The sequence below is a fragment of the Triticum urartu genome, chromosome 2 (assembly GCF_003073215.2).
Source record: "Triticum urartu cultivar G1812 chromosome 2, Tu2.1, whole genome shotgun sequence".
Taxonomy (NCBI): Eukaryota; Viridiplantae; Streptophyta; class Magnoliopsida; order Poales; family Poaceae; genus Triticum; species Triticum urartu.
In genome coordinates this window covers 60821577-60893665 of record NC_053023.1, presented here as the reverse complement: position 1 = coordinate 60893665, position 72089 = coordinate 60821577, and the positions used below count along the sequence as shown (strand labels likewise).

Sequence of the window (72089 nt, the reverse complement as noted above, 5' to 3'; positions counted from 1 at the left end):
CAATGTATCAATCTTCATGTCTTGACCATTTTGAGACTCCTCGTCATGTCCGTGATCACATCCGGGACTCCAAACTACCTTTGGTACATCAAAACACATAAACTCATAATACTGATCGTCATCGAACGTTAAGCGTGCAAACCCTACGGGTTCGAGAACTATGTAGACATGACCGAGACTCATCTCCGGCCAATAAGCAATAGTGGAACCTGGATGCTCATATTGGTTCCTACATATTCTACGAACATCTTTATCGGTCAAACCGCATAACAACATACGTTGTTCCCTTTGTCATCGGTATGTTACTTGCCCGAGATTCGATCGTCGGTATCTCAATACCTAGTTCAATCTCGTTATCGGCAAGTCTTTTTACTCGTTCCATAATACAACATCCCGTAACTAACTCATTAGTCACATTGCTTGCAAGGCTTATAGTGATGTGCATTACCGAGAGGGCCCAGAGATACCTCTCCGATACACGGAGTGACAAATACTAATCTCGATCTATGCCAACTCAAAAAACACCATCGGAGACACCTGTAGAGCATCTATATAGTCACCCAGTTACGTTGTGACGTTTGATAGCACACTAAGTGTTCCTCCAGTATTCGGGAGTTGCATAATCTCATACTCATAGGAACATGTATAAGTTATGGAGAAAGCAATAGCAGTAAACTAAACGATCAAAAGTGCTAAGCTAACGGATGGGTCAAGTCAATCACATCATTCTCTAATGATGTGATCCCGTTCATCAAATGACAACTCTTGTCCATGGCTAGGAAACTTAACCATCTTTGATTAACGAGCTAGTCAAGTAGAGGCATACTAGTGACACTCATTTTGTCTATGTATTCACACACGTACTAAGTTTCCGGTTAATACAATTCTAGCATGAATAATAAACATTTATCATGATATAAGGAAATATAAATAACAACTTTATTATTGCCTCTATGGCATATTTCCTTCAGTCTCCCACTTGCACTAGAGTCAATAATCTAGATTACATAGTAATGATTCTAACACCTATGGAGTGCTGGTGCTGATCATGTTTTGCTCGTGAGAGAGGCTTAGTCAACGGGTCTGCAACATTCAGATCCGTATGTATCTTGCAAATATCTATATCAACCTCCTTGACTTGATCGCGGATGGAATTGAAGCGTCTTTTGATGTGCTTGGTTCTCTTGTGAAATCTGGATTCCTTTGCCAAGGCAATTGCACCAGTGTTGTCACAAAAGATTTTCATTGGACCCGATGCCCTAGAGGCAATAATAAAAGCATTATTATTATATTTCCTTGTTCATGATAATTGTCTTTATTCATGCTATAATTGTATTATCCGGAAATCGTAATACATGTGTGAATAATAGACACCAACATGTCCCTAGTAAGCCTCTAGTTGACTAGCTCGTTGATCAACAGATAGTCATGGTTTCCTGACTATGGACATTAGATGTCATTGATAACGAGATCACATCATTAGGAGAATGATGTGATGGACAAGACCCAATCCTAAACATAGCATAAGATCGTATAGTTCGTTTGCTAGAGTTTTTCCAATGTCAAGTATCTTTTCCTTAGACCATGAGATCGTGTAACTCCCGGATACCGTAGGAGTGCTTTGGGTATACCAAACGTCACAACGTAACTGGATGACTATAAAGGTATACTACGGGTATCTCCAAAAGTGTCTGTTGGGTTGACATGGATCAAGACTGGGATTTGTCACTCCGTATGACGGAGAGGTATCACTGGGCCCACTCGGTAATGCATCATCATAATGAGCTCAAAGTGACCAAGTGTATGGTCACGGGATCATGCATTACGTTATGAGTAAAGTGACTTGCCAGTAACGAGATTGAACGAGGTATTGGGATACCGACGATCGAATCTCGGGCAAGTAGCATACCGATTGACAAAGGGAATTGTATATGGGGTTACGTGAATCCTCGACATCGTGGTTCATCCGATGAGATCATCGAGGAGCATGTGGGAGCCAACATGGGTATCCAGATCCCGCTGTTGGTTATTGACCGGAGAGCGATCTCGGTCATGTCTACATGTCTCCCGAACCCGTAGGGTCTACACACTTAAGGTTCGGTGACGCTAGGGTTGTAGGGATATGTATATGCAGTAACCCGAATATTGTTCGGAGTCCCGGATGAGATCCCGGACGTCATGAGGAGTTTCGGAATGGTCCGGAGGTAAAGAATTATATATAGGAAGTGCTATTTCGGCCATTGGGACAAGTTTTGGGGTCACCGGTATTGTACCGGGACCACCGGAAGGGTCCCGGGGGTCCACCGGGTGGGGCCACCTGACCCGGGGGGGCACATGGGCTGTAGGGGATGCGCCTTGGCCTATATGGGCCAAGGGCACCAGCCCCAAGAGGCCCATGCGCCTAGGGTTCAAGAAGGGAAGAGTCCCAAAGGGGGAAGGCACCTCCTAGGTGCCTTGGGGAGGAGGGATTCCTCCCTTGGCCCCCCCCCCCCCCCCCCTAGGAGATTGGATCTCCTAGGGCCGGAGCCCCCCCTAGGGCCCCCTATATATAGTGGGGAGATGGAGGACTTCTCACCCCACGCCTTTGGTGCCTCCCTCTCCCTCTCCAACACATCCTCCTCCTCCATAGTGCTTGGCGAAGCCCTGCCGGAGTACTGCAGCTCCATCACCACCACGCCGTCGTGCTGCTGCTGGAGCCATCTTCCTCAACCTCTCCTTCCCCTTGCTGGATCAAGAAGTAGGAGACATCACGCTGACCGTACGTGTGTTGAACGCGGAGGTGCCGTCCGTTCGGCGCTAGGATCTCCGGTGATTTGGATCACGTCGAGTACGACTTCCTCATCCCCGTTCTTTGAACGCTTCCACGCGTGATCTACAAAGGTATGTAGATGCAATCCAATCACTCGTTGCTAGATGAACTCCTAGATGGATCTTGGTGAAACCGTAGGAAATTTTTTGTTTTCTGCAACGTTCCCCAACAGTGGCATCATGAGCTAGGTCTATGCGTAGTTCTCTTGCACGAGTAGAACACAATTTGTTGTGGGCGTGGATGTTGTCAACTTTCTTGCCGCTACTAGTCTTATCTTGCTTCAACGGTATTGTGGGATGAAGCGGCCCGGACCAACCTTACACGTACGCTTACGTGAGACCGGTTCCACCAACTAACATGCACAAGTTGCATAAGGTGGCTGGCGGGTGTCTGTCTCTCCCACTTTAGTTGGAGCGGATTCGATGAAAAGGGTCCTTATGAAGGGTAAATAGAAGTTGACAAATCACGTTGTGGCTTTCACGTAGGTAATAAAACGTTCTTGCTAGAACCCTATTTAAGCCACGTAAAACTTGCAACAACAATTAGAGGACGTCTAACTTGTTTTTGCAGCAAGTGCTTTGTGATATGATATGGCCAAAGTTGTGATGAATGATGAATGATATATATGTGATGTATGAGATGTTCATGCTATTGTAATAGGAATCACGACTTGCATGTCGATGAGTATGACAACCGGCAGGAGCCATAGGAGTTGTCTTTATTTTTTGTATGACCTGCGTGTCATTGAGAAACGCCATGTAAATTACTTTACTTTATTGCTAAACGCGTTAGCCATAGTAGTAGAAGTAATAGTTGGCGAGCAACTTCATGGAGACACGATGATGGAGATCATGATGATGGGGATCATGGTGTCATGCCGGTGACAAGATGATCATGGAGCCCCAAGATGGAGATCAAAGGAGCTATGTGATATTGGCCATATCATGTCACTATTATTATTTGATTGCATGTGATGTTTATCATGTTGTTGCATCTTGTTTGCTTAGAACGACGGTAGTAAATAAGATGATCCCTCATAATAATTTCAAGAAAGTGTTCCCCCTAACTGTGCACCATCGCGACAGTTCGTTGTTTCGAAGCACCACGTGATGATCGGGTGTTAGATTCCAACGTTCACATACAACGGGTGTAAGACAGATTTACACATGCAAACACTTAGGTTGACTTGATGAGCCTAGCATGTACAGACATGGCCTCAGAACACAGAAGACCGAAAGGTCGAGCATGAGTCGTATAGAAGATACGATCAACATGAAGATGTTCACCGATGTTGACTAGTCCGTCTCACGTGATGATCAGACACGGCCTAGTTAACTCGGATCATGTTATACTTAGATTACAGGAGGGATGTTTATCTAAGTGGGAGTTCAATGAATAATTTGATTAGATGAACTTAATTATCATGAACTTAGTCTAAAAATTTTACAATATGTCTTGTAGATCAAATGCCCAACGTAGTCCTCAACTTCAATGCGTTCCTAGAGAAAACCAAGCTGAAAGACGATGGCAGCAACTACACGGACTGGGTCCGGAACCTGAGGATCATCCTCATAGCTGCCAAGAAATATTATGTCCTACAAGCATCGCTGGGTGACGCACCTGTTCTCCCTGCAGAACAAGACGTTATGAACGCTTGGCAGGCACGTACCGATGACTACTCCCTCGTTCAGTGCGGCATGCTTTACAACTTAGAGCCGGGGCTCCAAAAGCGTTTTGAGAGACACGGAGCATATGAGATGTTCGAAGAGCTGAAAATGGTTTTCCAAGCTCATGCCCGGGTCGAGAGATATCAAGTCTCCGACAAGTTCTTCAGCTGTAAGATGGAGGAAAACAGTTCTGCCAATGAGCACATACTCACTATGTCTGGGTTGCATAACCGCTTGACTCAGCTGGGAGTTAATCTCCCGGATGACGCGGTCATTGACAGAATCCTTCAGTCGCTTCCACCGAGCTACAAGAGCTTTGTGATGAACTTCAATATGCAGGGGATGGAAAAGACCATTCCTGAAGTATTTGCAATGCTGAAATCAGCAGAGGTAGAAGTCAAAAAGGAACATCAAGTGTTGATGGTGAATAAAACCACTAAGTTCAAGAAAGGCAAGGGTAAGAAAACCTTCAAGAAGGACGGCAAGGGAGTTGCCGCGCCCGGCAAGCAAGCTGCCGGGAAGAAACCAAAGAATGGACCCAAGCCCGAAACTGAGTGCTTTCATTGCAAGGAAAGTGGTCACTGGAAGCGGAACTGCCCCAAGTACTTAGCGGACAAGAAGGCCGGCAAAACGAAAGGTATATGTGATATACATGTAATTGATGTGTACCTTACCAGTACTCGTAGTAGCTCCTGGGTATTTGATACCGGTGCAGTTGCTCACATTTGTAACTCAAAGCAGGAGCTGCGGAATAAGCGGAGACTGGCGAAGGACGAGGTGACGATGCGCGTCGGGAATGGTTCCAAGGTCAATGTGATCGCCGTCGGCACGCTACCTCTACATTTACCTTCGGGATTAGTTTTAAACCTTAATAATTGTTATTTAGTGCCAGCTTTGAGCATGAACATTGTATCAAGATCTCGTTTAATTCGAGATGGCTACTCATTTAAATCCAAGAATAATGGTTGTTCTATTTATATGAGAGATGTGTTTTATGGTCATGCTCCGATGGTGAATGGTTTATTCTTAATGAATCTCGAGCGTAATGCTACACATATTCATAGTGTGAATACCAAAAGATGTAAGATTGATAATGATAGTCCCACATACTTGTGGCACTGCCGCCTTGGTCACATAGGTGTCAAACGCATGAAGAAGCTCCATGCTGATGGACTTTTAGAGTCTCTTGATTACGAATCATTTGACACGTGGGAACCATGCCTCATGGGTAAAATGACCAAGACTCCGTTCTCAGGAACAATGGAGCGAGCAACCAACTTATTGGAAATCATACATACTGATGTGTGCGGTCCAATGAGTGTTGAGGCTCGCGGTGGCTATCGTTATGTTCTCACCCTCACTGATGACTTGAGTAGATATGGGTATGTCTACTTAATGAAACACAAGTCTGAGACCTTTGAAAAGTTCAAGGAATTTCAGAGTGAGGTTGAGAATCAACGTGACAGGAAAATCAAGTTCCTGCGTTCAGATCGTGGAGGAGAATACTTGAGTCATGAGTTTGGCACACACTTAAGAAAATGTGGAATAGTTTCATAGCTCACGCCGCCTGGAACACCTCAGCGTAATGGTGTGTCCGAACGTCGTAATCGCACTCTATTGGATATGGTGCGATCTATGATGTCTCTTGCCGATTTACCGCTATCTTTTTGGGGGTATGCTTTAGAGACTGTCGCATTCACTTTAAATAGGGCTCCGTCAAAATCCGTTGAGACGACACCGTATGAATTATGGTTTGGGAAGAAACCTAAGATGTCGTTTCTAAAAGTTTGGGGATGCGATGCTTATGTCAAGAAACTTCAACCTGAAAAGCTCGAACCCAAGCCGGAGAAATGCGTCTTCATAGGATACCCTAAAGAAACTATTGGGTATACCTTCTACCTCAGATCCGAAGGCAAGATCTTTGTTGCCAAGAATGGATCCTTTCTAGAGAAGGAGTTTCTCTCGAAAGAAGTAAGTGGGAGGAAAGTAGAACTTGATGAAGTATTACCTCTTGAACCGGAAAATGGCGCAACTCAAGAAAATGTTCCTGAGGTGCCTGCACCGACTAGAGAGGAAGTTAATGATGATGATCAAGATACTTCTGATCAAGCTCCTACTGAAATTCGTAGGTCCACAAGGACACGTTCCGCACCAGAGTGGTAGGGCGACCCTGTCTTGGAAATCATGTTGTTAGACAACGGTGAACCTTCGAACTATGAAGAAGCGATGGCGGGCCCGGATTCCGATAAATGGCTGGAAGCCATGAAATCCAAGATAGGATCCATGTATGAAAATGAAGTATGGACTTTGACTGACTTTCCCGTAGAGCGGAGATCCATAGAAAATAAATGGATCTTTAAGAAAAAGACAGACGCGGATGGTAATGTGACCATCTATAAAGCTCGGCTTGTCGCTAAGGGTTATCGACAAGTTCAAGGGGTTGACTACGATGAGACTTTCTCACCGGTAGCGAAGCTGAAGTCCGTCCGAATCATGTTAGCAATTGCTGCATTCTATGATTATGAAATATGGCAAATGGACGTCAAAACGGCATTCCTTAATGGTTTCCTTAAGGAAGAATTGTATATGATGCAGCCGGAAGGTTTTGTCGATCCTAAGTATGCTGACAAGGTGTGCAAGCTCCAACGCTTGATTTATGGGCTGGTGCAAGCATCTCAGAGTTGGAACATTCGCTTTGATGAGATGATCAAAGCGTTTGGGTTTACGCAGACTTATGGAGAAGCCTGTGTTTACAAGAAAGTGAGTGGGAGCTCTGTAGCATTTCTCATATTATATGTAGATGACATACTTTTGATGGGAAATGATATAGAACTCTTGGACATCATTAAGGCCTACTTGAATAAGAGTTTTTCAATGAAGGACCTTGGAGAAGCTGCATATATATTAGGCATCAAGATCTATAGAGATAGATCAAGACGCCTCATAGGTCTTTCACAAAGCACATACCTTGATAAGATATTGAAGAAGTTCAATATGGATCAGTCTAAGAAGGGGTTCTTGCCTGTGTTGCAAGGTGTGAAATTGAGCTCAGCTCAATGTCCGACCACGGTAGAAGATATAGAAGAGATGAGTGTCATCCCCTATGCCTCAGCCATAGGTTCTATTATGTATGCCATGATGTGTACCAGACCTGATGTAAACCTAGCCGTGAGTTTGGTAGGAAGGTACCAAAGTAATCCCGGCAAGGAACACTGGACAGCGGTCAAGAATATCCTGAAGTACCTGAAAAGGACTAAGGAAATGTTTCTCGTCTATGGAGGTGACGAAGAGCTCGTCGTAAAGGGTTACGTCGACGCCAGCTTCAACACAGATCTGGATGACTCTAAGTCACAAACCGGATACGTGTATATTTTGAATGGTGGGGCAGTAAGCTGGTGCAGTTGCAAGCAGAGCGTCGTGGCGGGATCTACATGTGAAGCGGAGTACATGGCAGCCTCGGAGGCAGCGCATGAAGCAATTTGGGTGAAGGAGTTCATCACCGACCTAGGAGTCATACCCAATGCGTCGGGGCCAATCAAACTCTTCTGTGACAACACTGGAGCTATTGCACTTGCCAAGGAGCCCAGGTTTCACAAGAAGACAAGGCACATCAAGCATCGCTTCAACTCCATTCGTGAAAATGTTCAAGATGGAGACATAGATATTTGTAAAGTACATACGGACCTGAATATAGAAGATCCGTTGACTAAACCTCTCCCTAGAGCAAAACATGATCAACACCAGAATTCCATGGGTGTTCGATTCATCACAATGTAACTAGATTATTGACACTAGTGCAAGTGGGAGACTGTTGGAAATATGCCCTAGAGGCAATAATAAAAGCATTATTATTATATTTCCTTGTTCATGATAATTGTCTTTATTCATGCTATAATTGTGTTATCCGGAAATCGTAATACATGTGTGAATAATAGACACCAACATGTCCCTAGTAAGCCTCTAGTTGACTAGCTCGTTGATCAACAGATAGTCATGGTTTCCTGACTATGGACATTAGATGTCATTGATAACGGGATCACATCATTAGGAGAATGATGTGATGGACAAGACCCAATCCTAAACATAGCATAAGATCGTATAGTTCGTTTGCTAGAGTTTTTCCAATGTCAAGTATCCTTTCCTTAGACCATGAGATCGTGTAACTCCCGGATACCGTAGGAGTGCTTTGGGTATACCAAACGTCACAACGTAACTGGGTGACTATAAAGGTATACTACGGGTATCTCCGAAAGTGTCTATTGGGTTGACATGGATCAAGACTGGGATTTGTCACTCCGTATGACAGAGAGGTATCACTGGGCCCACTCGGTAATGCATCATCATAATGAGCTCAAAGTGACCAAGTGTCTGGTCACGGGATCATGCATTACGTTACGAGTAAAGTTACTTGCCAGTAACGAGATTGAACGAGGTATTGGGATACCGACGATCAAATCTCGGGCAAGTAGCATACCGATTGACAAAGGGAATTGTATATGGGGTTACGTGAATCCTCGACATCGTGGTTCATCCGATGAGATCATCGAGGAGCATGTGGGAGCCAACATGGGTATCCAGATCCCGCTGTTGGTTATTGACCGGAGAGCGATCTCGGTCATGTCTACATGTCTCCCGAACCCGTAGGGTCTACACACTTAAGGTTCGGTGACGCTAGGGTTGTAGGGATATGTATATGCAGTAACCCGAATGTTGTTCGGAGTCCCGGATGAGATCCCGGACGTCACGAGGAGTTCCGGAATGGTCCGAAGGTAAAGAATTATATATAGGAAGTGCTATTTCGGCCATCGGGACAAGTTTTGGGGTCACCGGTATTGTACCGGGACCACCGGAAGGGTCCCGGGGGTCCACCAGGTGGGGCCACCTGACCCGGGGGGGCACATGGGCTGTAGGGGGTGCGCCTTGGCCTATATGGGCCAAGGGCACCAGCCCCAAGAGGCCCATGCGCCTAGGGTTCAAGAAGGGAAGAGTCCCAAAGGGGGAAGGCACCTCCTAGGTGCCTTGGGGAGGAGGGATTCCTCCCTTGGCCGCCCCCTCCCCCTAGGAGATTGGATCTCCTAGGGCCAGCGCCCCCCCTATCCCCCCCTATATATAGTGGGGAGATGGAGTATTTCTCACCCCACGCCTTTGGTGCCTCCCTCTCCCTCTCCAACACATCCTCCTCCTCCATAGTGCTTGGCGAAGCCCTGCCGGAGTACTGCAGCTCCATCACCACCACGCCGTCGTGCTGCTGCTGGAGCCATCTTCCTCAACCTCTCCTTCCCCTTGCTGGATCAAGAAGGAGGAGACGTCACGCTGACCGTACGTGTGTTGAACGCGGAGGTGCCGTCCGTTTGGCGCTAGGATCTCCGGTGATTTGGATCACGTCGAGTACGACTTCCTCATCCCCGTTCTTTGAACGCTTCCGCGCGTGATCTACAAAGGTATGTAGATGCAATCCAATCACTCGTTGCTAGATGAACTCCTAGATGGATCTTGGTGAAACCGTAGGAAATTTTTTGTTTTCTGCAACGTTCCCCAACAAGGTACACATCAATAACATGTATATCAAATATACCTTTCACTTTGCCATCCTTCTTATACGCCAAATACTTGTGGCAGTTCCGCTTCCAGTGACCAGTCCCTTTGTAGTAGAAGCACTCAGTCTTAGTCTTAGGTCAACACTCGGGCTTCTTCACTTGAGCAGCAACTTGCTTGCTGTTCTTTTTGAAGTTCCCCTTCTCCCCTTTTCCCTTCTTCTTGAAACTGGTGGTCTTGTTGACCATCAACACTTGATGCTCCTTCTTGATTTCTACCTCCGCAGCCTTTAGCATTGTGAAGAGTTCAGGAATTGTCTTATCCATCCCTTGCATATTATAGTTCATCACGAAGCTCTTGTAGCTTGGTGGCAGTGATTGAAGAACTCTGTCAATGACACTATCATCAGGAAGATTAACTCCCAGCTGAGTCAAGTAGTTGTGGTACCCAGACATTCTGAGTATATGTTCACTGACAAAACTATTCTCATCCATTTTGCAGCTGTAGAACTTATTGGATACTTCATATCTCTCAACCAGGCATTTGCTTGAAATATTAACTTCAACTCCTGGAACGTCGTTGAAGTCCCGGTTCTAAGCCGTAAAGCATGGCACACTGAACTATCGAGTAGTCATCAACACATGTCTGCCAGGCATTCACAATGTCTGTAGTTGCTGGTGCAGGTGGTACACCTAGCGGTGCTTCCAGGACGTAATTCTTCTAAGCAGCAATGAGGATAATCCTCAAGTTACGGACCCAGTCCATGTAATTGCTACCATCATCTTTCAACTTTGCTTTCTCAAGGAACACATTAAAATTCAACGGAACAACAGTACGGGCCATCTATCTACAATCAACATAGACAAGCAAGATACTATCAGGTACTAAGTTCATGATAAATTTAAGTTCAAATAATCATATTATTTAAGAACTCCCACTTAGATAGACATCCCTCTAATCCTCTAAGTGATCACGTGATCCATATCAACTAAACCATGTCCGATCATCACGTGAGATGGAGTAGTATCAACGGTGAACATCACTATGTTGATCATATCTACTATATGATTCACGCTCGACCTTTCGGTCTCCGTGTTCCGAGGCCATATCTGTTATATGCTAGGCTCGTCAAGTTTAAACTGAGTATTCCGCATGTGCAACTGTTTTGCACCCGTTGTATTTGAACGTAGAGCCTATCACACCCGATCATCACATGGTGTCTCAGCACGAAGAACTTTCACAACGGTGCATACTTAGGGAGAACACTTATACTTTGATAATTTAGTGAGGGATCATCTTATAATGCCACCGTCAATCAAAGCAAGATAAGATGCATAAAAGATAAACATCACATGCAATCAATATAAGTGATATGATATGGCCATCATCATCTTGTGCTTGTGATCTCCATCTCCGAAGCACCGTCATGATCACCATCGTCACCGGCACGACACCTTGATCTCCATCATAGCATCATTGTCGTCTCGCCAATCTTATGCTTCCACGACTATCGCTATCGCTTAGTGATAAAGTAAAGCATTACATTGCATACAATAAAGTGACAACCATATGGCTCCTGCCAGTTGCCGATAACTCGGTTACAAAACATGATCATCTCATACAATAAAATTTAGCATCATGTCTTGACCATATCACATCACAACATGCCCTGCAAAAACAAGTTAGACGTCATCTACTTTGTTGTTGCAAATTTTACGTGGCTGCTATGGGCTTAGCAAGAACCGTTCTTACCTACGCATCAAAACCACAACGATAGTTTGTCAAGTTGGTGCTGTTTTAACCTTCGCAAGGACCGGGCGTAGCCACAGTCGGTTCAAATAAGTTGGAGAAACTGACACCCGCCAGCCACCTGTGTGCAAAGCACGTCGGTAGAACCATAGACAGTCGGTTCAAAGATAGTTATGTTTCCTAGCCATAGACATGAGTTGTCATTTGATTAACGGGATCACACCATTAGGAGAATGATGTGATTGACTTGACCCATTCCGTTAGCTTAGCACCCGATCTATGGTTCTACCGACGTGCTTTGCACACAGGTGGCTGGTGGGTGTCAGTTTCTCCAACTTATTTGAACCGACTGTGGCTACGCCCGGTCCTTGCGAAGGTTAAAACAGCACCAACTTGACAAACTATCGTTGTGGTTTTGATGCGTAGGTAAGAACGGTTCTTGCTAAGCCCATAGCAGCCACGTAAAATTTGCAACAACAAAGTAGATGACGTCTAACTTTTTTTTGCAGGGCATATTGTGATGTGATATGGTCAAGACATGATGCTAAATTTTATTGTATGAGATGATCATGTTTTGTAACCGAGTTATCAGCAACTGGCAGGAGCCATATGGTTGTCACTTTATTGTATGCAATGTAATGCTTTACTTTATCACTAAGCGATAGCGATAGTCGTGGAAGCATAAGATTGGCGAGACGACAACGATGCTACGATGGAGATCAAGGTGTCGCGCCGGTGACGATGGTGATCATGATGGTGCTTCGGAGATGGAGATCACAAGCACAAGATGATGATGGCCATATCATATCACTTATATTGATTGCATGTGATGTTTATCTTTTATGCATCTTATCTTGCTTTGATTGACGGTAGCATTATAAGATGATCCCTCACTAAATTATCAAAGTATAAGTGTTCTCCCTAAGTATGCACCGTTGCGAAAGTTCTTCGTGCTGAGACACCACGTGATGATCGAGTGTGATAGGCTCTACGTTCAAATACAACGGGTGCAAAACAGTTGCACACGCGGAATACTCAGGTTAAACTTGACGAGCCTAGCATATAACAGATATGGCCTCCGAACACGGAGACCGAAAGGTCGAGCGTGAATCATATAGTAGATATGATCAACATAGTGATGTTCACCGTTGATACTACTCCATCTCACGTGATGATCGGACATGGTTTAGTTGATATGGATCACGTGATCACTTAGAGGATTAGAGGGATGTCTATCTAAGTGGGAGTTCTTAAATAATATGATTATTTGAACTTAAATTTATCATGAACTTAGTACCTGATAGTATCTTGCTTGTCTATGTTGATTGTAGATAGATGGCCCGTGTTGTTGTTCCGTTGAATTTTAATGCGTTCCTTGAGAAAGCAAAGTTGAAAGATGATGGTAGCAATTACATGGACTGGGTCCATAACTTGAGGATTATCCTCATTGCTGCTCAGAAGAATTACGTCCTGGAAGCACCGCTAGGTGTACCACCTGCACCAGCAACTACAAACATTGTGAATGCCTGGCAGACACGTGTTGATGACTACTCGATAGTTCAGTGTGCCATGCTTTACGACTTAGAACCGGGACTTCAACGACGTTTTGAACGTCATGGAGCATATGAGATGTTCCAGGAGTTGAAGTTAATATTTCAAAAGAATGCCCGGATTGAGACATATGAAGTCTCCAATAAGTTCTACAGCTACAAGATGGAGGAGAATAATTCTGTCAGTGAGCATATACTCAAGATGTCTGGGTACTGCAATCACTTGATTCAACTGGGAGTTAATCTTCTGGATGATAGCGTCATTGACAGAATTCTTCAATCACTGCCACCAAGCTACAAGAGCATCGTGATGAACTATAATATGCAAGGGATGGATAAGACAATTCCCGAGCTCTTCGCAATGCTAAAGGCAGTGGAGGTAGAAATCAAGAAGGAGCATCAAGTGTTGATGGTCAATAAGACCACCAGTTTCAAGAAAAAGGGCAAAGGGAAGAAGAAGGGGAACTTCAAGAAGAACAGCAAGCAAGTTGCTGCTCAGGAGAAGAAACCCAAGTCTGGACATAAGCCTAAGACTGAGTGCTTCTACTGCAAGCAGACTGGTCACTGGAAGCGGAACTGCCCCAAGTATTTGGCGGATAAGAAGAATGGTAAGGTGAATAAAGGTATATGTGATATACATGTTATTGATGTGTACCTTACTAATGCTCGCAGTAGCACCTGGGTATTTGATACTGGTTCTGTTGCTAATATTTGCAACTCGAAACAGGGGCTACGGATTAAGCGAAGATTGGCTAAGGACGAGGTGACGATGCGCGTGGGAAATGGTTCCAAAGTCGATGTGATCGCGGTCGGCACGCTACCTCTACATCTACCTTCGGGATTAGTATTAGACCTAAATAATTGTTATTTGGTGCCAGCGTTGAGCATGAACATTATATCTGGATCTTGTTTGATGCGAGACGGTTATTCATTTAAATCAAAGAATAATGGTTGTTATATTTATATGAGTAATATCTCTTATGGTCATGCACCCTTGAAGAGTGGTCTATTTTTGCTAAATCTCGATAGTGGTGATACACATATTCATAATATTGAAACCAAAAGATGCAGAGTTGATAATGATAGTGCAACTTATTTGTAGCACTGCCGTTTAGGTCATATCGGAGTAAAGCGCATGAAGAAACTCCATACTGATGGACTTTTGGAACCACTTGATTATGAATCACTTGGTACTTGTGAACCGTGCCTCATGGGCAAGATGACTAAAATGCCGTTCTCCGAAACTATGGAGAGAGCAACAGATTTGTTGGAGATCATACATACAAATGTATGTGGTCCGATGAATGTTGAGGCTCGTGGCGGATATCGTTATTTTCTCACCTTCACAGATGATTTAAGCAGATATGGGTATATCTACTTAATGAAACATAATTCTGAAAACATTTGAAAAGTTCAAAGAATTTCAGAGTGAAGTTGAAAATCATCGTAACAAGAAAATAAAGTTTCTACGATCTGATCGTGGAGGAGAATATTTGAGTTATGAGTTTGGTCTTCATTTGAAACAATGCGGAATAGTTTCGCAACTCACGCCACCCGGAACACCACAGTGTAATGGTGTATCCGAACGTCGTAATCGTACTTTACTAGATATGGTGCGATCTATGATGTCTCTTACTGATTTACCGCTATCGTTTTGGGGTTATGCTTTAGAGACGGCCGCATTCACCTTAAATAGGGCACCATCGAAATCCATTGAGACGACGCCTTATGAACTGTGGTTTGGTAAGAAACCAAAGTTGTCGTTTCTGAAAGTTTGGGGCTGTGATGCTTATGTGAAAAAGCTTCAACCTGATAAGCTCGAACCCAAATCAGAGAAATGTGTCTTCATAGGATACCCAAAGGAGACTGTTGGGTACACCTTCTATCACAGATTCGAAGGCAAGACTTTTTTTTTGCTAAATTCGGAGTTTTTCTAGAGAAGGAGTTTCTCTCGAAAGAAGTGAGTGAGAGGAAAGTAGAACTTGATGAGGTAACTGTACCTGCTCCCTTATTGGAAAGTAGTTCATCACAGAAACCGGTTTCTACGACACCTACACCAATTGGTGAGGAAGTTAATGATGATGATCATGAAACTTTAGATCAAGTTGTTACTGAACCTCGAAGGTCAACCAGAGTAAGATCCGCACCAGAGTGGTACGGTAATCCTATTCTGGAAGTTATGTTACTAAACCATGACGAACCTAAGAACTATGAAGAAGCGATGGTGAGCCCAGATTCCACAAAATGGCTTGAATCCATGAAATCTGAGATGGGATCCATGTATGAGAACAAAGTGTGGACTTTGGTTGACTTGCCCGTTGATCGGCAAGCGATTGAGAATAAATGGATCTTCAAGAAGAAGACTGACGCTGACGGAAATGTTACTGTCTATAAAGCTCGACTTGTTGCAAAAGGTTTTCGACAAGTTCAAGGGATTGACTACGATGAGACCTTCTCACCCGTAGCGATGCTTAAGTCTGTCCGAATCATGTTAGCAATTGCCGCATTTTATGATTATGAAATTTGGCAAATGGATGTCAAAACTGCATTCCTGAATGCATTTCTGGAAGAAGAGTTGTATATGATGCAACCAGAAGGTTTTGTCGATCCAAAAGGGAGCTAACAAAGTGTGCAAGCTCCAGCGATCCATTTATGGACTGGTGCAAGCCTCTCGGAGTTGGAATAAACGCTTTGATAGTATGATCAACGCATTTGGTTTTATACAGACTTTTGGAGAAGGCTGTATTTACAAGAAAGTGAGTGGGAGCTCTGTAGCATTTCTAATATTATATGTCGATGACATATTGTTGATTGGAAATGATATAGAATTTCTGGATAGCATAAAGGGATACTTGAATAAGAGTTTTTCAATGAAAGACCTCGGTGAAGCTGCTTACATATTGGGCATCAAGATCATAGAGATAGATCAAGACGCTTAATTGGACTTTCACAAAGCACATACCTTGACAAAGTTTTGAAGAAGTTCAAAATGGATCAAGCAAAGAAAGGGTTCTTGCCTGTGTTACAAGGTGTGAAATTGAGTAAGACTCAATGCCCGACCACTGCAGAAGATAGAGAGAAAATGAAAGACGTTCCCTATGCTTCACCATAGGCTCTATCATGTATGCAATGATGTGTACCAGACCTGATGTGTGCCTTGCTATAAGTCTAGCAGGGAGGTACCAAAGTAATCCAGGAGTGGATCACTGGACAGCGGTCAAGAACATCCTGAAATACCTCAAAAGGACTAAGGATATGTTTCTCGTTTATGGAGGTGACAAAGAGCTCATCGTAAACGGTTACGTTGATGCAAGCTTTGACACTGATCCGGACGATTCTAAATCGCAAGCCGGATACGTGTTTATATTGAACGGTGGAGCTGTCAGTTGGTGCAGTTCTAAACAAAGCGTTGTGGCAGGATCTACGTGTAAAGCAGAGTACATAGCTTCTTAGGAAGCAGCAAATGAAGGAGTCTGGATGAAGGAGTTCATATCCGATCTAGGTGTAATACCTAGTGCATCAGGTCCAATGAAAATCTTTTGTGACAATACTGGTGCAATTGCCTTGGCGAAGGAATCCAGATTTCACAAGAGAACCAAGCACATCAAGAGACGCTTCAATTCCATCTGGGATTTAGTCCAGGTGGGAGACACGGAAATTTGCAAGATACATATGGATCTGTATGTTGCATACCCGTTGACTAAGCCTCTTCCACGAGCAAAACATGATCAACACCAAGACTCCATGGGTGTTAGAATCATTACTATCTAATCTAGATTATTGACTCTAGTGCAAGTGGGAGACTGAAGGAAATATGCCCTAGAGGCAATAATAAAGTTATTATTTATTTGCTTATATCATGATAAATGTTTATTATTCATGCTATAATTGTATTAACCGGAAACATAATACATGTGTGAATACATAGACAAACAGAGTGTCACTAGTATGCCTCTACTTGGCTAGCTCGTTGATCAAATATGGTTAAGTTTCCTAACCATTGACATGGGTTGTCATTTGATTAACGGGATCACACCATTAGGAGAATGATGTGATTGACTTGACCCATTCCGTTAGCTTAGCACTCGATCGTTTAGTATGTTGCTATTGCTTTCTTCATGACTTATACATGTTCCTATGACTATGAGATTATGCAACTCCCGTTTACCAAAGGAACACCTTGTGTGCTACCAAACGTCACAACGTAACTGGGTCATTATAAAGGTGCTCTACAGGTGTCTCCGAAGGTACTTGTTGGGTTGACGTATTTCGAGATTAGGATTTGTCACTCCGATTGTCGAAGAGGTATCTCTGGGCCCTCTCGGTAATGCACATCACTTAAGCCTTGCAAGCATTGCAACTAATGAGTTAGTTGCGGGATGCTGTATTACGGAACGAGTAAAGAGACTTGCCGGTAACGAGATTGAACTAGGTATTGAGATACCGACGATCGAATCTCGGGCAAGTAACATACCAATGACAAAGGGAACAATGTATGTTGTTATGCGGTATGACCGATAAAGATCTTCGTAGAATATGTGGGAGCCAATATGAACATCCAGGTTCCGCTATTGGTTATTGAGCGGAGACGTGTCTCGGTCATGTCTACATAGTTCTCGAACCCATAGGGTCCGCACGCTTAACGTTTCGATTACAGTTATATTATGAGTTTATATGTTTTGATGTACCGAAGGTTGTTCGGAGTCCCGGATGTGATCACGGACATGACGAGGAGTCTCGAAATGGTCGAGACATGAAGATTGATATATTGGAAGCCTATGTTTGGATATCGGAAGTGCTCCGGGTGAAATCGGGATTTTACCGGAGTACCGGAAGGTTACCGGAACCCCCCGGGGACTTAATAGGCCTTTTAGCCGTGTGCGGTGCCCCCCTCCACCATAGTCCACCTCGATAATACTGTAGCGGTGCTTAGGCGAAGCCCTGCGTCGGTAGAACATCATCATCGTCACCACGCCGTCGTGCTGACGAAACTCTCCCTCAACACTCGGCTGGATCGGAGTTTGAGGGACGTCATCGGGCTGAACGTGTGCTGAACTCGGAGGTGCCGTGCGTTCGGTACTTGATCGGTCGGATCGTGAAGACGTACGACTACATCAACCGCGTTGTGCTAACGCTTCCGCTTTTGGTCTACGAGGGTACGTGGACAACACTCCCCCCTCTCGTTGCTATGCAACCATGATCTTGCGTGTGCGTAGGATTTTTTTTTTGAAATTACTACGTTCCCCAACAAAACAGGCACCCACTAGCCACCTGTGTGCGAAGCACGTCGGTAGAACTAGTCTTGCGTAAGTGTACGCGTAATGTCGGTCTGAGCCGCTTCATCCAACAATGCCGCTGAATCAACTAGTGACGGCAAGCAATATGTATATACGCACGCCACAACTCCTTTGTGTTCTACTCGTGCATATAACATCTACGCATAGACCTGGCTCGGATGCCACTGTTGGGGAACACAGTAATTTCAAAAAAAATCATACACACATGCAAGATCCATCTAGGTGATGCATAGCAACGAGAGGGAAGAGAGTTGTCCATGTACCCTCGTAGACCGTAAGCGGAAGTGTTATGACAACGCGGTTGCTGTAGTCGTACGTCTTCACGATCCGACCGATCCTAGCACCGAAGGTACATCACCTCCGCGATCTGCATACGTTCAACTCGGTGACGTCCCATGAACTCTAGATCCAGCTGAGGTCGAGGGAGAGTTTCGTCAGCACGACGGCATGATGATGATGATGATGAAGTTACCGACACAGGGCTTCGCCTAAGTTCTACAACGATATGACCGAGGTGGAAATCTGTGGAGGGGGACACCGCACACGGCTAAACAATCAACTTGGGTGTCTATGGGGTGCCCCCCTCCCCCGTATATAAAGGAGTGGAGGAGGGGGAGGGCCGGCCTCTATGGCGTGCCCCAAGGAGGGATTCCTACTCCTACTAGGAGTAGGTTTCCCCCCTTTTCCTAGTCCAACTAGGAGGGAGAAGGAAGGGAAGAGGGGGCCGCCCCCCTCCCCAATTCGGATTGGGCCTGGGGGGGGGGGGGCACCACTTGGCCGCCTCCTCCTCTCTTCCTCATGGCCTATCAAGGCCCATTAACTCTACCAGAGATAAGGACCTCATTTTCATCTTCATTTTTTTTTTGTTTTCATTTGAAAAGATATTAACTTTTTTTTGAATCCATGAACTTTTTTTTCAAATGCGTGAATTCTTTCAAATACGCGAACATATTTTGAATACATGAAAAATTTCGAATTTTATTAATATATTTTTCAAATTCATACACTTTTTGAGACCATGAAATGTTCAAAAATTGTGATCCTTTTTTGAATTCATGAGCTTTTAAAATTTGTTGTTTTTTGAATTTGTGTACCTTTTCAAATTCACGAAGTTTTTTTAATTAATGAACTTTTTGAATTCATGTTTTTTTTCAAACTTGCAAACAGTTCTTAAAATTTGTGACCATTTTTTCATTTCACCAATTCATCAACTGTTGATAAAAACACTAGCCGATTTTATTTTCTGAACTAGCAAAGTAGCAGCGCAGAAAACGATTGAAAAAAAATTGTGCATAATCGACGGATCGAGTGGAGGCAGATGGTGAAACAAGTGTTGGACCGTGGCCCAAGATGTAGCACACGGGCGCTACACCGTTTGTTGGCGGCAAATGGGAGGAGCTCTCGAGTGACAACTCGTTGCAAAAAAATGGAGACTGTCTAACGACCCAAAATCGTATATTTTCATCGGGCTAAGGACTTGGCACTATGTTCATGAATTATGTGTGTGTATTTTCGGGCATGAGACAAACCATGCACGTTGCCAAAAGACCCCCCCCCCCCCCCCCCCCCCCGCCCCCGCCTATGAAGTACGCAGATACGGCCAACCACGAATCACACAACAACTCATCCTCGTTCACCGAGTACCCCGGCATCTCTCTTACTCTAAAAAACTACATGAAATTTGGAAATAAGCTTAATGGCATTTGACCGAACACCTGCCTGGCATGGTATCCGCTATGAACAGCGTCGACTGGGGGGGGGGGGGGGGGGGGGTTGTTCTTTCTTGCAGTGCACCCCCCACTCTATGGCCATATATGATGATATAATCTTGACGATTTTTTGTTTCATATTCTCCTTTTTACATTTTGTTGTTAACAATATCACTATGTCCTTTCTTTTCTATGTTGCACTGCCAATTAAATTAGAAATAAACATCATCGTGGAGAATGAACGCACGGGCTGTGCGTAGACTACTCCTATAAGCACCTTCGAGAGAGTGGTCTGGTAAATCTTGAGATTGACGAAGTCATTACAAGCACCTCTTTGTCGATTTTTTTTATAAAAGGAGGAAGACCCCCGGCCTCTGCATCTGGGCGATGCATGTAGCCACTTTATTAATTATTCTCAAAAGACCTTACAAAGAAATACAACTGTAAGTCTGAAGCTACCGTCGAGGCAACATCTGTCGCTACTCCTATCCATTTGATGAAGGGATGTTGATGGTCCGAGCCTAATACCAAACAGACCTCGCAGCCCAGCCTAACATCTAAGACCTGAGACCCTAACCAAGCCACTTGTCGGGTATGGGGAACACACCGGTCCGGCGCTTTCTCAGAGGCCGCCGCCGCCAACTGCCACCACTCCATCTTCAGAGCTGTACTGATGCATCAACCTTGCCCAGTCTATCTGCCGTAGACGTCACCACGACGCCAGACAACGCCACCATCTTGCGCTCGTCCATCAACACACGCCCAGCAGCGAGACCCCGCTACTCCATGCCGCTGAGACCCGCTGTTGTCGACATGTCAGATGCAACGCCGCTCCTCCTTCGCGAACACCACCTGCTACCACTGGTCCCATCCCCTCCACCTGTAGATCGTCTGCACTACCAACCGAGCTCCAGTGGCCCTAACACACCTCCAGGAAGGTCACGACACGAAAAGCGCCGCTGCCGCCAGATCCGAATAGGATTGAAGGTTTTCACCCGGCCGGGGATCAGGGTGGATAGATTGGGCCCTCAGCTGCGCCTTCATGAATGAAAGCGGCGCCCATGGGCATCGCCGCCGCCGGGCCGGCCAGACTGGCCAGGGTTCCCCCCAGACCCAAAGTACACCACCATGGCTCACCACCACCGGAGCCTGCAGCCGCAAACCACCGGAACGACGACAGAGGCAACAGGAGAAAGGGGAACCCCCCATATCTGACGCAACGGAGAACCAACGCACCTCTCTGTCGATGTGAACATCTCTCCTACTGAATAAATATCGTCGGAATGTCTTGAATAAATCCAGCAAAATGTTCCTTAAAAAAATCTAGCAAAGTGCGAGCATCCGTGCCAAGGTTAGGACTTGAACCCAATTGCTTGTTCTTTTGTGTGATATACTTTTTGTGCATGGTAATACATGTCTCATTTATGTCATAAGAAATATTGTACAAGTCAAGCACTATATAGCGATCTGGCAAAACTGAATTTGTTTGATTGTCCAATAAATTCAAATGGTTACATGCACATTTATATCTTCTCCTTTTTTTGCTATTGATTAATAAGAACATTTCCCATCCAACAAATCCAAGCAAGCTACGGAGGAAATGAAAGGGTTTATATATAAGCCCTGCACCAGCATAGAAGAGGATACATTTTGTGCATGGCCCTCTGATCATCTGATGAATGGGTCTGAGGCTCTGAGCGTGACGTACCCTAGAATCAGCACCAAGTACCTGGCGAGTGGCGACCCAAGAAAAAAAAGGAGGTCGCCTGCTTGACACTTGTCCTGAACATCTACCTTTCCGTTGAACTGTCAATGGGTAGTACTACGTCTAGTACGTGGTCCGTGTACTATTCCCCTTATCTTCTTCCTTGAGGTAAGTACGTAGGAGAGTACGTACTTTGACATGTTCCTCCGGCCGGCCTATCTGAATCAAACAAAACTACAACCCAAAACTGAAGCTTTCAAGGATCAACAACAGTGTGCGTGTGCGTACTACATTCCCGGGCCTCTCGAGTACTCTCGATCCGCCACTTTAATTCCACACGACTAACTAATTAGAGAGAGGCTGTAATAATTTTAGAGAGAGATAACTTAAGCATGTCACTCGTGCATGCATGAAAACTTACTAGTACTAGTAGTACGTAGTAATAGTGCTGCTAATTGAAAGAACCTAAGTACATGGATGTGAGCATCCGCTAAGCTAGGGCACCGAAACAACAAAGCCACTCTTCTTCACGATCTTCTACTATGATCGATCGATCGAACTCACGAAGCAAACACTACCTAGCTAATGGCCGACGGTGGGCACAGCAGACCACTGAGTACGTAAGAGGCTAAGAGCAATGCCAGCGCGTCCGTTTCAGTGGGAGAGGAAGCTGAAGGGGGAGTAGCCGTTGTCCGAGCCCTGCGACGAGGCGACCATGTCGTGGCCGCCGCCGTACGGCGCGTCGGCGCCGCCCCAGAAGCCGGCCACCATCGTCGCCAGGTCGTCCACGTCCTCCCGGAGGCCCAGCCCGTAGGCGTCGGCGTCGGACACGGAGTAGCGCCGCGCGTCCTGCAGGTCGCCGCCGCGGGGCCGGAGGCAGCTCTCCGGCACCACGCTGCTCAGGTACCCGGAGTTGTCGTCGGCGCTGGGGAAGAGGAAGTCGTGGCCGCTGCTGCCGCGCACGTCCATCGGGCCGCTGGCGCCGTGATCCGCGGCACTGGGCACCGGCATGGAACACTCGCCCGGGCCCTGCTGGTGGTAGCCGTGGCCGTGGTGGTACGAGCTGCCAATGTGCGGCGGCCCCGCGCCCGCGTGCTGCTGCTGGCCGCCGTACGGCATGGCCGAGGACGCGGCGTAGGCGGCGGGCTGGTGCTGCGCGTGGAACGGCGCGAGGAAGGGCGGGTAGTTGTTGTAGGCGGCGTGCGCGTAGACGAAGTTGGTGCGCGCCTGCGCGCCCTTCATGGAGAGCGCGGCGCGGTCGTAGGCCAGGGCGGCCTCCTGCGCCGTGTCGAAGGTGCCGAGCCAGTGCCGCTCCTTGGTGGTCGGGTCGCGTATCTCGGCCGCGTACCGGCCCCACGGCCGCCGGCGCACGCCCAGGAAGCGCCCGGGCTCCTGCGCGCGCCGCCTGCCGCGCGGCGCCGGCCGCTCGCTCGGCGACGACGGCGGGGACGGCTGCGGCTGCGGGTGACCGGCGATCGGCTTCGGCAGCGAATGCTCCGAGAAGGCCATCATCTGGGAGGCACCGCCGCCGCCGCTGCTGCTGCGAGAGCTCATGGCAGAAGTGAAGTGAGGTTGGCTGGCTACTATACTACTGCTCCCGCCTAGCTTGAGCTCTGAGGTGTGAGCTAGCTAGCTTAGGTTGAGGAGGTGGTTGCTGAGACTGTGAGCTTCTAGTGTGTAGTGCTCACTATGGAGGGAGGCAGGGTGGTATTTAAATGGGGAGCTCGGAGGAGGGAGAAGCTAGAAGGAGTGAGAGCACTGTGGATGAGATGGCGAGGTAGGGGAGGAGGGGAGGGACATGCATGCGCTGCACTTGTTTAATTCTAGGAGTAAAAGGAGGGAATGGAATGGAAAGCTCACTGCAAGTTTGTATGTATGCACCTTGTGTTTGGATTTGTGTGCCCTAATCTTAGGACCAAAGAGATGAGGAGAATGTTGTGCCAGTCAAACATATAGCTATATATATGTGTGTGTATGTGTTGCTAGAAAAATAACACTTGGAAGTAAGAATGTTCTACTCTTAGTTTTCATGCACACAATTCATTTATGAATATTATGCATGCCACAATCCTTGCAAATAAGTATTAATTAGTGTCGTTTTCAGATATGATTATCTTTGTCATGATTCTAGCCCACTCCAAATTAATCAACCAGCATATGAGTATATGACACACTGGTTGTGAAGCCAGAGCCGATTGAAGCCCCTGCCAAGACAAACACTTTAATAATTATTAATGGGCCTACATGCATAGCTTGTTGTGGCATCTATGTTAGTTGGGCATACTGCCTTGCATGCTTTGATGATTTACTACTGAGTACCAAGTATTGCAAACTAATAAGATGGTGTAAAGATGCCTGCCACTGACAAGAAAAGAAGGGAAAGAAGAGAGCTTACCTACCTATGCATCAAGCCTTTTGAAGAATTGTAATCTATTTGTTTTGAAAGAGACAATTGCAATCTATGCTCCAAGATACTAGTACTACACTAGCTATTATGATACATGCCAAAATGCTACACAATTATGTGCTTTTTTACACTCTGACCATATGGCTTTGCTTTCTTATGTGTCCATGTGCCTGCTCGCGCAATACGTGCAAACTAGAATGAAAGCCCCTTTGTCTTCCCTAAAACATTAACCGCAATAACTTCACCAACATATGTTGGTGATGTTCTCGACACGGACATACGAGTAAGTAAAACTTTGTCTTCGCTAAAACATTAACCGATTTGCCCATGGGTTCGATAGACAATAAATTTAATGAAAGTACACAATTGTTATATTTTGAAAAATATTTCTCGTAACAATCTAACGTTATAGTTTCCATATCATCGATCTAAATAGTCTTGTGTGTATCATCAGAGGTCAAAGTTAATCCGCCTTGACCACTCAGATTCTAGAACATCATATTGCCTCCTCTTGCATGTAGTAAGAAACATTCAAATGGAGTGGTTAGCTTGCCCTCAAAACAAGATAAAACAACAGTGTGAGATGTGTACAAGGCACTCTTTCTTATGCCACCACTTCCTGTTAATTATGCTTCTTTGTTTCCATGCATGCAACCTTGAGTGACTCTCACATGAGGTGAGGGCCCTCTTTGACTCCTTTTCCCTAGTGAAGCTTTGCTTTGCCTGCATGAGCTAGACAAATGCTTGGACAAGGATCATTATCCCTACAAACCCATTGGATTTATGCTGATTCTTTATCCCTACTGGACATTCTACGAATTAGTGCGCATGTGCGTGCCGGTGCCGAGCTTCAAACCGGAACAAATCGAAAGGAGTGACGATATTAAATCAGGAAACAAGAGAACTATCCCTTTCATGTCTCTCTAGAGCCATTCTATAGAGCCTAATCTATGGCTTTATGGGGTCAAAAAAGGACATTGAGAGAGAGAGAGAGAGCTTAACCTGAAAGGAACGTCGAGGTAATGCTGCGATTAACACCACTCGCAACCGACTGTTAAGTGTGTGCCATGTGAGGCTGATGAAAAAGAACAGTTGACGTGGATCGGCACTGCTTTTTACCCACCTAATTTTTCCTCGAGAAATTAAACACGATTATCTAATTCCGTATGACTTTTGAAACCAAAATCATCGTACTATTACAATACTTTAGGAAAAATTACATCTGTGAATGGTAATGAAACAAATGAATTGATCCACTTAAACATGATGTTTAAATCTTCCTAGTAGGGAGCATCTTGAAAAGGATGTTCTTGGAGTTTACAAAGCCTTGACTTCCTGGTGAGAACAATGGGGAAGTTGGATTCTTATGGAAAGCTGCATCTGGTGGTGCAATTCTTGCATCTAAGGCCATAGCTTCTACGAGTGCAACTATACATAAGCATGTGTGTAGATGTGGAGTGCATGCATGCCAAGAGAGATCTTATCTCATGACCTTGACTTCCCCTACCCCATCTCTTCTCCCCTTCTCTTGTGTGTGAATTTGGCATATGTTGGTTTGTGAAATGCAAGATGGGGTCAGGCCAGGCCGGTCAGGCTGGTCAAGCGCCCTAGCTAGACAACATCTGAAAAGGTGTGAGGAGGAGAAGGTGGTGCATGTTCAACTAGTAGAGAAAGGAAAAGGGGGCTGGGGTTGGGGCACAATCTGAGGGCATGGAGGCTCCACACATGCATGCAAAATATATATATATATGCATGACAAGATTGTACCAGAAATGTTTAAGTTAGTTAATCTGCCGAGAGAGAGACCAAAACCGGAGCGTACTAATTATGATGGAACGAGCGCGGCTCACAAGACACATGTTCTTGTCCATTTCATAGGGTCGCCCGGGTTTTGGGGTGCCCTTTTCACTACTTTGACTTTGGACCTCCTATTAGAGCAACAGGTGCTGTGCAAGACACAACCAAGAAAAAAAGGTATTTCATGTTTGGGGTGTGGGAAGAGAGGGAGGGAGGAACTGTCGAAGTATGCAAGACAAGTTCAGTAAACATAATTAAGAAAAAGGTAGAGAAAGACCACTTGTGGCATGCACATTTGTCCCACCAAGTTGTGGTTTGAATAAAGTGGGGAGAAACAGGAGTTTAATAGTGGAAAGTGTGCGTACTCGCAAATAGATCATAGCTCCCAAGACTGGCTTTAATCATTTGGAATTTTGAAGCCTCGTTTCAGTTTGTAGTTTTTTCACTAATTCTATATTTCACAAAAATTGGGAATTTATATGTCGTGAACGTTCGCTACACTTCCCTACAGGTGACACATGCAGCTCCATATGACGGGGTGTCATTGCACTGATCGTGACATCATGATGAAATCATCAATGATGTCGCAGTGGCGCTATTGTGAATTCTTCAATAAAACTGTTGGGTTTAGTCCAAAAAAAATCAAAATATACTCCTATTTTCGTGAACATGATTTTAATTGTTGCCATATTATTTTAACAAATGATAATATAATAATATCAAGATGATACCAATTATATCAAGCCTCCGCAATGACAAAATATCAAGATCTAGTTAAGACATTGAAAATGGACACAGTCAAAGACGGAGAAGAATGGAAAAACAAAGAAAACTAGTGTGTCGAACGAAGAAGAGCAGGCACATTCGCCACCATTGATGGGTGAACCGATGGCAATGAGGAGAAGTTAGACGGGGCGGTGGTGGCTAGGGTAATTGCTTGTGCCACCCCCTAAGGGTGACGAAGGCGTGGTAACTTCTTCGGAGCAATTCTTTTGCTGATTTATGGCTTAATTCACTCCCTCCCGGGACATCCGACTTTTAAATAAGTTGTGGATTTTAGAAGCCGCCAAATGAACCGGACCATCGTTTGCTACATATATGTCGACACTTGTTTTCTTTCATATACAAAAAACATGTCAGGCTTCACTATATCAGTGTCAAAAAAACGTCTTATATTTTGATATAGAGGGAGTACTTAACTTTTCAGTACCATTTGGAAAATTGAAGCTGATTAGTCAATTAACAGCATGAGAGAGGGGGACCATATAAGGAAACTTTTGAGTTCGAACCAAAAGCCCGCAATTAGGACAGGGGGTTACGTCGAACTGGTCAAACAGTGGTGCTGTTTGTGCGATTTAATTAAGCAAGCCGACCAAGTACCAAGAGGCAGCATATCAGGTGCAACGCCACCAGTGGTACGCACACTTGAACATCGCCGTGAACAGAATAGACGGGCATGATTGGCACTGGGCCGATCTGATTTCCTTGAGCAAGTTCCGATGCATGGCTCGACGCGTGTACTTGACTGAGCAAAGCAAATGATTAACCTAACACAAGCATCGTGTGTGTGCAGTAACTACTTGGGGTTTGACTGTAAAAAATTACTAGTTGGGGCTTGCACGTGGCTTGGGGATTGGTAGCCGATCATTCACCAGAGGTAAATCCTCTCTGCAAAAAGCCCCGCTGGTACGTGCTGTCCTAGTATGGCTAGGCAGTATCTGTACGAAAGAAATACCGCTAGATGTTTTAGTTACACTAGAGCATCTCCAACGCAGAAGCTCGTTCTTCCCTGTATGTCTGGACCCGACGGTTCAGCCATTTTTATGGCTCCGACGCGGATTTCATATTGGGTCGGATCGACCTGGACGTTCAAAATCTCTCAATCTAGCCCCATATGAAGGGGCGGTCTATGAAAGTTCGGGCGTCCGCCACCTCGGATTCCAACAGCTCAGAGCCAAATAAAACTAGCCAGGTGACCACCCTTCCCCCTCCCAAAAAAACCCTAGCGTCACCTAGTTTTTCATTCCCGCCCATCCGCGTTGCCGCCACGATCCTTCCCTCACCACATCTTCATCATCTCCGCTGCGCAAGCTCGGGAGGCCGTACCTCCCCGGACAGCCCCCACGACAACCCTCACAACAACCCGCCCTCCCACCAAATGTTGTGCTCATGTCGTCGCCGTTCAGAGGAACCAAGGGGAAGGAGGCACACGTCGCCCATGTGACCGCAGAAGCAAACAAGGAGGAGACACTCACCGCTCCTCACTCCATGCGGATTAACTTGGAGTCGCGTGCTTCCCATCATGCCATGTGCAAACGAGAAGGAGGCGCTCGCCGCCTGTCACAAGGCCCAAGCCAAGGTTGCAGCGGGTGTCACAGAAGAAGGTGGCTAGTATGAGCAGCGGTGACGCCCACTTCTATGCCAAAGAAGAAGCCAAGATCGCCACGGCCGCACCAGTCGCCGCTCCACTCCCCACTGCACCAATCGCCGCTCCGGCCCCAACCTCTCCAACCGACATAGAGGATGCCCACTCAAATATGTCCGACGAGGCGGTGTCTTCGCGGGCTTAGATTAGTTTATATTTCTATGCCAAATGTAACGCTAGTAGGAAAAGGCTTATAGGTGGGCTGAAATTTGTGGCAGGCGAGGAAAGTAACCTGCCACAGTTTTTTTTCAAAAACTAGCAGTGGCGGGTAAGAAATGGTGTCGACCGCTGCTACGTGGAAAGCAATGGCAGGCAAATATAAGTGCCCGCCACTCATAACGTTTTACAAATTTATTCGTGAGCTAAAAGCAGTAGTGGCGGGTGACACACCACATGTTTGTCATGCACCAACGGCGGGCAATTCCCCGCCATAGAAATTTTTCGCTGACCCGCGCCAAAATTTTCCAGAATTTTCACAAGTTAGAAGTGGCGGGCGTACTAGAGAGACCACCATAGATATAACTAGTAAGAAAAATGCTTGAAAAAAAATCATATTTACTAAACCCGAATAGTGGCCAAGTTCGGGCATGAGACTTTCAATGGCGTGTATTAGACATAGAAAAAGTTTGAGGTTAAAATGATGTAAAAGAAAGGAGTTGTGTGTGGTAGGTTGTAGGTTTCGTTTGAAACATTGACACTTAGTCAGATAGGGTCAATTTGTACATGAAGTGCATCAATTTTTTTTCGAAATGCTCTCAAATTTTAAGCACACATTACAGTGGTCCTTTGAAGACACCATGCCAAATTTCATCCATTTTCGAGCTCGTTTGCACGTTGTTTGGAACCGGAAAGCGTTTTGCCCTTTGTAATGGCTAGAAAATCAGTTAATGCATCAAAAATATCAAACAAACTCAAAAGGTGGCCGAATTTTAGCATGGGACTTCCAATGATGTGTATTAAACATGGAAAAAAACTTGAAGTTGAAATGATGTAAAAGAATGGAGTTGTGTCTGGTAGGCTATGGTTTTCGTTCGAAAAGCTAATACTTTGACATTGAAGGTTCAGTCTATACACAAAGTGCAACAATTTTTTTCCGTCACACTATTAAATTTTACCACACCCTACAGTGTTCCTATGAAGACACCGTGCCAAGTTTCATCCATTTCGGAGATCATTTGCACGTTATTTGAAAATGAAGAACGTTTTGCACTTTTTAATGGTGGGGAATATCAGTTAATGCTTCGAAAATAGGAAACCAACTCAAAAAGTGGCTAATTTTGAGTATGAGACTTTCAATGCGTGTATTAAACATGAAAAAGTTTGAGGTTGAAATGATGTAATGCAATGGAGTTGAGCATGGTAGGTTGTGATTTCCTCTCCAAATGCTAATACCTCGACGGAGAGGGCTCATTTTGTACACGAATGCTACTTGTGAGTTGTGTTAGGATTTTTCCCGAAGAGGAAGGGTGAAGCAATATAGTAGCTGATAAGTATTTTCCTCAGTAAGAATCAAGGTTATCGAACCAATAGGAGAAGCACGCAAATCCTCGTTAACATCACCTACACACACAAAATTCTATAGAGATATTCTCTTAACCTTTTTTAAGCACACAACCTAGTCCAAGATTTTCTTAGAAAATTGATCATTATGTTTGGAAATTTTATCAATTAAGATAGTTGGAGAAGCCTTTTTTTCTAAGATTCTCATTATAAGCAGCATAGTCTGTTGATTTTAATTTTCGTATCTCCTCTTGATCATAAAGAATTTCTTCTATAGAAGGGCACTCACTATTTATTCTATAGTAAGCAAATATCTCTCTTGCCTCTCTCATATTGTGACCAAATTCATGGACCAGAAGTATGGTGGCTAAGTGCTTAGCAGAAGGATCATGAATGTTAGAAAATTCTAGGAATATCCATTGTATAGCAGGATGCATATGCATAAATTGTCTTTCCAAATCAACTATAAGCAAAGATACGACATCCGGGAGACTAGTAGTGTTGGGGAACGTAGTAATTTCAAAAAAATTCCTACGCACACGCAAGATCATGGTGATGCATAGCAACGAGAGGGGAGAGTGTTGTCTACGTACCCTCGTGGACCGTTCGCGGAAGCGTTATATCCATGCGGTTGATGTAGTCGTACGTCTTCACGATCCGACCGATCCAAGTACTGAAAGCACGGCACCTCCGAGTTCTGCACACGTTCGGCTCGATGACGTCCTCACCTTCTCGATCCAGCAAGAGGGGTGAAGTAGTAGATGAGTTCCGGCAGCACGACGGCGTGGTGACGGTGTTGGTGAAGAACAATCTCCGCAGGGCTTCACCTAAGCACTACGAAAACTATGACGGAGGATAAACTAGAGGAGACGGGGTAGCCGGCACACGATTGGTGTTTCTTGATGTGTCTTTGGTGCTAGCCCTGCCCCTCTATTTATATGTTGAGCCCTGGGGTCGAAACTTGAGTAAAACCCTCCACAAAGTCGGTTTCACCCGAAAGGCAAGAGTCCTTCTTGGACTCTAGGGCCAGACGCCAGGGTTCCCGGCGTCTGGACCCAGACGCCAGGGACCCTGGCGTCTGGCCCCTCCACTCCGCAAAACTTCCTTTTGCGCTTTTCAAAAACCTTGTGGGCTTTCCCCTTTGGCCCAAATAAAGTGTTCTCGTACCCAAACATTTCGGGAAACATCCGGAACCCCTTCCGGTGAATTCCGGAACCCTTCCGGTGACCAAACACTATTATCCCATATATCAAACTTTATCTTCGGACCATTCCGGAGTTCCTCGTCATGTCCGTGATCTCATCTCGGACTCCGAACAACATTCGGTCACCAACATACATAACTCACATAGTACTATATCGTCAACGAACGTTAAGCGTGCGGACCCTACGGGTTCGAGAACTATGTAGACATGACCGAGACACCTCTCTGGTCAATAATCAATAGCGGGACCTGGATGCCCATATTGGCTCCTACATATTCTACGAAGATCTTTATCGGTCAGACCGCATAACAACATACGTTGTTCCCTTTGTCATCGGTATGTTACTTGCCCGAGATTCAATCGTCGGTATCTCAATACCTAGTTCATTCTCGTTACCGGCAAGTCTCTTTACTCGTTCCGTAATACATCATCCCGCAACTAACTCATTAGTTGCAATGCTTGCAAGGCTTATAGTGATGTGCATTACCGAGTGGGCCCAGAGATACCTCTCCGACAATCGGAGTGACAAATCCTAATCTCGAAATACGCCAACCCAACAAGTACCTTTGGAGACACCTGTAGAGCACCTTTATAATCACCCAGTTACGTTGTGACGTTTGGTGGCACACAAAGTATTCCTCCGATACACGGGAGTTGCATAATCTCATAGTCATAGGAACATGTATAAGTCATGAAGAAAGCAATAGCAACAAACTAAACGATCAAGTGCTAAGCTAACGGAATGGGTCAAGTCAATCACATCATTCTCCTAATGATGTGACCCCGTTAATCAAATGACAACTCATGTCTATGGTTAGGAAACTTAACCATCTTTGATCAACGAGCTAGTCAAGTAGAGGCATACTAGTGACACTCTGTTTGTCTATGTATTCACACATGTATTATGTTTTTGGTTAATACAATTCTAGCATGAATAATAAACATTTATCATGAAATAAGGAAATAAATAATAACTTTATTATTGCCTCTAGGGCATATTTCCTTCAGTCTCCCACTTGCACTAGAGTCAGTAATCTAGATCACATCACCATGTGATTTAACATCGATAGTTCACATCACCATGTCATTAACACCCATAGTTCACATCGTCATGTGACCAACACCCAAAGGGTTTACTAGAGTCAATAATCTAGTTCACATCGCTATGTGATTAACACTCAAAGAGTACTAAGGTGTGATCATGTTTTGCTTGTGAGAGAAGTTTAGTCAACGGGTCTGCAACATTCAGATCCGTATGTATTTTGCAAATTTTTATGTCAACAATGCTCTACACGGAGCTACTCTAGCTAATTGCTCCCACTTTCAATATGTATCCAGATTGAGACTTAGAGTCATCTGGATCAGTGTCAAAACTTGCATTGTCGTAACCCTTTACGACGAACCTTTTGTCACCTCCATAATCGAGAAACATATCCTTACTCCAGTAAGGATAATTTTGACCAATGTCCAGTGATCTACTCCTAGATCACTATTGTACTCCCTTGCCAAACTTAGGGCAGGGTATACAATAGGTCTGGTACACAGCATGGCATACTTTATAGAACCTATGGCTGAGGCATAGGGAATGACTTTCATTCTCTTTCTATCTTCTACCGTGGTCGGGCTTTGAGTATTACTCAATTTCACACCTTGTAACACAGGCAAGAACTCTTTCTTTGACTGTTCCATTTTGAACTATTTCAAAATCTTGTCAAGGTATGTACTCATTGAAAAAACTTATCAAGCGTCTTGATCTGTCTCTATAGATCTTGATGCTTAATATGTAAGCAGCTTCATCGAGGTCTTTCTTTGAAAAACTCCTTTCAAACACTCATTTATGCTTTGCAGAATAATTCTACATTATCTCCGATCAACAATATGTCATTCACATATACTTATCAGAAATGTTGTAGTGCTCCCACTCACTTTCTTGTAAATACAGACTTCACCGCAAGTCTGTATAAAACTATATGCTTTGATCAACTTATCAAAGCATATATTCCAACTCTGAGATGCTTGCACCAGTCCATAGATGGATCGCTAGAGCTTGCATATTTTGTTAGTACCTTTAGGATTGACAAAACCTTCTGGATGCATCATATACAACTCTTCTTTAATAAATCCATTAAGAAATGCAGTTTTGTTTATCCATTTGCCAGATTTCATAAAATGCGGCAATTGCTAACATGATTCGGACAGATTTAAGCATAGATACGAGTGAGAAACTCTCATCGTAGTCAACACCTTGAACTTGTCGAAAACCTTCTTGCGACAATTCTAGCTTTGTAGATAGTAACACTACTACCAGCGTCCGTCTTCCTATTGAAAATCCATTTAATCTCAATGGCTCGCCGATCAATGGGCAAGTCAATCAAAGTCCATACTTTGTTCTCATACATGGATCTCATCTCAGATTTCAGGGCCTCAAGCCATTTCGCGGAATCTGGGCTCATCATCGCTTCCTCATAGTTCGTAGGCTCGTCATGGTCAAGTAACATGACCTCCAGAACAGGATTACCTTACCACTCTGGTGCGGATCTCACTCTGGATTACCTACGAGGTTCGGTAGCAACTTGATCTGAAGTTACATGATCATCATCATTAGCTTCCTCACTAATTGGTGTAGTAGTCACAGGAACATATTTTGTGATGAACTACTTTCCAATAAGGGAGCAGGTACAGTTACCTCCCACTCACTTCTTTCGAGAGAAACTCCTTCTCTAGAAAGGATCCATTTTCAGCAACGAATATCTTTCCTTCGGATCTGTGATAGAAGGTGTACCCAACATTTTCTTTTGGGTATCCTATGAAGACGCACTTCTCTGATTTGGGTTTGAGCTTTTCAGGTTGAAACTTTTTCACATAAGCATTGCAACCTCAAACTTTAAGAAACGACAGCTTAGGTTTCTTGCCAAACCATAGTTCATACGGTGTCGTCTCAACGGATTTAGATGGTGCCCTATTTAACGTGAATGTAGCTGTCTCTAATGCATAACCCCAAAACGATAGTGGTAGATCGGTAAGAGACATCATAGATCGCACCATATCTAATAAAGTACGGTTATGACGTTCGGACACACCATTACACTGTGGTGTTCCAGGTGGTGTGAGTAGTGAAACTATTTCACATTGTTTTAACTGAAGGCCAAATTCTTAACTCAAATATTTTACCTCTGCGATCATATCGTAGAAACTTTTTTTTTCTTGTTACAATGATTCTCCACTTCACTCTTGAAATTCTTTGAACTTTTCAAATGTTTCAGACTTGTGTTTCATTAAGTAGATATACCCATATCCGCTCAAATCATCTGTGAAGGTCAGAAAATAACGATACTTGTCGTGAGCCTTAACACTCATCGGACCGCATACATCAGTATGTATTATTTCCAATAAGTCAGTTGCTCGCTCCATTGTTCCGGAGAATGGAGTCTTAGTCATCTTGCCCATGAGGCATGGTTCGCAAGCATCAAGTGATTCCAAAAGTCCATCAGCATGGAGTTTCTTCATGCGCTTTACACCAATATGACCTAAACGGCAGTGCCACAAATAAGTTGCACTATCATTATTAACTTTGCATCTTTTGGTTTCAATATTATGAATATGTGTATCACTATGATCGAGATCCAACGAACCATTTTCATTGGGTGTGTAACCATATAAGGTTTTATTCATGTAAACAGAACAACAATTTATTCTCTTACTTAAATGAATAACCGTATTGCAATAAACATGATCAAATCATATTCATGCTCAACACAAGCACCAAATAACATTTATTTAGGTTCAACACTAATCCCGAAAGTATAGGGAGTGTGTGATGATGATCATATCAATCTTGGAACCACTTCCAACACACATCGTCACTTCACCCTTAACTAGTCTCTGTTTATTTTACAACTCCCATTTCGAGTTACTACTCTTAGCAACTGAACTAGTATCAAATACCGAGCGGTTGCTATAAACACTAGTAAAGTACACATCAATAACATGCATATCCAATATACTTTTGTTCACCTTGCCATCCTTCTTATCCGCCAAACACTTGGGGCAGTTCCACTTCTAGTGACCAGTCCCTTTGTAGTAGTAGCACTCAGTCTCAGTCTTAGATCCAGATTTGGGCTTCTTCACTTGAGCAGCAACTTGCTTGCCGTTCTACTTAAAGTTCCCTTTCTTCCCTTTACCCTTTTTGAAACTAGTGGTCTTTGTCAACCATCAACACTTGATGCTTTTCTTGATTTCTACCTTCGTCGATTTCAGCATCACGAAGAGTTTGGGAATTACTTTTATCATCCCTTGCATATTATAGTTCATCACTAAGTTCTAGTAACTCGGTGATAGTGACTAGAGAACTTTGTCAATTACTCTGTTATCTGGAAGATTAACTCCCACTTGATTCAAGCAATTGTAGTACTCAGACAATCTGAGCACATGCTCACTGGTTGAGCTATTTTCCTCCATCTTGTAGGCAAAGTACTGTCAGAGGTCTCATACCTCTCGACACGGGCATGAGTATGAAATACCAATTTCAACTCTTGGAACATCTTATATGCTCCATGGCGTTCAAAACGTCTTTGAAGCCCCGATTCTAAGCCGTTAAGCATGGTGCACTAAACTATCAAGTAGTCATCATATTGAGCTAGCCAAACGTTCGTAATGTCTGCATCTGCTCCTGAAATAGGTTAGTCACCTAGCGGTGCATCAAGGACATAATTCTTCTGTGCAGCAATGAGGATAAACCTCATATCACGGACCCAGTCTGCATCATTGCTACTATCATCTTTCAACTTAATTTTCTCTAGGAACATATCTAAAATAAAATAGGGGAGCTAAATGCGAGCTATTGATCTACAACATAGATATGCTAATACTACCAGGACTAAGTTCATGATAAATTTAAGTTCAATTAATCATATTACTTAAGAACTCCCACTTAGAAAGACATCCCTCTAATCTTCTAAGTGATCACGTGATCCAAATCAACTAAACCATAACCGATCATCACGTGAAATGGAGTAGTTTTCAATGGTGAACATCACTATGTTGATCATATCTACTATATGATTCACGCTCGACCTTTCGGTCTCAGTGTTCCGAGGCCATATCTGCATATGCTAGGCTCGTCAAGTTTAACCTGAGTATTCTGCGTGTGCAAAACTGGCTTGCACCCGTTGTAGATGGACGTAGAGCTTATCACACCCGATCATCACGTGGTATCTGGGCACGGCGAACTTTGGCAACGGTGCATACTCAGGGAGAACACTTTTTATCTTGAAATTTAGTGAGAGATCATCTTATAAAGCTACCGTCGAACTAAGCAAAATAAGATGCATAAAAGATAAACATCACATGCAATCAAAATATGTGACATGATATGGCCATCATCATCTTGTGCCTTTGATCTCCATCTCCAAAGCATCGTCATGATTTCCATCATCACCGGCATGACACCATGATCTCCATCATCTTGATCTATATCAATGTGTCGTTACATGGTCGTCTCGCCAACTATAGCTCTTGCAACTATTGCTATCGCATAGCGATAAAGTAAAGCAATTATTTGGCGCTTGCATCTTATGCAATAAAGAGACAACCATAAGGCTTCTGCCAGTTGCCGATAACTTCAACAAAACATGGTAATCTTATACAACAACTTATATCTCATCACGTCTTGACCATATCACATCACAACATGCCCTGCAAAAACAAGTTAGACGTCCTCTACTTTGTTGTTGCAAGTTCTACGTGGCTGCTACTGGGCTTAGTAAGAACCGTTCTTACCTACGCATCAAAACCACAACAATAGTTTGTCAAGTTGGTGTTGTTTTAACCTTCACAAGGACCGGGCATAGCCACACTCGGTTCAACTAAAGTTGGAGAAACTGACACCCGCTAGTCACCTGTGTGCATAGCACGGCGGTAAAACCAGTCTCGCATAAGCGTACGCGTAATGTCGGTCCGGGCCGCTTCATCCAACAATACCGCCGAACCAAAGTGTGACATGCTGGTAAGCAGTATGACTTATATCGCCCACAACTCACTTGTGTTCTACTTGTGCATATTACATCAACGCATAAAACCTGGCTCGGATGCCACTGTTGGGGAACGTAGTAATTTTAAAAAAATTCCTACGCACACGCAAGATCATGGTGATGCATAGCAACGAGAGGGGAGAGTGTTGTCTACGTACCCTCGTAGACCGTTCGCGGAAGCGTTATATCAACGCGGTTGATGTAGTCGTACGTCTTCACGATCCGACCGATCCAAGTACCGAAAGCATGGCACCTCCGAGTTCTGCACACGTTCGGCTCGGTGACGTCCTCACCTTCTCGATCCAGCAAGAGGGGCGAAGTAGTAGATGAGTTCCGGCAGCACGACGGCGTGGTGACGGTGTTGGTGAAGAACAATCTACGCAGGGCTTCACCTAAGCACTACGAAAACTATGACGAAGGATAAACTAGAGGAGACGGGGTAGCCGGCACACGGCTTGGTGTTTCTTGATGTGTCTTTGGTGCTAGCCCTGCCCCTCTATTTATATGTTGAGCCCTGGGGTCGAAACTTGGAGTAAAAGCCTCCACAAAGTCAGTTTCACCCGAAAGGCAAGAGTCCTTCTCGGACTCCAGGGCTAGACGCCAGGGCTCCCGGCGTCTGGACCCAGATGCCAGGGACCCTGGCGTCTGGCCCCTCCACTCCGCAAAACTTCCTTTTGCGCTTTCCAAAAACCTTGTGGGCTTTCCCCTTTGGCCCAAATAAAGTGTTCTCGTACCCAAACATTTCAGGAAACATCCGGAACCCCTTCCGGTGACCAAACACTATTATCCCATATATCAAACTTTATCTCCGGACCATTCCGGAGTTCCTCGTCATGTTCGTGATCTCATCCCGGACTCCGAATAACATTCGGTCACCAACATACATAACTCACATAGTACTATATCGTCAATGAACGTTAAGCGTGCGGACCCTACGGGTTCGAGAACTATGTAGACATGACCGAGACACCTCTCTGGTCAATAACCAATAGCGGGACCTGGATGCCCATATTGGCTCCTACATATTCTACGAAGATCTTTATCGGTCAGACCGCATGACAACATACGTTGTTCCCTTTGTCATCGGTATGTTACTTGCCCGAGATTCGATCGTCGGTATCTCAATACCTAGTTCAATCCCGTTACCGTCAAGTCTCTTTACTCGTTCCGTAATACATCATCCCGCAACTAACTCATTAGTTGCAATGCTTGCAAGGCTTATAGTGATGTGCATTACCGAGTGGGCCCAGAGATACCTCTCCGACAATCGGAGTGACAAATCCTAATCTCGAAATACGCCAACCCAACAAGTACCTTTGGAGACACATGTAGAGCACCTTTATAATCACCCAGTTACGTTGTGACGTTTGGTGGCACACAAAGTGTTCCTCCGGTAAACGGGAGTTGCATAATCTCATAGTCATAGGAACATGTATAAGTCATGAAGAAAGCAATAGCACAAACTAAACGATCAAGTGCTAAGCTAACGGAATGGGTCAAGTCAATCACATCATTCTCCTAATGATGTGATCCCGTTAATCAAATGACAACTCATGTCTATGGTTAGGAAACTTAACCATCTTTGATCAACGAGCTAGTCAAGTAGAGGCATACTAGTGACACTCTGTTTGTCTATGTATTCACACATGTATTATGTTTCCGGTTAATACAATTCTAGCATGAATAATAAACATTTATCATGAAATAAGGAAATAAATAATAACTTTATTATTGCCTCCAGGGCATATTTCCTTCAAGTAGTTCTAGCAACAATTGATCCCCCTATCATAGGTGATGAGCCAGGACAAGTAAAGAAATCTTGAATAACACCTTTTCCAATAACATTACCACTACCTATACGGAGTTTTTATGCATAATAGTGGGTTCTTCTTTATTAGGATCATCATCGTCAAGATTATCTAGTGTTTCTTTAGCAACTTCATCAAAACTTCTTTTAATATTTTCATTTTCCATATAGCTTGATGATCAAAAGGTTTTGTGCTACTTGTGAGCTGCGTTGGGATTTTCCCCAAAGAGGAAGGGTGAAGCAATATAGTAGTTGATAAGTATTTCCCTCAGTGGGAACCAACGTTATCGAACCAATAGGAGAACCACACAAAATCTCGTTAACACCACCTACACACACAAAAGAAAATACTCGCACCCAACACGGGCAAGAGGGTTGTCAATCCCATTGAACTCGTTACTTGCAATGATTAAATCTGGTAATGGTAGATAGATAAAAAGTAAAGTAAAGTAAAAGTAAATAAATTACAGCAAGGTATTTTTGGTTTTAGTAATACGATTAAAGTAGACCTGAGGACCATAGTTTTCACTAGAGGCTTCTCTCTCGAAACAATAACATACGGTGGGTAGGCAAATTATTGTTGGGCAATTAATAGAAAAGTGCATAGTTATGATGTTATTCACGGCAATGATCACATATATAGGCATCACGTTCGTGACAAGTAGCACCGACTCATGCCTTCATCTACTACTATTACTCCACCAATCGACCGGTATCCAACATGCATCTATGGTATTAAGTTCATGACAAATAGAGTAACGGTTTAACCAAGATGACATGATGTAGACAAAATAAACTCAAGCAATATTAATAAATCCCATTGTTTTATCCTTAATAGAAACAATACAAATACGCGCCTCGCTACCCCTTATGTCACTTTTGAGGACACCACAAGATTAAACCCATTACAAAGCACCTCTCCCACTGAAGATAAATAAATCTAGTTGGCCAAACAAAATGGATAGATCGGAGAGAAATACAAAGCTATCATAATCATGCATAATAAAGTTCAAAAAAGACTCGATTACTTTCAATGAATAAGATGATCATATAAACCCACAGTTCATCGGATCCCAACAAACACATCGCAAAAGAGATTACATCGGATAGAACTCCAAGAAGATCGAGGTGAACATTGTATTGAAGATCAAAGAGAGAGAGAAGAAGAAGCAATCTAGCTACTAGCTATAGACCCGTAGGTTTGTGGTGAAGTACTCACACATCATCGGTAGGGTAACAAGGTTGATGTGCAAGCCCTCCATGATCGATTCCTCCTCCGGCAGAGTACCGAAAAAGGCCTCCAAATGGGATCACGGAAGAACAGAAGCTTGCGGTGGTGGAAAAATTGTTTTGGGTGGCTCTATGGGGGTTTCCCAATATTTGAGAATTTATAGAAGTGGAATTAGGTCAGACGGAGCCATGTGGGGCCCACAAGGCTGAGGGCGTGCCTACCCTCCCCCCCCCCAGGGCATGCCCCGTTTCCTTGTTGTCTCCTTGTTTGTGTCTGGTCTCCTCCCGAAGCTTCCAGGGTCTCTTTTGTCCAGAAAAAAATCGTCAAAAAGTTTCTTAGCGTTTGGACTCTATTTGGTACTGGCACTAGGCACTGGGTTAATAGATTGGTTCCCAAAAAGATATAGAATTGCGTAATAAAGCATATAAAATATCCAAGATTGAGAATATAATAGCATGACACAATCAAAAATTATAGATGCTTTGGAGACGTATCAGCATCTCCAAGGTCAATTCCTGCTCGTTCTTGAGTAGATAAATGATAAAAACAGAATTTTGGATGTTGAATGCTACCTAGCATGTTTATCATGTAATCTCTTTACGGGTATAAATGATAAGAAACGATGAAGTAATAATATCAACATACTAATATCCATAAATATAAGAAACATAATCATTGCTTTTTCAAAATATACGATGATTCTTCATGGCATGATCAATGCATAGGCATTACGTCTGTGATAAGTAGACCGTTAAACTTACTGACGCCTACTACTACCACTCCACCCCTTGACCGCTATCCAGCATGCATCGCAAGGTATTTAGTTAATGACAAATAGAGTAATGCTTTAAGCAAGATGACGTAATGTAGACAAAGTAAGACCAAGCTATATGTTCAAACCCCGTCGTTTTATCCTTAGTAGCAACAATACAATATATGCCTTGCAATTCCTCTTGTCGCAGAGTAAGGAAACCGCACGATTGAACCTACTATTATGCACCACTCCCTCTAAATATCTACTCATATGATTGGCCACAGGAACTCATAGATCGGAAACCATACATAGCTATAAAATCACACATAGACAAATCTGAAAAAAAGAATCAAATAGGTTCAATGAATAATCTGATCATGCATAAACCCACAATTCATCGGACCCCAACAAACACACCGCGAGAATTACGTTGAATAGATCTCAGAGGAGATCATTGTATTGGAGAGAGAAGGAGGGAGAGAGAGAGAGAGACGTCTAGCTACTGCTATGGACTCGTAGGTCCTGAAGGACTACTCACACATCATGGAGGCAGCAAGGTCGATGAAGATTTTCTCCCCAATGGATTCCCCCTCTAGCAGAGTACCAGAAAAGTCCTCCAAATGGGACCACAGAAGAACAGAGGATTGCGGAGGCGATAAAATTGTTTCAGGACCTCTCCTAGTGGTTTCTGGGTATGTGGGAATTTATATCACTTGAATTAGCTCAATCACATGCAGAGGGGGGGCACAAGGCACCTGGACGCTCCCTTCCCGCAGGGCGCACCCCTTGTCTTGTGGCTCCCTCGTATGTCATCTGGCCTTTTCCCGAAGCTTCCAGGGTCTCTTTTCATCCAGAAAAATCGTCAAAAAGTTTCGCCGTGTTTCGACTTCGTTTGGTATGGATTTTCTAGAAATCCAGAAACATGCAGAAAACAGGAGTTGGCACTGGGCATTGAGTTATAGGTTAGTCCATAAAAAAGGGCATATAAAGCATATAATATTGATAATATAATAGCATGAAACAAAAAAATTATAGATATGTTGGAGGCGTATCACTGAAAAAGAAAAAGGCGAAGACTATGAACTAAAAATGGCAAAAGATGTTAAGAGACTGGAAGAGCAGGGCCAAAGTGACTCTAAAGGGTAAGGACTTCGATAGCTTCGTTAAGCGGCTGAATCCCAATATGGATCCCGATGAATGGAGTACATTTTGTGAATCCTCCGAAAGCAAGTCAAGCAAAGAGGTCAGTGCTTATTACCGTAATTTACGGTCAAAAGCCGTAGGTAACCGGCTCCATTAATTCTCGGAACATCGAGATCGCTCGTGACTTTTGTTTCCCCAGGGGCCCATGTTGTGCAGGATCCAGAGACTAAGAGTTGTACCTCCTGATGCGAAACTTGCTCGACTAGAACCTGGTAAACCACAAGGACCGCTAATAATTATTAACTAATACATTTAGTTGCCTTCCTCCTTTACAGATAATATGTTTTTTTCCTGAGAAATATAAATAGGAGTTTGGAACCCCACTCACCAAGATTCTCGCCACGGCCATAGGTATGCGCCTCTTACCGGCAAACAACGAGGTTCTAGGTCAATGGACTTCAAAGATTGGCGTGTGTTGGCTGGAAAGGCCAAGTGGAACGGTGTCTATCCGAAAAACAAAGAACTTAAAAAGTCGGAAGGAAACCCAGGTATGATGAAAGGATCTGCAGCCGAAGAGAGAACTTGACCCGGTAAGATGCAACAGCAGATGGAAGAGTTCAAAAAGAGTTACTGAAATGTCCCGCAGACATCGAGTCTCTCCTAGTAACATATGTCTAGTAGCAGCAGCAACCATGATCATGATTTACTTTGATGATGGCTGCTTGCCAATGTGGACAACGTGATGACAAGGATTACCAAGGGGCAAGTCATCCTGTTTACCGATGGTACTAGAATGATGCATGGGGTCGTCCTGCCACTGGACAATGACGAGGTTGGAAGTGCTGGAGGCAAAGACGGGCTTTGAAGCATGGTCGTTGCCTCATCCCCCTGAAGAGGGTGTCACTACATTAGGACAAGTAACCCACGGCCACCATCTTGAGTGGACGCTGAGTGATATAGAGGAGATTCCCCATAGATTTTCTGCTAATGTGGGTGATCCCGCCTTCTCCAACCTTGACCCCCTATTCGGCCTTGTCGGCGCCACAGACATGGTCCAAGATATTCCGCCATCAACAGAGAAAGATCTACCTGCCAATTCACCGGCACCAATGGAGCTTGATCAAGGTCTTATGACAAGGGGGGAAATCGGGCTCCGGACCATCCGCAGACAAACCACATGTGCCCATTATCGTCTCCGAAGGGCGCATATGGAATATGTATAAGCCCGGTCAACCGATGCTATCGGACACTATGTTGAGGACCCTCTCGATCAAACTTCACCTTCTACATGCCGACGTGGTAGCTAGGTCAAAAGAAGGTGACCAGTGTTACAAGGCCAAGTGTATAAAGGGTGTTCATTTCTTCGATGAGTTACCCACCGATAAAATTTATCTACACTTTAATGAGGTGATCTATGCAAATATCTTCTATGACAGTACAATCTCCTCATCCTTAATGAGACTTTGGGCACTTGATCAAGCTTCAGATCCCCAAGTCCGGTATAGAAATGTGGCCTTAGCTGATCCTTATCACATGCACTGGCACAACCACTACTAGGGAAAAGCTTATACACAGACGCTTACTAGTAGCGCGGGTTTATACCCCTCGCTACTGCTACTTACTAGCAGCGCGGGTTTTTACCCCTTGCTACTACTAAGTTCATAGTAGTAGCGCGGGTTTTTAACCCTCGCTACTACTAAGCGGTCTCTACCGTTTCCCCCGGGACATGCCATAGTAGTAGCGAGGGTTATAAACCCGCGCTACTACTAAGTTGATAGTAGTAGCGCGGGTTTTTACCCCTCGCTACTACTAAGCGGTCTCTACCGTGTCCCCCCGGAACATGCCATAGTAGTAGCGAGGGGTAAAAACCCGCGCTACTACTAAGTGCTAGGGTTTTTAACAGTCCTGGAATCCCCATCTCCTCGTCCAAATCACTCCTCTCCCAGTCCCTCCCTCTCTCCCTTCTTTCTCTTTTTCCCTCTGCCTTCTGGTTTCACTCACCCTTCCATGTCCTTGCCCGTGCAGGTCATCGCCATAGACGACCAGGAGCTCGCTGCCTTGGCTGCGAAGAGGAACCTCAATCCGCCGCCTTGCTCAGCCATGGATCCGGGCCCTCTGCAGCAGCCGGCGCCGGATCTTGTCTGCCTCTGCCCTTCTGCAGCTCCGGCGACCCCTAGCGTCGCTGGATCGAAGCATTGCTGCCATTGACAGCACGCACGGGATCTAGAATTTTTTTTTGTTTTTGAAATTAATAGTAGTAGCGCGGGTGGCACCCACGCTATTGCTAACAGATGTAGTAGTAGCCCGGGCGCACCCACGCTACTACTACAAGTTAGTTGTAGCGCCGTAATAGTAGCGCGGGTGCCCGCGCTACTACTAGCTATTTAACCCGCGCTACTACTAGGCTTTTCCCTAGTAGTGAACGTGGAATCCACCGATGGCCAGAAACTCATCGTGGACTACCTCTTCCGGTGCATGATTGTGAATCATACACAGAAGGACACCTGTCCGTCCCGTACTTCAGAACATAAGTCACTCACTCTGTGGATTCCACGCATATACCTGACCTTGTGGTTTGATCTCATCCATGTAATTTCTTCAATTTTCTGCGCAAGAACCGCCACTGGATCATAATCGCACTATTGCTGACAGGGTCGGGCTTATTTCTTCGATTCGAAGAGATACCCTCAAAAGTTTTAGACCAAACTGAAGGAGGCTCTAAATGCTTACTCGTGTTTAAGAATTACAAAATGAAATATAGCACACCATTTGGAATTCACGTTCATCACCAGCTCTTCTTGCTACCAAGAACCAAATGTCCACCCCCCCCCAAGGTCTGGCTACTATGCTATGGCCATCATGGGCGACTTTTTGCGCATAAGCAAACTTTTGCAAAGTCATCGTCAAATCACCAAATGGTGTGAGGAGAAGGACAGGCACATGGAGATAGGGGAATTCTCAAGAGAGCATGAGCGCCTCCAGAAGGTGTGGGCCAAGATCATCAATAGGGAGGCTGTCGGGAAGGACAGGAAGTTTCACTGCAAGTTAGATCCATATGACGAACAACAAAACCAATTGTGAGCACAAACATTCGAAGAACATGGATGACTTGTTCTCGACGATTGCCGACGTACCAAGTCGGCTTCACTTCTTAATTACTATGTTTGCTTCACAAACACTCTTAATTATTGTGTCGACATTGAATGTTGAGACTATATTTTATATATGTAATGCAATATGATGATTTCCTCTGTAGGCCTGGATTTCTACCAGTGGTGGGTGTAAAAAAGGGATGACCACTGCTGCCCCACATGACCGTGACATGCATACACGGACGCCCGCCATTACTACCTCGTGGACCCGTGGCGGGCTATAAGTCATGCCCGCCACTAAGAATGTTCTACCAGTAGCGGGCGTCCCACCCGCCACTGATGCCATATTGGTAGTGGCGAACGCCTCTAAGAGCACCGCTTGTCACTGATGGGCTTTTTGTTGGGGAACGTTGCAGAAAACAAAAATTTTCCTACTCGTTTCACCAAGATCATCTAGGAGTTCATCAAGCAACGAGTATTCAGATTGCATCTACATACCTTTGTAGATCACGAGCGGAAGCGTTCGTTAGAACGAGGATGAAGCAGTCGTACACGACGTGATCCAAATCACCGATGACAAGCGCCGAACGGACGGCACCTCCGCGTTCAACACACGTACGGTACGGGATACGTCTCCTCCTTCTTGATCCAGCAAGGCAAGAGGAGAGGTTGATGAAGATCCAGCAGCACGACGGCTTGGTGGTGGATGCAGGGCGTCACAGTTGCAGGGCTTCGCCTTTGCAACGAGAGAGAGACGTAACGGGGAGAGAGGGAGGCGCCAGGGGCTGGTGTATGAAGTCCTCCCTCTCCTCAACTATATATAGGGGTGCCCAAGGGGTGTGGCCGGCCCTAGGAGATGGATCTCCTAGGGGGGGCGGCGGCCAAGGGTGGGGGGCTTGCCCCCCAAGGCAAGGGGCGCCCCCTTTAGGGTTTCCCCAACCCTAGCCGCATGGGCCCCAAGGGGTGTGGCACCCCAGCCCACTTTGGGCTGGGTCCCCTCCTATGTCAGCCCATGGGGCCCTCCGGAATAGGTGGCCCCACCCGGTGGACCCCCGGGACCCTTCCGGTGGTCCCGGTACAATACCGGGTACCCCGAAACTTGTCCCGATGGCCGAAATAGCACTTCCTATATATAATTCTTTACCTCCGGACTATTTCGGAACTCCTCGTGACGTCCGAGATCTCATCCGGGACTCCGAACAACATTCGGGTTACTGCATATACATATCTTCACAACCCTAGCGTCACCGAACCTTAAGTGTGTAGACCCTACGGGTTCGGGAGACAAGCAGACATGACCGAGACGACTCTCCGGTCAATAACCAACAGCGGGATCTGGATACCCATGTTGGCTCCCACATGCTCCACGATGATCTCATCGGATGAACCACGATGTCGAGGATTCAATCAACCCCGTACGCAATTCCCTTTGTCTAACGATATGTTACTTGCCCGAGATTCGATCGTCGGTATCCCAATACCTCGTTCAATCTCGTTACCGGCAAGTCACTTTACTCGTACCGTAATGCATGATCCCGTGACCAGACACTTGGTCACTTTGAGCTCATTATGATGATGCATTACCGAGTGGGCCCAGTGATACCTCTCCGTCATACGGAGTAACAAATCCCAGTCTTGATCCATGTCACCCAACAGACACTTTTGGAGATACCCGTAGTCTACCTTTATAGTCACCCAGTTACGTTGTGACGTTTGGTATACCCAAAGCACTCCTACGATATCCGGGAGTTACACGATCTCATGGTCTAAGGAAAAGATACTTTGACATTGGAAAACTCTAGCAAACGAACTATACGATCTTGTGCTATGTTCAGGATTGGGTCTTGTCCATCACATCATTCTCCTAATGATGTGATCTCGTTATCAATGACATCCAATGTCCATAGTCAGGAAACCATGACTATCTATTGATCAACGAGCTAGTCAACTAGAGGCTTACTAGGGACATGTTGGTGTCTGTTATTCACACATGTATTACGATTTCCGGATAACACAATTATAGCATGAATAAAGACAATTATCATGAACAAGGAAATATAATAATAATGCTTTTATTATTGCCTCTAGGGCATATTTCCAACACTTTTAGCGCCTGCCTCTGTTATGCATTTCTGCGGTAGTGTAATGGTGGACATCTATTTTGATATAAAAAAATTGATGTATGAGGAATAGAGTTGGATGGCCTCCGTCCGGCCATATGTTTGCGAACACGGTCCAAATGTGTCCACGAACACGGTCCGCTGGAGACGCCTAAGGCAGTAGTCTCTATACGAAAGAAATGCTAGTCTTTTTCAGTGACATTACGAGCATGCAACAACGAGGGAGGGGTGGAGCGTGGGGTGGCTAGCTAGTAGGAGCGCGACAGATGTGGCAAGTACGAGAGTACAGCCCCTTGCAAGAACGGGCCTCCTGACCATACATGACGGACCCGGTAGCCTGTCTCGCTCGCTCCACAGTACACTACCACACCACACCACACGAGAAGAGAAGAGAGAATATGCATCGATCGACATGCATGCATGCACACACACATGCAAGGAAATCCACAGCGCCCCAACCACTCCCCGGCCCCGCAGCTAGCCAGGCAGACACATACGTAGACGGGCGCGCGCAGCAGCATAAAATAATGAGTTTCTTGGTCATGAAACGAGAGACGTGGATGGGCCGGCAGAGGCTAGGGGCTGGCCGGGGTGACAAGGTAGAGAGGAGGGAGAGGAGTGCGTATATGGGAACCGGGCGTAGGGTCGTGCGGGTGACAGTGGCGAGGGGCGACGTGTCGCGCCGGAGGGAGGGGCCCCGGTACGCCGGGTACGCCCCGCTTGCGCCAGCCACAGCGACATACGGCGCACGCATGCGCGCGGAGGTACTGCGCCCCTGGCCTACGCGGTACGCACGGGCCAGCGAGAGAGACGACCAGCCGCTCCGTCCATCGCCCGCCCGCGCGCGTACGTAGGTACGCCGCGCGCCGCGAGCCGGGACGTGCCGGCCGCTGACTCTACACCTTACCTCGTACCAGCCGCGCGTATGTATGTCGTCCCACGTAGCCGCTGGACTAGCCAGCCAGCCAGCCACCGCCGCGCGCCGGCCGGGCGGCACGGCGGGCGCCGCGAGCCGGGACGTGCCTGCCGGCGCTGATCACACCCTACCTCGTACACCGCCGGCGCCCCGCCGGCGCCATACTCAGTCGCGCAATGCAGCGGGCCGCATGGACGTGTATTCCGCGTCTAGTGTACCTGCATGCAAGAACTGTGCACATTTCGGGTGTTTTTTCTTCTTGATGAACCGGCCAGGAATTGCTATGCCAACATTGATTTTTCTTATCTTTTTCGGTGTCCATTCTTGGTACACACACACTTGCGAAAACGTGTGCGATTCGATTAAAAGTCACGAGTTCGCAGGGTCCGGGACAAGTGCATGTTTTCAGTGTACTTCATCAGCCCCGCAAGTACGCATGGGAAACGAGAATGTGAGCAAGATAGGTCGCCCTCGCCCACGATCAATTCCTTCAGTCGTCACGCTCCAGCTTGCCTGTCACCACGTGAGAGGGTGGGATCGATCGACGGGCCTGTCCCCGGGTCCAGATGTCGTGCCTGGTGTGCAGGATAAAGAAGAAGGGCGTACGTACGTGCGCGGGACAAGTTGACGGCCAGATGGAACGGGAGGGTAGAAGGATAGATAGCGGGGAGTTGCGCACTGTTCATGCAGCACACGATCGATCGATGATGATGGATGAGGGGAGGGCATGGGCCGGACGTGTCAGCCCGTGCGCCTCCGCCCAAAATGGTAATAAGGGAATCACTTTTTCTGCGAAATAATAAGGGCATCACTATTATAAAAAAAAATGCGAGGAGCATCACTATTACGATACAACAGAGTATTCTTAAAGGACAAATGAGTAGATTTTCTCCTCTAAAAAAGTGTCATTTCTTTTTTTGTGGTGGAAAAAAGTGTCACTTCTAAGTGACCCAGGTGGGCCCCTGCTCGCGCCACCTGGCGGCGTGGAGGCCTAGGGTCCGCTCCTGGCCCCTCCTGGCACTTTCTGGAACCTTCGTCTCCTGAAAAAAAAAATCTCCGTAAATCTTCACGGTATTTTGAGCTTCGTAAATATGGATTTTCTGAAAGTAAGAAAACATGCAGAAAAGAGCAACTGACTCTGTCACTGAATTAATAGGTTAGTCCGGAAAAAAATTATAAATTGCTATAAAAAGTATTCAAATGTGATATTATAATAGCATGAGACAATAAAAAATTATAGATATATTTGAGACGTATCAACGGCCGGAGCTCCCAAGCCTTGTCGTGCCACTAGGGACGGCTCAGACTGCCTAGAGCCGTGACTACACTCACCCTGCCAGGCGCGGAGCAAGAAGAGCCCGAGCCGTCCTTGTCCACCCACACCCGACAGCGAGCGAGATCCTTGTTGGATGCCACGGAGCTCAAATACTCTCGGGCGAGCGCATCCCAGTCAATGGGGTCTGCTTAGGATCCGGATTTGGTGTCGAAGCCGGCCATGGTTAGGGGAGAGGATGGAGAGGGGAGCAAAGCTGTCGATAATGAGGTTTATGTAGGATCAGGGTGGATCAGCCTGGGGCATGTCACACATGGCAGGTGCGTCTAGACCGCCTCATATCCATCTCATATATAGGTTGGATTTGAGGGGTGCCAGACAGTCCGTGTATGGAAACACAGTAGAAAAAAATCATCCTACGAATCAAATCCGGGAACACTATGAAGATCCATTTGGGATTAGATTAGATCATTATCAACTAGAGTGCAAGGGAAGTAGAGTTGGTGTAGATAGTTGATGCATATTCCCGCAGCTAGGATATACAACCTCCCAACCACGAGATTTTTCTCTCGAAGAAAGATCGACTGGACGGCCTCTTTGTTGGTATCCACGCGTATGGAATCAATAATCTGACAAGGCTTCACAGTCCAGGCCATGTTGTGCCGGAGTAGAAGAACGAAGGAGCAATAGCCTCATGGCGTGGAGGAAATGGTGGGAGAGAGGGGGGTGCAGCACAGGAAATTGTGTCTTGGGGCAGGCTTCTCCTCCCCTCTATTTATTAATAGGGCAGGGGTGGATGACATGGCGAGGGGGTTGTTCCTCCTCTCTTTTTATAATAGGCCATGGGGTGGCCGACTTGGGGAGGGGGCTATCCCAAAGGGGTGTGCCCGCATCTAGGGCCAGCTGCCCCCAAAGGGCCTAGCTGCACCAAGTTGGGCTTGCCCCCACTATTGAGCCCTAGTGGCCCATGTAGGGCTGCTCCACTTGGGCATTGCCAAGTGGCAGCCCCACAACGCCCTCTAAAACATTCAGGGAGGTTTAGGAAACTTTCAAAATCTTCCCACTCCTTCTGGATGCTTTCTAGGGTTACACGGAACATTTTTGGTTTTCGATTTTCTTCCAAAACCTTCTGGCTCTCTCTCCGAAGCATTTTTCTCTTTATTCGAAACTTTTCTGGTGAAAATTACATAAGCTCCTACGCTTCTAATACTCAAGAGATAGGTGACCCTTAAGCATTGACCGCATGGGTTCAGTAAAGTATAGACATGACCGGAACTCCTTCCATTCAATGATCAATAGCGGAATTGTGAACATCCATATTGATCCCTATACCCACACGAATGATTATCGAAATGCTTTACAAAACCCAAGGTGAGATTTATCGCCATCCAGGTAAATCGGCACTTGATCACTATGTCAATTATCCTCTTTACCGGTTTTGTTCTCTTTTCTCGTTCCCGCGTTTCGCCATCCCTGTGAAAAATCACATTGTGTCTAGCCAGACAATGATGGATACCTCCGCACCGAGGGGGCCCTAAGAATATCTCTCCATCATCGGAGGAGCAAATCATAGTCTCGAGCTATCAAGTCCATTGTCATACTTTTCTGATGCGCCTGAAATTTGTTGTTATGATTACCCTCTTACGGTTGACGTTTGACAAACCCCAAAGTACATCATCCGGTATGCAGAACATGATACTCTCATGGTCAAAGGAATTATGCATACGTTAACATCTGTGTGCTTGTACTAATAACTGTGACGATATGATCTCGTAGTATAACAATAAATTGGTCTGTTGAACACAAATGTTCTTCCAATAATGTGCTCTCAAAACATCCTTATTACTTTAATTATGCCTAAGCCCACAAATGTTCTTCCAATAATGTGCTCTCAAAACATCCTTATTACTTTAATTATGCCTAAGCCCATGATCAAGAAAACAGAACCATCATATAACACTTGAGCTAGTCTTAGAGGGAGACTAGGAATCTATTTTCTGCTTATTATTCCACACATACACATGAGTTTTCCTCTGAGTCTCATGGTTATCGCAGACTCGAGAACCATTGCAATTATATCACATAAAAACATTAATATAAACTTAAAAATGAATAATAATATTTATTATTTCCTCTAAGGCATATTTCCAACAGCCCGAACATTTGGCCTCGGTTTAAGGAGTGATTGGATGACCTTTTTTGGTCTGGGCCATGTTCAGGCGGACCTGGCCTCGGTTTAAGGAGTGATTGGATGACCTTTTTTGGTCTGGGCCATGTTCAGGCGGACCGGCCAGACGTTTACGGGGAGAAATAGGGGTCCGGTTTGAGATGCTCTAAGATCAATTGCAGGGGAAAATGTTAGCATTTTGGCCCATCATCAACTAGGGCATATCATACAGGCGTATACTAGCACAGGCTATACCTATATAGGCAGACATGTTGACTTCTCTGGAAAATAACAAGCCTGACAGATTCATCGGGCCAGCAGGCCATGCCAATCACTGGAACACAGGAAAAGACACATCGAGCAGGCACTCTATTGAGGAAGGGCCCGGACAAAGCTTCCAATCCATCATCGTCCACGTGATCCAAAAAATATCCAGTAAAACCCCCAAAAGGACACAGCGGCATTGCATTTCTCAGTTCCCACAACACCTCCTCAAGCAACCCTAAAAAAAGACCTCAAGCAGATCAGTGGCGAGCTGCATCATCACAAACTCAGAACAGCATTCAACAACAGTAACGAAGTGCAGAATACATAGATGTTTCCAAGCAACTCTAATGGTATAGGGACCGTTAGACCAGAACCAACTACATTCGCCCTCAAAAAGAAGAACCAACTACATTCAGTTTTGCACTCTGGGGTTCACAAGTGCTCTTTTGTTCACTGTGACGGGTCACCTTGATCCACTGCTAGGTTTACACTTTACAGTGTTGATTGAGGTTCAGATGAAACCAAGAGATCTAAGAAGTGCAAAAGTGTGAACGCCTGCCTTCTTTTAACTCCATGGTCCCATGGATATTCAAGAGTCATAACGATAACTTCTTTTTCTTCTTTGATGTATTGTGGAGCTTGGAATCTTTAGCGGCCTGCATGAGGAAATCATCCATCAGAGACATAGGAAGGCTGATGACTCAAGAAAACACAGATAAGATACTGTTAGAGGAAACCATGAACATCATGAATGAATGAATGTTCCATATAGGTGGTAGGTGCCAGACGGTGAAGTAAAATTCCAGTAACAGAATTATCACATCAATAAGGAACCATTTCATATGGCACCATCCAATGAGCAACACTGCAAGGAGACACTGTGGACTATAAATATCACGCTCATACGGTGAACAGAGGTGACAGTGCCCAGAACCTATATTATGTATATCAAGTAGTTCTGGCCAATGACAACTGCAGTGGCGGAGCTTAGTGCAACCCTGCAGGGGCCACGGCCCCCCCAGGTTTGAGCAAATTAATGAAGAAAATTTTTCTGGGAAAACATATATTAGAGGAAACAGTCTGCTTAGCACCCCCAAATGTTCATATTTTCTAATTGGCCCCCCCATTGATCCTTGTCAAGCTCCGCCACTGGACAACTGCATAACTGCTTTACTTTCCAAAACTCACTTTATGAATGAGGATTGTAGAATACATTTCAGTTCATCACATTATCTAGTGTCTACCCAATGATTTCCTATTTTCCATTAGAAAAGGACAAACAAAAAACCAAACCAGCCACTGTATTATATTATGTTTCGGTCAAAAAATAGTATTACCTTTGTTTTTCTCCTTTTCTTTTTCTTTTTCTTCTTTTCCTGTCTCTGCGCCCCGTCATCTTGATTGGAAACCTCAGAGGAATCCTCAAATGATGGAACATGCCGTACTACTCTCCCAGAAGTTGAGGCCTCACCTACATTAGCAGGACAGTGTAGGTCGAATTTGGTCAGGTCTGGAAGGGGTGTAGGTCAAAATAGGTTTTGAGGGGATGTGGCCAACTGGTCATGTACGTGAAATTTGCTAGCGCAATATAAAAAGAGTAAAGTTGACAACATCAATAAAGCAAAAAACAGTGGCAGAGCTCAACCACATCTTCACAGTAGTCCAGAAATCAGGCAAAGCTTTACCATTAATTTTAAATCAACCAGTATCAGGAAAATAAGATCTAGTCTTAAAGTTATCGTTAGTGATTCAGGTGTTTCTCGCTCGATCTATAACTGGAGACTGCGTGGTCCTAAAACAAATGGCATCCACTCTTTCGAACTTCTGTGTCATGTTCTGTGGCAAAAATCACAAGAGATGTAGTAACAAGCACTCTAAGCAGGCAAGACTTGGAAACAAAAGGCATAAAATAAGGTTTATTCATGCTCCTATTTCAATATTGCACTCAGAAGTAACAAATGGCACCTAAAATAGAAGCATAAACTTTAATCATGATATAACTCATCCAATACATGCATTTCAAGGGCTAGACATATGAATATAGGATAAGTGGAATGACAATCCATACCCTTGCTTGCCTTAATGGTTTCCTTTGCATTTTTCACAGCCAAATTTACAAGATCAGGATTTAGAGAGTCCAAGCCATCAGGTTGCTGTAGTTTTCTCTCGAGGAATTTCGCTAAAGCAGCAGCCTTATTTGTAGTTAGTGGTCCTCCAGGATGGGCCATCCTATTTGAAAGGAGATGAAACAGTCATATCCATAACCAAAGAAAAGTACTCATGCAAATTATATGTTCTTTAGCAAGCCCATATAAACATCACAAGGAATTAACTCTGCTGGTTATTTGTGCATGACACTGTTTTATGTTCCATGCGATACCCATCGAGCATGAATGTTATATTTTTTATATATACAAAAATAGGACTATACGGACGCAAGTATGCATAGAAGCAATAACCCCAACTTAATCCAAAAATCAGATACATCACCAATCACTCATGAAAGCCACAAAAAGTAAAGCATCCCAGTGATATGAAATTTTGAATCACGTGGCGCACTCGCTCATTCTTCACTTCATGTGCAAGCAGCAGACACGCCACGAGTGTTGAAAGCACAATCTAAATCCGAGTCATTTTTTCTCATCTAGCACTGCAAACCTCACAAATTTAATCAGCAGCACTGCAAGCAACAGAAGCAAGCAGCGAGAAACTACTTGAAATCAGCTTATCGGAAGACTTCAATCACACAACCTGAATTCAACTACACGCACTCCGCTTCAAATGAAGCAATCAACGAGCAAAATGACGAAGCCCTAATCCACAGCCCCAGAAGGCCAGAAAGCCCTCCAGTTCCTCCACTGAACCGAATTAAGCAAACACCCACGCTTGAATCGAGCCCCAACCCCGCCCACTACAACGGCGAAACCACACGACGCGCGTGGACCGTCAGACCGCGAGCTACATTTAGTGCATCTGGAGGCGGCAGGCGCTAGTGAGGGGGCGATGCGGTACCTCGGGTTGGGGCCGGAGGACGGCCGTGGCGCCGGGAGGGGCGCGAACTTGCTCCCCCGCAGCGCTTTGCGCTCGTCCTCGGTCAGGTCGCCGCCCGCCGCCATGCCGCCGCCGCCGTGCGATGGGACGAGGAGGAGGAGGAAGGCGACTCGTCTGTTCGGGTTGGTTGGTTGCTCTCTTGGGGTTCGATCGGACCAGATCGGCTTTCCCTCTATGCCGTGTGGGCCCATGCGCACCGGTTTGGGGTTCGGTCGGGCTAGGTTTGCAGCCTGGCCGGACCGTGCAATCGAGCCTAGTATGGCAGATGGGGCCGTATGTACAGATGTGATTCTTTCCAAGGCTCTAAAGCGGTCAAAAAGAAGATACGCTTATTTTTCTAACATAATACAGACGCAGACGCTCATATATATGCGCATACATGCACATCCTATTTCGATGAGCACCTTTAAAAAACTGAGCCGACATATCATATTGAGATCGACGAATTCATGAAAGATGCCTCGTATGAAGGAATTGTCTCTTTTCCAAGCAAAAGTTCAGTACTGCCAAGCAAAATCTACAAGGCTATGATCATGTTATGTGATTATGCTGCATTAGAAAATACTCCCTCCGTCCTACTTATGGGACGGAGGGAGTACTACTCTAACTTAATATAAGAAACACTAGTGTTATTTTGCTATATACTTCCTCCGTTTCTAAATATTTGTCTTTTTAGAGATTTTGAATGGACTACTACATATGGATGTATATAGACATATTTTAAAGTGTAGATTCACTCAATTTGTTTCGTACGTAGTTACTTGTTGAAATCTCTAGAAAAACAAATATTTAGGAATGAAGAGAGTATTTCCGAATATTTATTCTTGAAGCCAAGCTCATCTACACCTGGTGAAGAGAAAATCATAAGAGTTATTATTTTTCTTAAATCTGATTATTTTTTTTGCATAAAAGATAATTTAATGTGTGAGGTGCGCTCCAGATATCATACTATTTGGGCATATGAGCAGCTATCAGCACAAAAGAAGGATCAGAACAATACATCACTAGTAAACTTCTTCACAGATCTCATTTTTGTTTTTTTTGTTTTTTTGCTAAGAGATCCCCAGATGTTTAAATGATCTAAAATTTGAAGCGCATCCCGCAAAAAAAAAAACTTTCATGCAACAAAAAGTCAGATTTTTTTGAATTTTCTGTTCATCACAGGTGCAGCCAAGCCTGGGCACCGAACCGCCTCGTCCATATATTCCTGCTATCCGTTCTTTATCTCAAGTTGAGACCAGATCGCGCTCCGTCAAATAGGTGGAAGCTATCACCATGTTAAGCCATGCTGTAATTTCATGTTTCTGCTGTATTACCAAGGAAGCTCATAAGAAAGATCACAAGATATGGGGATAGATGTATACTGCATACTGTCCATTGTTCATCTCAAGCAGATAACACACCGTGCTTGCTCAAATACGTGGTAATTGAAGTTACTGACAGGCACAAGCAAAGAATGTTCGAACTTTGTAGTTGTTGATCGCAGTAATGATGTTACCTATCATGAACTGAAAATCTGAAACATGGTGTATTTACATGTTCACCAAAGCCCCGGAATTCAGAACGATGGCAGCTTTAGCCTGTTCGGCCGGCCACCGCCCATCTTTACATCGCCTGAAAGCTCGGTGACACTGACAGGGATCCGAAAGACCAGACAAAAAATTACACTAGACATAGTAGATCATGCCGACCTCGATGAGACTGATGTGGGGTATATGCAGCGTCACCGACGGGCCCCTGCAGTTCTTACGGAGGAATGAGTAGGCGTAGTCGATCGCAAACGACTTCAGGAAGTTGGAGTTCTTCCTCGCCTTGACGTAGGAGTGGCCGATGATGTACGCCACGCCGGCCTCCTTGGCCTCCAGGAGGTCCGACAGCTCGTCCCTCACCTGCGGATTGATCTGCTCCTCCTCGGCGATCTGGAAACGGACCCTGCGGCGGCTCAGGCTGCCCGACTCCTGCTCGTAGATGGACTGCAGGCTCTGGAGGGTCTCTGACTTGCTGCTCCTGGTCAGGGAGGTGCCTTCGTTGGAGTCTCTCATGATCAAACCGGTTCCGGTTGCATCGGTGGTGTGTATGACCGCCATTCTTCCTTCGTTCGATGACTCGTAGCTTCCAGAAGAGGCGGCTTCCTCCGCTTCCATTTGGATGAACTTGGCGATGCTCATCACCAGGTGGTTCTCAAAGTTCTCATCGTCTTTCTGCACATCCTTATAACCGTATCTCACAATGCACCGGTACATCCGGTACTGCCTGGGGCCGATGCGCCCGATGAGGTACCGTTCATCAGCTGGAACATAGGGCACTGGCACGGACTTCACGCAGACGAAGACCAAAATCTGGTGAAATGCGGGCAGGTTGGTGACGAAATGTGAGAAGATGGCAGGCACCCCAGTCACTAGCTCTGTGTAGATGAGGCCGATTCCAGGCACACGCACGATTCCAAGGCTCGGGCCAAGTGTAAGGATCCATTTCATTGAGACCTTGTTTTGGAGATCAAACAGGTACTTTCGCCGTGTGCCGTAGTGCCACACGTACATGATGAACATGAACACAAAAGCAAGCGCAATCGGAGTCCATCCTCCCTGAGGAACCTTTATGAATGATGCAGACAGATATGCGCCCTCAATTAACCCGAAGAATATGAGGAACGACAAGGCAAGCAGGATATTCTTTTTCCACACAAATATGATGACCAGTGCCATCAGCCATGTCGTAACAAACATCACAGTGATGCACGCAAGACCTAAGATCATGCACAGGATGGGAGCAAAAGTTAGTCCAGGCATACCAAGCATTAAAAAATCATGAAAAAAAGGGAAGGCTAAATACAGTGACAAAACAAGGAAAGATGGTAGTGACCAGCTAACTATACACACCTCCCAAGATATGAACATCAACTTAACCCCTCCTACCCAAGATAGACCATTCACCTCTAAAGGATATGAACATCACACTTACAGCCTATACAAGAAACATAGTAGCTGGTTGGCTGAATTTGCCAACATAAATGAGATATGCGCGATACATAATTTAGACAATTATAAATTCTTAGCACAGAAATTAGAAGTTCATAGCTATATTTTGGTTGAATCAAGAACAGTGACATTGAATGTGTATGACAGAAATGAATTGTCAACATAAGATGGTGAACTATGTTGCACAGAAATAGCAGGTTCTGAATAAAATGAAGTATATGAGGAACCATCAGATTCAAGAGCAAAACCCAAGTGTACCATAGGATCTGCATAGTTTCTGCATTATTGAAGTGGTCGAACTTACCATAAGCATTTCCTATAATGTTTATGTCACGGAAGCCAACTGTCACAGCTAAACAAAGGACCATCAGAATCCAATTTATCTCAGGTATGTAAATCTGGCCATAGATCCACCTTGATGTATGCACAACTTTCACCCGTGGAAAGCATCCCAAAGAAAGGCACTGCTTGACAATAGAGAAGGTTGCAGATATAATTGATTGGCTGCCCACAATTGCAGCAAGAGATGCCAGGACAAACATGGGCCAAAACACAGTACCTGCAAAAGTGATGTGATATGATTTAATACTATTTTCAGCAACATGTGAAGTGAAAATTCTCAAGCATGCTTTGGTCTTCTGAAACTTACGTGGAATTGATAGGTAAAAACTGTCATGTACATCAGACATGTTCTTCGAAAGAAACGCAGCCTGCCCCATGTATTGCAGAACAAGACAGGGATATATGACACCAACAAAAGCCAGCTAAAAACGGTGAAGAGTTGTAGTCAGTCAGCATGATACATATTTTTTTATCAGTCTAGCCTTAAAATATTAATGTCACAACTCATATATGAAGTTCTGCATACCCTGATGGATGCAGCAGTGAAATGGCCAAGATCGGCAAACATAGCTTCAGTGCCTGCATGTATCACAAATATTCATAAGACAAACTCTTCATTACAAATAATGGATAATCATAGCTAGATAGCACATCCATTTGAATTCACCTGTCACGGCAAGAAGGACTCCTCCTAGAGAAATCCAACCATCTCTTCCTGTTATCTTGAAGAACTTCACAATATAATGCGGGGAAAGAGCAAGACATACTCTGGGATTCCAGTGGATGATATTATAGAGACCAATGATACCAATGCTCAAGAGCCAAAGTACAACAATGGGGGCAAACACGAATGCCACCCTATGAGTACCTCGGTGTTGTAGCGCAAAGAGGCCAACAAGCACAACACATGCAATGAGTACTACCCAACCTGTAAAAGAACAAGTTAGTCAATATAATGGGACCCATTTACTAAAGGAAACTAGAAGTAATGCAGATATGTTCCTCAAGGAAGAAATCAACGGCAACAGTAATATCTTTGATGCAAAAAAAGAACTATGTACTCTTTCAAGATATACAGGTTACGAAGTCATAAAGGCAGCTCATTTAAATTCTACACCAGATCATCATGCAAACAGGGGTGCCTTGAAATTTATCTAATTTTCAGTCACATCATCCCCCATACTACTAATATAATTCAAACAAATAATTAGGTGTTCTGATTCTTTCAAATTTCAATGTTCCATCTGTCACCTATCAACTTTGTCGAATTCATGCAACCGATTCTTTCCAATTTCAATGTTCCATCTGTTTCCTATCAACTTTGTCGAACTCACGCAAATAAGCACACGAAGAAAATCTTAAAGTACACTAAATAATTGATTTCATTATCATAAAATGGGACGATTATTTTCCTCAACTAAAGATGAAGACGAAAAAACCTTTGATTACTTGCAGGTAATTTGAGCTACAGCTCAAATTTTACAGTTCCACGCATGACAGATAGATAACTAAACATTGAAATGCATTGGATTTCAGCATATAGATTAAGAACAACCAAGATTAATATTATATCAGATAGCTTGACTGGCACTTGCAAAATAGGAAAACCCCTACATAGAATTTGACCATACTAATCAAGGGAAGTCTGGAGATGCTTGTGTTGTTTAATTCCATTCTAACATATGGAAGTTCACTTACCCACTCTGAAGGTTTGAAGTAAAACTAGATGAAACACCTTCTTAAGAGGTTTTTTTTTAATAAATATGTAACGATTATAGCATATTACTGTCACATGAACGGGTTGCTAAATATCTACTCGGTCCGCATGTAAGGTTTGTGTGAAGTCAAAATATCTCAACTTTGATCAAACTTATAGAAAAAAAATATCAACATTCACAATGCCGAACTAATATTGTTAGATTCATTATGAAATGTAGTTTCATAGTATATATATTCGATATTGTGGATGTTGATATTTTTTAATACAAATTTGGTCAAACTTTGCAAAGTTTGACTTGACACAAATCTAATACGCGGAGTAAAAAGGACCGGAGGGAGTATTATGCGGTTGGGGGGAAATAAAGAAGAATCTACACATACCATTTCCTAATCCACCTGTGCCTCGGTCTTGTAATCCAGACAAGGCTGCCAAAACTGCAACAAGCACAGCATGAGATGTGACAACTGATAAAAGCAAAAGTATGTATCCACAATTAGAAAGAAAAACAAAGCAAATAAACAAGGACATGTTGTGCATACCAGAGATGGTGGGTGTAAGGACGCCATCACCTATCACCATGCAAGCTCCAAACAGAACAAAAAGAAGCAAACATGTCCGCAGCTTCTTGTGCTTCTCTAGAAACCTTTTGAATGGAGAGGACATAGCAGTCCGATCAACCCCAGGCTGATAATATGTTGACAGCTCTTCATCTGCCGCTTGCTGGTTTGGAAGCAGGCTCATCTTTGCATGTCTGCAGAGTAGTGAATACAAAGCAAACGTCCCGCCTGGATAACACATTTACTTTATTCAGTAACCACATGCAGTGAAAAAAACTAGCTTAACAAAATAACTACTCCTAGATAGCTCAAGTCACCACTCTACTGTAAAAGAGAAGGAACACAAGTTCATCCTTCGGAGAAAGAAAAAATACTTATGGCAAAAAGGTCCGCTGCACATGTTATGCTTACAATCTTATTACAGAACATCACATTTTCTATATTCCTTTCCGCCTACCAGAATTTATGTGTGCTCTACTAAGCTAGGCTAACACTTCCTCCAAATTCAATAAACTAAAATTTGAACACGGGAGCATAAGTACTTCTATTAAGAAACCAACAAGACAAACTAGTTCAATGAGATCACTCACCCTCGCCATTATCGTCAGCAGCCAAGACAATTATGACGTACTTTAGCAACGGAATGAGTGTCAAGGTCCAAAATATCAGTGAAAGCAATCCAAAGACGGTCGCCTCATCACTATACTTGTCCAGTCCAGACAGTGCGCTTTTGAAGACATAAAGAGGCGACGTACTCAGGTCTCCATACACCACACCAAAGCTCTGAAACGCTAGTAAGGAAAGAGCTTTGTGATATTTCCACTGGCCCTGCAAAACAACAACCATCAGCACAGCAAGACTACGAACAATGACCACAAGAAACTGGTGAATGTCTCTAATAAACTACTCCCTCCGTTCACAAATATAAGATGTTTTAGATATTTCAATATGGACTACATACGGACTGAAACTAGTGAACAAACACACTAAAATGCGTCTAAATACATCCGAATCAGAACAAAGCTAGAACATCTTAAAATAGTGGAGAGAGGGAGTAGTACACAAAACAAACGGCCAATGCAATTGCAACGATATGTCTATTTCTGGCGACGTTGGCCAGAATTTGATAAGCCAGCAGCTGATGAAACAGCTTTTGCTGTATCAAAGAATTTCCGATACAGTCTACACCTCTACGGTGATTTGAAGTTCAGAAACTGAAGCTGTATCAACAGAGAACTCTATGATGAGGATGCGCATGCCTGTAATAAGAAGGTGAAAACAAAAAGGTCGATCCATGGTCACCCTGACTACTCCCTGAGCATTAAGGGAGCACCAACGAAACAGTTGACCCGATTCGATCACATGGTACTGATGAACCCAATGTTCTACTGTAGAACCGAGCAAAATTGAACTTGTAACAAAACAAGTACCCAACCAATTGTATATACCCAGAATAATTGCACAGCCGCACCGCATCATCCCGCATCCGGCGGTAATTTTCTCACCCCCGCTCCGAACAAGCGAGATCGAAATCTCGGCACCACCATAAAGTAAAACCCGAACACGGCCGCCTTCCAAATCACAACATCATAATCCGAATTCCCGACGCGGCATGGAGACGGGTGGAGCGGAGCGGAGCGGTTCGTTACCTGCGGCGCGGCGGCGGCGCCGATCTCCTCGTCCATTGGGGGCGCCCGCCCGCCACTGGAATCTCGCGGCGGCGGCTACTCGAAGCGGCTGCAGCAGCAGCAGAGGAAGCTGATGCTAGCTCCCCCGGGGCTAGCGCGGCGAGGCGGGAGGGCCTGGGAAAGCGACGGGGGTGGGGTGGGGGTGGGAGGAGGAGAGAAGCTTCCCCTCTCCCCTCGTCTGGTTTTGTAGGCGCGGACGACGACGAGAGAGGAGGAGAGCTATCGACCGGGGGTGGGAGCCGCGAGCCTGGTGCCTGCCTGCTCACGTCGCCGTCTCGAGGACGACGCGTAGGAGCAGCGTGGGCGGGCGGCGGCGCCGTGGGGTTCGTGGGGCGGGAGGTCGCTGGCGTGTGGGTCCGGCAGGGGAGGCGGACTGGCGTGTGGGTCAGTGGATGCGGGCTCGCACGTGCGGCGGGCGTGCACGGCAGGTGGAAAGGGATGGGGATGGGATCTACATATCTACTGCTGCGGGTGGGCCGGGCCGGGCGAGATTGCGCATGTGTGGTGTGGTGCGGTTGCTGTTGCTGTTATTATTCCGTGGGCGATTTTACTCGTGTGTTTTTGTCTCAACGGAAAAAAAACGTGCGCCTGCAATTTCTGAAACAAGAATGGCCGTTCGGTTTCTTGTAGGAGAAGAGAACGCCGTGGACAGCAGGCGGATGCGCGCAAACGTGCTCACGCGGGGTTTGTTTTTCGGGAGCGCCACGCGGTGTTTGTTGAAAAGTGAAACGGGGATCAAGTTAATATGTTGAAATTGGAGCCAGTTGAGCTCCATGTAAATTTGCGAAAACAAGTACTACTAGCACTAGCAAGGGCCTGTTCGGCATTCATCCAGCTCCGCAGAAATACAGAAGTGCACGGAGCACCATGTTTGGCAACTTCGAGAAAATGGACTGCGGGACACTCCCGCTCCGGTCCCTCCAGGAGTGGAGCTACGGAGCTGAGAGCTGCCAAACAGGCTCTAAATAAATACTACTATAGAAGTTGATCATAGTAGGTCAAGTTATATAACATCCAAACTACGCTCGCGTATTTATTTATTTTTTGTTTCTATGCTCGATTAATATTACTCTCTCTGTTTATTTTTATAAGGCATTGTAGATACTTCAGACGACTTGCAAAACAACTCAACTACAGTTGTCTGAAACAACTTATAAAAGTGAACAGCGGGAGTAGCTGTTTGTCTGTTCGGATGTTTGTCCTTTGATGAAAAGCTTTTGCGCGTTTGAAAAAAAAAAGTTTGCAAATGTCATGCGTGGATGGAGCGGCCGCATCCAATCTTACACCAACACCGGTATGAAAAAAAATTTTAATATGATTCGTGTCCCGTCAGTGCAATAAACAAACCCTAATCATTGGCCATCCTCTTGATATTTTAGGAGGAATCATTCGCGATCAAACAACCGATTTTAAATTGGGCATATACACGTATTCCTGTACGGAACCTGTCGCGGTCAACGTACCATTATTTTGGCTACGGTAAACAACAGGTTGCATTACTTGTATGTAATTATTGCTGGCTTGCTGCCTCTGATGGATCCACGTCGGCGTTTTCAGTCGATCCGACGGCCAAGGATCGTTCAGGGGCCTTTGGCCGCTCGCGCAAGTCAAAAGGGAGTACGGTCGTACTCTCACTAGGATGGGTTTAAGCTGAGCTATACCTCGAGAATTATTGTTTGGGTCCATAGTCAGACTGAATAATGATCAGATAGATAGTCAGATGACATCACATGATTTGGTAACCACCGTGCGAAATATTGGTGGCCGCATAATGGTCCGATGATGATGCCCTGGATGCATAATTGCCATTTCTTTAAGGATCGTATATAATTGCCATTTTGTAACCAGGACACAAGGACTTTTATGGCTTTTTTTAGGGAAATGTCTTCATCATTAGCTTCATTAATTATATCACACTTACATCGCCCACGAGCATCGAAATGATAGAAGTGTGGAGTTGGGTGGTGCTCCGGGCGAAATCTTGCCGGTCTCTTCCGGCCGATGACGGCGGCAGCCGTGGACGCCGCTGCACCTTCTTGAAGGCGCCGTCGAGGAGTTCACTAGCTGCACAATCTTGAATTCGGTTTTTCAGGTGAAAGCCTATGGCCTGGTTGGGTCGGGCGACGGCGTCGGTATCGTCGCTTCCCTCTTTGTGGCGTTGTTTGGATTCCGTTCGTGCTCTTCATATACTAGACGCTCACGACATTGCGGCCGGCAAGTGCCCAACCGGCAAGTGCCCAACCGGCAATGTGGTGGTGTGACGTCCAGTTTGGCAATGATGATGATGGCAAGCGGTGCAGAGTCGCGATAGGGCTTCGGTTGTTGGTTCTTACCCAACATGCTCGAGGTCTCTTCTACGTCTCGACATGCCGTCGCAGAGTCAGAGCTGCCGTGGTGTGCTAGGTGGTGACGATGACAAGTGGCTGGTGGTATTCGAGGAGGTGTTGGTTGGCGCCAACTCTGCCATTTCTTCTGTCTTTTGGTGGTCTTCTCAATCGGAGCTGTCTAGACTTCTGCACCGGCAATCGTCTGTTTGGCATGAGCCGACATGGGTTTCGGCGTTTGTGGCGACAAGGGCTTCATTGGCGGAAGTCGATGGTGAAGTCGGAGTCACTGGGTGATGACGATGACGCTTGGTGACGACCTCGATTTTGTGGTTCTTCTCTACAGCGTTTTGTGTTTCTCCGTGTGGGTGGCCAAGTCGGACGGTTTTGCCCTGTGTGGGCTGTTGTAATGGTTTTAGCCCGGTTTTTCGTAATTAACCGGGCAACCACCTTCTTTTTTAACGTAATCAATATCCTTAGGGGCCAAGTTCGAAAGAAAAAAGATAGAAGCAGGGAGTCATCCACCCATGCAGAACTCCTAAGATCACTCTTGCGCCAACGTATGTGCAACAGAGTTGGCCTCCCTCGATAGAAAGAATATAAAATGTTGGTAAAACGCTAGCCTGAATGCAAATTTCTTCTTCTATGGCATATTGATCACCTCTATGCAGTCAGATTGCCCAAAAAAAAGGGACTGTCTACTTGACAGTCGACTGGAATCCAATTGGATTACAATCAAATTTTGCACCAAATAGGGAGCTGACACGTGTATGCCCTTTATTTCCTCCTTTGGCTGTATGTATGTCAACGAACAGCAAAAGCAGCGCATTTATGCCATTTATGCATCAGGACTGAAACGACCCAGCCTAAAATCCCATCTGGACCATAATGGGTTTGATGCCCTAGATCCGGTTTCTTAAAACTAGACCACAATTACGCCTGGGCAGTAAAAAGGTCAAGGGATGGGTCCCAATTTTCGCAGTTCTGAAGATTCTTCAGTTCCAATCCCTATTTTGATGCCTAGTGAATTTTCTAAGCTCTGAAGATCAAGAGAGAAATTTTGCCAGGACATGTGAAAACAACAAATGTACTGCATAAATCAAGAGAGGAAACATGAACTGGATAGTTCAGTAACATTGCAAAGCACAAATAAAGCCAGAACAAACTATATAGTAGAAGAAAAAAGCACACACTGTATACGAAACCCACATGAATCAGGCAAGGGATAACTAGATAGTTTAGTAGCATGTGTGCCCACATGCTCACATCCCCAAACAGAATATCCTAATGAACATACACACTGAGTAATTACATTGAAGATCCCAGTCAAAAAGCACAGCACAGCACTTGCTCTATAAAAAACAGTGTAATCACAGTTCAATTTAACTACAAAGATACACCGGAAATACAGTTTAATAACTCTGAAATACCACTCAAATGCCCATTGTAATTACATTGAAAATTCACAGCAATTACATACAGTGTGTTACTCTGAATATCCACTGAAAAAATTACATACACTATAATTACTCTGAATATACACTGTAATTACACTGAAAAAACATTGTACTTACACTGTAATTACTCTGAATATACACTGTAATTACACTGAAAAAACATTGTACTTACACTGTAATTACTCTGAATATACACTGTAATTACACTGAAAAAACATTGTACTTACATTGTAAAAGACAATGTAATGGCAGTTCAATTTAACTGCAAAAAATACAATGGAATACACTATAAAATACAGTATAATATCTCTGAAAATCCTCTTAAATGCCCACTGTAGTTAGACTAAAAATTCACCGTAATTACATTGTAACGTAAACTGCGATTACTTTAGAAAATCCACTAAAATCCCCACTGTAATTGCACTGAAAGTCCATTCTTTTTATAAATAAAAAGCACGGTAACTCTACTGAAATGCAATGTAATTACACAACTAGAAAAAATACACATTATTTGAGCACTTGATATGTCAACACTCAACAGTAGCTTAACTTTCAGCTCCTAATTAATTGCACATCTCTGATATGCAAGCACCTGCAGAATCACCAGACAATTTGCAGAGATCACATGATCTATCTATTCCACAGCACAAAACTGGTCAGTTTGCATAAAAGCACTAGGGACATAGCATAACCACAATATTTAGCATGTACAGTGGCAAAAAAAGAGCATTTCCAAAGTAGTAAATTATAGTAGCTATAAGCCCCAAAACACTGAAAATACAGTTACGAAGCTGTTGAAATTACATATACTAGAAAATCATGTGCACAACTAAGGTTTCTTACACAAATGGGCAGAAATAAAGTACGAGTATACAAATAACCCTAACAAAAGAAAATAAATGGTTCTAAAGTGAATGCACCAACAATGACAAAACCCAAAACATCTAGAGAGGTACATTAACTAAAAAGATAATGTGATTGCTCTAAAATCCTCACTGTAATTACACTGAAATCCTCACTGTAATTACAATTCAAAAGCAGTATAATTCCACTGAAAATGCACACAATAATTGCACTAAAATTTCACTGAAACATACATTGTGCTCAGTACAAATTTCAGTAAAATTACACTGTATTTCTAATAAAAACACATGAGTTTAAGAGACTAGAACATTGTGATTACACTTTAGTTTCAGTAATTTCCATTTAGACTTTCAAATGGTAAAATGGATTCAATACAAATCCAACAAAGATAAACCCAAAATGTTAGGTTCTAAAAGTGCAAGCGGGCATTGTAAAACTAGGAAACTTCCACAACTTGCCTATGGAACTTGCAGTACTAAAAAACTAGGAAACTCACCAGTGTGATACAAATTCAAAAACGTTGCAAACTAATGGAATTCAAATGGAAGTTACACTACTTACTTATGGAACTTACACTACTGATTAGGGAACTCAAACCTATGACTACATGACTCGTCGAGCGAGGCCTTGCTTTCTATAAATACATCACCATTGAATGAGAAACTTAGTCTCTGAAACGACTAAGACAGAAGACATGGTCAAGCTGACGCCGCCCTTGCTCACCTGCCCGAATGGAATAAATATTTCCTTCGTCTAGTCTAGAAGGGAAAAAGACTGGCAGGGAACAGGACCGTGACTCCTCTAAACCATTACATGAAAGAGAAGTTCATTCTCGTCATGATCTTGAAATGTAACACACATAAAACCCTAAGCATCAAATATATGAGGATACAACAACACTGACATGACCATATCAAACCATACTACAGAATGAGTGAAAAACTGAAATTGCATAACACTAGAACTGAAAATTACACAACCTAATAAGGAGATAGCATCTAAAGTACCAACAGCTCATTACAGAAGTACTAGGGCAGAGAAATTCATGAACAAAAAAATAGCTGAAGATACAACACAGACCACCAAACACATACAAAACCAAAACATAATGAATAAGAACATTCACATGACTAAGAACCTGACTTCAGATGAGGGAGGTTTTCCTAAATTACTACTACATCTCTACATCACTTGAACCTAAATTCAGATCAAGGATTGACAATTAGGACATGCATCTACATCACAAGGGCCATTAGAATAAAAATGACTGGTGAACCAAATTCAGAGCAAGGAGCAAGGATTGACCATTAGCGCCTACTTCTACATCACACAGACGAGCAAAATCAACTGACCAGGGCAAAGGAAATTTAGAGCAAGGACTGAAAATAAGCAACTGCATCTAGATCACACAAACATACAGAAACGAACGACCAGGGAACCTACATCTAACCCCCAAAAAACACCCTCTGAATCAAACTCCCACGCTAGCAGATATCAAATCAGCGAGGGAAGAGCAAGGACCTACATCTACATAACAAGAACGATCAAGAATAAAACTAGCAATACCACTAGATCCAGCAGATCAGACGCCTAGGCCAGCACATAGAAAATTGACAGGGGAAACGAATCCACCGCTACATCCATGTACCTACCACTACAAGAACAACAAAAATCGCTAGAGAAAATCCACCGCTACGAGTACACGTACACGTACATTCTATATCAAACACCAGGGGAATCGAATCAAACCAGTAGATCTAGAAGAAACCCAGTGGGGAAAGAGAGCAGACGAGAACAACCAACCGAAACCACAAGGAACTGGATCAGAAATCAAGTTGCAGTAGAGAAGGAGCTCGGAATCGCCATGGTCGACAAGGAAATCGCTAAGGAATCGAAATGACAGAAATGAAAAAAGGAGACAAAGAGGGCTAGGGCCTAGGGGATGGGCACTTGGGCAGTAACGGGTTCGCCCGGAAACTATTACGCGACCGGTAAGGAACATAAAAGGAAAACGCCCGAAAAAAGGCACCTCCCAGCATGAATCTCTGTGCAAGATTGAACGGCCACAAAATTGAATGATGCCCAATTGTAAAACACTCGTCTGTGAAATAGCAAAACCGAAAAATAACCGGGGTATAGATAGGGGCTGCCACCATTGCCCAAAAAGCTTCATCCTGTGGCGTATTGATCACCTCTATGGTGGAGTATACGAAGACTGGGGCACGTACGTGGATATCGAAGCTAAATAGTTACCCTGATTTGGGTGACGAGACCGGGGCACCTACGTAACCCAACAGGCCAAGAGATCAAACGAAGATAGGAGGATATACTTGTCGGCTTGTTGCGAGCCGTGCTGCTGGTCCGGCATACCGTGTCAGGCATGGGCGAGGTTTATCCTCAAGAGAGGGTAGAGCCCCTGGTAAGAGCATCAACAGCCGCCTCTCCTCAAACGACGCGTCCGATCAGTTATGAGAGAAAAAAAAAGCCGGACCCCATATCTTTTATATTTAAATAGCTACCCTCACCATCTATTTAACATGCAAGCATACCACATCATCGCATTATATGCATGAAAAAAAGATCCATCCTCACTATCATATGTCTCTTAACATGCAAACATGTCACTTTAAACACATGCATGAAAAAAGACCCATCTCAACATGCAAACATACATGAGAATTTTTATTCTAGTATTCTATTTATATTTAATAAATATTTTACAACTATACATTAATCAAACATAATAAATATTCATGTTTCATACAACGAATCACAATGAAATATGTTGTAAAATATTCCCGCAACAACGTGCGGGGTATCATCTAGTTATCCTTATACAATCAGGTTGTCCGCAAACCCTCATATTAATACTAAATCTAGGGAGAATATGAAGGCTCGGGACGCGCCCGGGCAGTCTGCCATGTAAGACGCAGCCCACCCGTGCCATTTTTCCTCTTTCTTTATTCTTTCTTTTCTTTTTCTTTCTTTATCTCCATCAATCACATGCAAGTGACCGTACGTGTAAGGAAGAAAATGAGGAATATCGTTGCATGCACGAACAACTGGGGGCTCAAAAACGGACACGCTCGGGCATAGACCGGGCGCGTCTGCGGACGTTTAGGAGGGCGGATTTGCTAAGCCAGGCTGTAGATGCTCTAATGACGCACGCTAATCTAGCTTTCAGACGGGCATAGGTGGATCCAATGATGATCCATTCTGGCAAGTTGACCACCTTATTCGTTTCTGCTCGCGGCACCGTCACTGCCTCTCGTCCGTCTACCATCCGTAATAAAAGGAAGCGTGAGGTTATCCTAGGATGTCTTTCCATCCCTGGAGGCGTCATTATGGAGCCCATCACCCCCTCGTCATCTATTGAAAGAACATGCGGTGCCCCCATGTTTGGTTTTGGTAATTGATGACAATCTCTATGGACTAATGGTTGCCTTGAGTTATATTTGAAGGTTTTGTCCATAGGCTTTTTTTGGAGTACATGTGTTGGTTTCAAGGAGAGTTTGTGTCGACCAAGGTGCTATTCAAGGAATTATCCAAAGATTGGTCATTTAAAAGTTGAGCTTATTGCAAGCATGTCTTGAAGAAAAAGATTGTTTGATCATTCATGTTTACCTTCAAGACATCATCCAAATGAAGAGAGTTGGAAAGAATCAAGGTTGATCAAGACTAAGTCAAGAGTGAATCAAGTTTATCAACACATAAAGCATACACGATGTACAGAGGGATCAAGTGATCCCATGGTATGGTAAGCATTGTCCATTACGCTTTGTGTACTAACCCATGGTCTTCGTGAGAGTTCTTTGTGGGGTTAGGTTGCGGTGTGCAAATTCAAGTGAAGCATCACGAAGAGATCAAATGCTTGAAGCTTGCCGTCCATTGTGGTGACAATGGACTTGTGAAGATGTGCGGAAGAGTGGCTCACCCATAGTTGAGTATGGGGAAGCAATCAACTAGTCTTCATCGAGCCAACACAATCAAGAAAGGTGGTCCAACTTGAGGGAGTCAAGATTGTCATCATCTAGCTCAAGTGGACCATGTGCAAGGCAAAGGTTTGCCCTTGATAGGTTTTCTATTTTACCGGTCTCATGATGGTAGTTGGGAGACCGGGTCATAGGATCGATTGCCGTACTATCAAGGGGGGATCTCGATGAGTAGCTTGATCGTATCATTCGTAGAGAGCTCAAACCATTGCATCATTGCATCATATTTCTTGGTTATTGTTTAGTTCTATTTGTGAGTCTTAGAGCTTATGGTCATCTTGATGACAAGCTTGAGTTCATCAAAAACGGAGTTTGCATGAATCTTCTATGATGTTTTCGGTGTTGGAGGTTTTACCTGTCTTTTCCGAGGAAGGGTTCTCACCATTTTCTTATGGATCTTTTCTCATTTGCTTCTTATTGATATTTCTATCAATATTGTGTTATCCCATGTCGTTAGCTTTCCAACAAACTTGGTTTCGTTGAATTCGGAGTCCGTTTGCAGAAGTTATGGCTGTTTTTGTAAAGGCTGCAGCGGTACTACCGTGGCTAGAGCGGATGTAATTTTTTACTACCGCTCCAGAGCAGTACTACCGCGGCTCCTAAGCGGTAGTACCGCTCCGGACCAAAATCTCGTGTTTTGCTCAGCGGAAGTAGCCACGGAAGTATTTTTTTATACCGCTCGCAAGCAGTAGTACCGGTACCATTTGCGGTAGTACCGTGAGGTCGGGCGGTAGTACCGTGAGGATGAGCGGTAGTACCGCTCCGGCGGTTCTACTGGCCTTTTGCCTCCTCGCTGTTGTTTTTCAAAGGGGTACTTCCGCCCTAGCGGTAGTACCGCTCTGTGCGGGCTGTGAGCATAACGGTTGAATTTTTCCCCACCTATAAAAGGGGGTCTTCTTCCCCAATGAACCCAATCTCTTAAGCTCGTTTTCCCCCATTGTGGACCTTCTTTGAGCTTGCTAA

The 72089-nt window shown here is 44.6% G+C and overlaps 3 protein-coding genes across 3 annotated transcripts; all 3 read right to left on the bottom strand.

Moving 5' to 3' along the window:
• Positions 1 to 22438: 22438 nt before the first annotated feature.
• LOC125541022 (ethylene-responsive transcription factor FZP) lies at positions 22439 to 23680 on the bottom strand. The gene has a single exon (XM_048704520.1). It carries the CDS (start codon positions 23573 to 23575, stop codon positions 22676 to 22678), a length of 900 nt encoding a protein of 299 aa, XP_048560477.1. The 5' UTR covers positions 23576 to 23680; the 3' UTR covers positions 22439 to 22675.
• A 28746-nt stretch (positions 23681 to 52426) lies between these two features.
• LOC125535749 lies at positions 52427 to 55410 on the bottom strand. Its single transcript, XM_048698823.1, has 4 exons — positions 55166 to 55410; positions 54222 to 54382; positions 53491 to 53624; positions 52427 to 52809 (listed from the first exon to the last, which is right to left on the bottom strand). Exons 1-4 carry the CDS (start codon positions 55393 to 55395, stop codon positions 52750 to 52752), a joined length of 585 nt encoding a protein of 194 aa, XP_048554780.1. The 5' UTR covers positions 55396 to 55410; the 3' UTR covers positions 52427 to 52749.
• A 1202-nt stretch (positions 55411 to 56612) lies between these two features.
• Positions 56613 to 62778, bottom strand: LOC125535748 (potassium transporter 7). Its single transcript, XM_048698822.1, has 9 exons — positions 62451 to 62778; positions 61392 to 61629; positions 60784 to 61029; positions 60625 to 60678; positions 59192 to 59452; positions 59051 to 59103; positions 58832 to 58946; positions 58487 to 58741; positions 56613 to 57950 (listed from the first exon to the last, which is right to left on the bottom strand). The coding sequence occupies exons 1-9, from the start codon at positions 62484 to 62486 to the stop codon at positions 56872 to 56874; spliced, it is 2337 nt and encodes a 778-aa protein (XP_048554779.1). The 5' UTR covers positions 62487 to 62778; the 3' UTR covers positions 56613 to 56871.
• Between the last annotated feature and the right edge of the window lie 9311 nt (positions 62779 to 72089).

Excerpts from the sequence above, each read along its gene's own strand:
- LOC125535748 (XM_048698822.1), bottom strand. The coding sequence starts at position 62,486 with ATGGACGAGGAGATCGGCGCCGCCGCCGCGCCGCAG. Across the intron at positions 58,742-58,831 it reads TTTTTACCTATCAATTCCAC|GTACTGTGTTTTGGCCCATG; the intron begins GTAAGTTTCAGA and ends TCACTTTTGCAG. Across the intron at positions 57,951-58,486 it reads CATTATAGGAAATGCTTATG|GTCTTGCGTGCATCACTGTG; the intron begins GTAAGTTCGACC and ends GCATGATCTTAG.
- LOC125535749 (XM_048698823.1), bottom strand. The coding sequence starts at position 55,395 with ATGGGCCCACACGGCATAGAGGGAAAGCCGATCTGGTCCGATCGAACC. Across the intron at positions 54,383-55,165 it reads TCCTCCGGCCCCAACCCGAG|GATGGCCCATCCTGGAGGAC; the intron begins GTACCGCATCGC and ends CCTTTCAAATAG. Across the intron at positions 52,810-53,490 it reads AGAAAAGGAGAAAAACAAAG|GCCGCTAAAGATTCCAAGCT; the intron begins GTAATACTATTT and ends TTCCTCATGCAG.
- LOC125541022 (XM_048704520.1), bottom strand. The coding sequence starts at position 23,575 with ATGAGCTCTCGCAGCAGCAGCGGCGGCGGCGGTGCCTCCCAGATGATG.